We start from the raw sequence: 55,696 nt of genomic DNA on the forward strand, positions 1-55,696 counted from the left end.
CATAGTGCTGTGTGACCAAGGGGTTCCTAATTAACTATCCAACACGGACAAATGACAACGACTCCAATATTTAGTCCAATAGTGTATCTTCCTTGCAGAGACTTGCCTGAGTGCCCCCCCATGAATTAACAAGAATTTAGGATCAACCACAAGCAAAAGGCTGACTGGCCGACTTACTTCTGCTTATCCCGTAAGGCCTGCTGTGAAGTATAAATGCATTGCTTTTATCTACAGTTTGTAAAACCAGTGGCACAAAAATCTTTAAATAATGACTCATCTGGCAAGCGATTATAATGCAGAAAACTCAGGAATACTCTGCTCTTCAGTGGTTGACCATTTTGCTTATTTCTCTGGAAATGAAAACGATTTTCTCTCTTACTCATTATGCAGACAGAAGGTAAACAAAGCAGCAGTCAAGGAAGTCACAGTTTTGAGCATAAGCACTCACCCCCGGCCAAAGTGCAGTTCTGTGGTGTCAGCGTCTGACTCGCCGGGCTGCGCGGCGCTGACAGCTGTCGAACCGGACGAAAAGACCTGCCCCCAAGTCTTGCGGGACCCTGACGTGTCCCACCAAACACACCGCTGCGGCTGACCTGAAAACGATCGCAAAATTAAGGCAAGCCAGACAGAAAAAGTTCTTCCATCCGCCCCCACCACAAACCCCCCCACCCCCTCCAGGCATCCCAATTCCTCGCTGGGGCGTAGACCGGTCGTTTTATCTGCGCCCATCTCCTCCTATGTGTACACTGTGATTGGAGGCCAGGAGTGGTGCAGCTCCACTGGGCTACCATGTCAACAAGTCTATTAACAGCAAAGGGAAATGCCAATAGTGGTGTGTAAATATTACAGTTCCATTATCTCGATAACTTTGCAATACACGGGGTGCCAAAATGAAAGGTGCTGGGAAATCAAGGACAAATGCGCCGGTAAAATAACAAAAGGTTTGCCGGCGAAGGGGGATCAAAGGACAATGGAGCACCTGACAAGAGTGCAGTCCTCGCGATGGTACCAGATGCTCTGTATTGTTACACGGATTACTGGAGTCGCTCAGCAAACACCTCCAGGTGTGCATTCCACACCGTGAGGGGGGGTAAAGGTGGGAGCCACTCCTAAATCAATAAAAATAGCTGACTTCTCTCTCTCCCTCTCGCATACCTGAGCTGACGAAAAGACCGCAGTTAAGTGTCACTTGCTTCCACCAAGTTCAGTTCATCGGGCCGGGGTTCTGATCCGTGTGGGATGGCAAATGGCGACAACAGTAAATGCAAATAATCAGATACAATATTGCTCAGTGTACAATATCAAAACGTCAATTATGTATCGTAATTTCCGAACTATAAGCCGCGCCTTTTGTCACACGCTTTCAACCCTTGCGGCTAATACAATGATGCAGCTAATTTATGTATTTTTTTTTTTGCTAACAGCCGCCAGGGGCGCTCAAGCAGAGTGAGACAGGTGGAATATATGTGCAGAGGAAGACGCAAGTTTAATGTAACTTTGCGCTTTGTGCATGAATAAAATTAGCATGAACAGACCCTCAATATAGAAAATGTAAGAAGAAATGCATTTGACGCAGCTTTCAAGTTAAAAGCAATCGAGCTGGCCGATAAAGAAGGAAACAGAGCTGCTGTGTGTGAATCAATGGTCAGACGCTGGAAATAGCAGCGGGAAGAACAGGAGCAAAGTAAAAAGACGAAAAAAGCTTTCCGACGTAATAAAAGCAGGTGGCCTTAACCGTGTTGCTGCTGTGTTACTGCCACTTCACAGGCACTGCTTGGAAACAGAAGCTAAGGTATATCGTTAAAACTTTGAAAACTTTTTCTGTGCACCGTCTTTCTTTGTAAATATCTCATGTTTCAATGTGGGCACGTGTGGCTTATAGACAGGTGCAGCTTATATATGGACAAAATGTTTTTTCCTTTAAAAATGTACCAGGTGAGGCTTATAATCGGGTGCGGTTTATAGTCCAGAAATTGCAGTAATCCGCTGTCGTCGCCCCACTGCATAGTAACACAGATGTGACAATTTTACGTCAACAAATCAATTGGAGAGCAGCGATCATTTATAATCAAAGCTCAATTTCAATGAGCAACAAGATGAATTGAACCAACCTACCGTAATTTCTCGAGTATAATGCATCCTCAAGTATAATGCGCACACCCACAGTTGACCTAAAAATAATCAGGAAAACCCTTCTACCAATGTACAATGCACACTTGCTACCCACATGCTCAAAATATTAGGAATGATCTGTAATTATGTTTTGTTAGGTTTGTACTTGTGTTTGTTTTTCAAAAAAACTGTCCGTACAACAATCATTAATAATAATCAGTGTGCATGTGCTGATGTAGCACCATCTTACTCGCACCGCACATCATCCTTTGTGCCATCCATGACATTTGTGAGGAAACATTTTTTTAATCCCAAGAGTTTGGGTTGCGCAGTGCAGCCTCTCGCCCTCCATTTGGCTCCAATCTGTAGCAGTTTTCAGTACAGCGTCAGGTGGCGATCAAAACAACATGAGCTCAAACTAAGTAGAAACAGGCGTGATGAGCACATTTTTTAAAAAAACAAGAATTTCAATTGTGTGCGCTCTCCCGTTTTTTTTTTTTTTTAATGAGCCCATGGCGCTCGTACTACGTAGTTTGAGCTCATGTTGTTTTGATACCCACCTGAAGCCATTGAAGCGAGCTATCATTGTTTCGGACTGCCGCGCAACTTCCGGGTGTGCGGCATCGTCAGGACGAGTGATGACACATTTCTTTTAAAAGCAGCTGCACAACTAGCCGTTGTATTCGACTTTTTTTTTTTCTTAGTTTAAGTTAAAACTAACTCACGTTGAGTCGTTTCTGATCTTTGGTGCAGTCGCAACAAACATGCCACGCTAATGATCGTAAAATGCAAGCTCCCTGACGAGGTCATAGAGTTCAGGTTGGGGGCGCACATTACCGTAATAGATATACATGTGTGACATAAGACATGGAATATTATATCGGAGTGTATATGTATACATTTTTTACCACTCTATGTACCTGTAAACAACTATACATTGTGATTTTATTTTTTATTTTTCATCCATACCTAAATATAATGCGCTATACTAACTTTTTTAACATGTTTCTGGAAAAATTTGCATTATTTTTGAGAAATGACAATATTTTGTCACAGTCTGTCAGCCACACTCCCCTATTTAAGGCTTCGTCGATGTGCACACATTGTCAAATTGGTCGACACCCATGCATGCAAGGCGAGTGTTTGTTTATATATGCCCTCCGATTAGCGGGTGACAAGTCCAGGGTGTACCCCACATCGTGCCCGGAGTCACTTGGGACAGTTACTGGTGGATGTTTAGTGCGTGTGCAGCTTTCACAAAATGTAACATCCCGGAAAGATTAAAAACGTTGTCATTTTGCCCGTTTGTTTACATGAAGACAATGTATTGGAGCTCGAAAATGCAAACGGGTCTCAGAGGAAACGTTGCAGACGTCGTTATCGCTTACATCTGAACACTGAGAAAGGTCATCTGCGAAACGACAGACCATGCGCGTACACGTTAAGCCTGGTCGCGTGTGTCTACGTTCCAGCCACAATCCTGCTGTACTGTTTGTGTTTTTAACATTCTTTGGGAAACGTGAAACTGAAAATGGCCTAGCATGTATAGAACATTGTTTTCAGACATTTTTGTGTCCATGTGAAACGCAAAGAAGCTTCTAAAGTTAGACCCTCTTAAATTCATTTTCACTGACTTATAAACATCCCCTTTTTTCCTCTGTTGGAGAAGTTTCAAGCAAAGCCTCCCCGCAGTAAAAACTGCACCTCGCACCGTTCTGTAAAGTTTGCAGGAGGCGGAGCGTCCCGACAGCAGCCATGCATGGAAGGTGAAGGGAGAAAGAGACAGGAGGCTCATCCTCGGTCTGGACCGTACACCTGGTCTACGCTGGGTCTTTAATCATGGTGGGAAGGAGCAGAAATTAGAGGCTCCGCGCCCGCGTCCCTCACGCTGGACCGAGTTACCGCGTTAGCGTTTAAATATTCACCACACGTTGAATCACTGCCGGGCTCAAGTTGAGACTCTGTGATACAAGTACAGGGGTTACATACGGAAGCGTATTACTGCCACACCGAAAAAAAAAAAAAAGTCACGTTTCACATTATAATGTGAATCGTTTCACATTATAATGTGAATCTTTACATGTTGTAATGTAAATTCATTTCACATAATAACGTAGATTCGTTTCACATAACAACGTAGAAAATAATTAATAAATACATTTCACTCCTCTTTACCCCACCCGTCCTAAAAGACAATTACGTCCGGTTCGAGTGGGCGGTAGCAATACGCTTCCATAAAATAGAACTTAATCAAACCTTTCAAATGAGCCGAGCTACCCATCCCGCAGAAACACCGTTTCAAAGCAATAACTTCCGGTTCAGGTCCCTGGCAGAGCCAATTCGGCGAAGCCCGATGAACGTGAATCTTCTTTTACAATTTTAAATCATTTTTTTAGTAAAGATGAAGGAGTTTTATTGAAGATCTGGGTAGATGTACAGGAATGTATATGTTTGATATATAACTCTAAAAGGTCTCCACCCACCCAAACAGGAAGAGATTGTCTTTTGGGGGTGGGGTGAAAGAGGGGTGAAATTTATTTATTTATTATTTTCTACGTTATTATGTGAAACGAATCTACGTTATAACGTGAAACTAATCTATGTTATAATATGAAACGATTCACATTATAATGTGAAAAATTCACACAAAAAAAAGTGGTCGCGTTTCACATTATAATGTGAAAAATTCACATTATAATGTGAAACGCGACCACTTTTTTTGGGGGGGGGAAAGGCAGTAATACGCTTCGATAGTTACAAAATTCCAACACTTTTCTAAAAGTATTTTAGAATTTTTCTTTTTGTTTGTCTCAGGCAATAAGTGTTTTCTTTTTATCCTCTCACTTCTACTGCACTCATTTTCAATCAAAACTAATGAGAATTTGGAGCGTAAAGTATTTAAATGACTGAGGAATTGCTTGATGATGAGCTATTATACTGTTATAAGAACAGATGTGACATGTAAAAAAAAAACAGAGAAAGAGGGGAGGAGGCAGAAAGGGGGGAGGCGGTGGGAGAACGATCGGGAGGGCGAGGTGTTTCCTGTTTCCATTGCTCTAATTATACCACTCCCTTGGGGACAGGCCCCATCAATTAGAGACAATTTTTCATTGAGGATCTCCCGAATACAAACGTCAGCTATCCGCATGTCCGCCAACAAAACATTAGACATATTCCGGACATATGAAAAAGAGAAATACAGAACATTCAGCAGGAGGTGACATCCCCCTTTTGAATGCAAACTCCATGATATTAACATGTGGGAAGATTGCAATCAATAAAATGCTGCTATTTGCAGTTATAGGAGCCACCGATGTATTGTGAACACCTCGCATCTGATCACGCGCAGTCAGCATATCAGCACAATTGAGAGCGCCTGTTTTTGTCTCAACTAAACTTGTGCCACAACGCCTCATGAGCCCTTGTCACTGGAATAATGACATCCTGTTTACAAATTCCGGCAGGATAAACCAGTTGGATGATATGGCGATACAGCTGTGTCGAGGGTATGGACAAAGCTTATGAGGCTATCGTTAAAAAAACAATAAAATACAAAATTAAAATAGAAACAGTTTTTCGAAATTGCTGGGAGTGTGTTGTTTTGGAGTGGAGTTAGCGTACTGCCCTCCTCTGGCTGGTAATACAAACAGATACAACAAATCCGGTCCCGCGAGTGAACTGGTTGACCTTCTAGTGATCTCGTCACATTCATAGAGACTCACTTCCTGTGTGATATCCCTGCATGATGTGCAAAATGGAAAAAAAACATACAGCTAAAACTAAAGTGCCCCGGCAGAAATGTTACTTGGATCATTGTTTTTGCGAATAAGAAATACAGAATACAAGATTTAAAAAAAAAAAAAACCCTCATGTAATAACCATACGGATGACTATAATTATAAAGTGTAGAAACTGTTCATGTGATAGAACAAAAGTAATTTTCTTTTCATAATAAGGACATTTCTTAGACCCCCCCCAAATTTCCGAACAGTACAGGTATATACAAAAACATATGATAATAGATTTTTTAAAAATTACGTGTGTCCAAACTTTTGTTTGCATACAATATCACAGCAAGCTATAAAAATACTAACAATAACGTGTGACTAAAAAAAAAAAAAAAACATCCATCCATCCATTTTCTTAGCCGCTTATCCTCATAAGGGTCGCGGGGAGTGATGGAGCCTGTCCCAGCTGTCAACCAGCAAGAGGCAGGGTACACCCTGAACTGGGTGCCAGCCAATCGCAGGGCACATTGAGACAAACGCCCGCACTCACAATCACACCTAGGGGCAATTCATCCATCCATCCATCTTCTTTGCCGCTTATCCTCGCAAGGGTCACGGGGAGCGCTGGAGCCTATCCCAGCTGTCAACGGGCAGGAGGCGGGGCACACCCTGAACCGGTTGCCGGGCCAATCGTAGGGCACATCGATACAAACAGCCGCACTTGCATTCACACCTAGGGGCAATTTAGGGTGTTCAATTAATGTTGGGTGTTTTTCGGGATGTGGGAGGTAAACCGGAGTGCCCAGAGAAAACCCACGCAGACACGGGGAGAACATGCAAACTCCACACGAGCGGGGCCGGGATTAAACCCGGGACCTCAGAACTGTGACGCCAATGCTTTCCAGCTGATCCACCGTGCTGTCCCTAACAAATACATTTGAAAAAAAAAAAAAAAAAATCATACTTTCATAGAAAATAAAGGCCGGAAAAGAGAACAGTATCAAATTTAATGAAAGCAAATCTGAGATCTGCCTTTTAGTATGCAAAAGAGTTGCTGAGAAGAGAGGTGGGAGGGTTGCCAGACAGAAGAAAAAGAAAGATGGAGAACGAGAAGCCTGAAGAGTCATCACAGCGGCTTTCATCCAGCAGCTCACACTGCCTAGCAACCTGCACACCGCGCACCCGCAGTGTTACGGCGGCACAATTAACACAACTATAAATACATATGCATTTTTAATACCAATTTACAGGATGAAAAGTGTTTCGCAGCATCCACACCTCTGAGTAAACTTTGTTTAGCACACGAATGCTGACATGTACTTGACAATAACCACTATGTGAAGGTACAACTACGTCTGAATATTTGTCGCTGCACTTATCAATGGATCTGATTGGCATTTTACATTTTACAAACACTGTAACTGCAGAGTACTTAGTCGTGATTTTGAAATGTATTGTATAGTAAAATGGCCAAACGTCGCACATACAAATTGAGGTCGCAGCGGTTGGACTGTGCTGCACACGATCGGATTACAAATCCAAATCTTATTTTTCTTACAGATTTCCAAAGTACTGTATAGTTGCAAACCTGAGTAAAGTACTTTTGTGGGAAAAAAAAAAAAAAATATTCAAGTCACACAAATGTCGAGCGTCACTTCTACAAGTGTTTCGATTATATTTTTTTCCTCTTTTTGTGATGTCAACACAGGACATTAGTCGGCATAGCAAACAAGAAGATAGTAACCGGATTACAAGAATTGGAACTCGTCAGCAAAGTTGTGTACTTTATCCTGGCTGCGCAGTACTATAATAATAATAATAATGAAAAATGAAGAACAATGGAGAGTGAACTGAGTTTTGTCTTTAGTGTATGTGAAACAACTCACATCCAGGGAACCAGCACAAATCTTCCCTGGTAACGGTATTCAATATTTTTTTAGAATCGACTACTTAACCGATCATTCCATCCATTAAAGACATTATATTCGATTTTTAAAAACTATTTTGCATTATTAAGCATATTATTCAAACATTATTGCCAACTTGGGGGTCCCTATCCTCACGTTTGACTGTCGTATCTGTGACTGTGAGTGTTTGCGACTTTAAAAGGCGCGGCATGGCCTGGTGAGTGACGTGGGCGTCAGCGAATGAGAGTGTAGAGTTGGCTGCCGGTTAACCGCTTGTGTATGAATGCGCTTATTACATATTTATCTTCTTCTTGTTTTTTCAATAAGGTGATTGAACGTGAACTGGCGGCTGTGTTGACTTTCAACCACCTGCGGGGGCGCTGCAATAGTTGGAACTAGTTGATGCTTGGTTATATTAAATTAGCTAACATTGATACGTTGTCTTGTTTTGGTGAACACAGACGTGCGAGTGTGGTACACATTGCGCTTTATTGTTGTTGTTAAGTGCGAAAAGATCCAAATGTTGGAGAACTTCTGGTTTTAAGAGATATTTTGTGTAGAACATCAGAGTACAATAATATTAGTCTGTATGGAAAATGTATCCAAGGCTGAGGTTTTTCTTTACCTTTTTATGTAATCTGATTATTTCGATGAATTTTTGCAGGCCAAGAGCAAATAAATTCAATTTCCCATATGTCCTCATGAAAAAAAATTCCAAATTCACAACAAAATCGCATTGGAAAAGAATTTTGTTGTTTATGTTTCTGAAAAAGGAAAACACAAATAATCATACACATAAAGTATGTTAATATTTAACAGAGAAATGAAAACACTTGATCAGTTTTTACTAGTTAGTTTTACTTCGTCTTCTTTATTTTATTTCATTAACTCGTTGTGAAATTGGTGCAACTTTACGACAGGAAACAGTTGAATGACAAAAAATAATAGGTATTTGACCCCCCCTCGTGCGGCCAGCTCCTCTTCACCCAACTTATTGAACCGGTCCCAAATTAGAAAAGTCCAAATACTCGTCCTCTTTTCTGTTGCACTTGAGAGTCAGTATTAGGGACCCATTTTCCCTCCACATTAAAGCGGGGGGCTCTCAGCTCGGGGCTTAATCAAGTGGAAATGGGAATAGGGCGGTGAGGGACTGGGGAGGGGGAACGGGGGGCAGGGGGTGGGGGGTCAGGATTGCGGGGTGCAGGGTAGAATGGCACAATTGTTCACATAAAGGCCTCACGTTGAGCCCACTTTGAAGTTTCAGTCAGGGAGGGTGAGCGGTTTGCATTCAGGAGGGGGGGGGGGGTGGTCATCTATTGCCAGGATTTACAGTAACAAAACACCATTACAGGTTTTGCGCGTGGCGAAGCACTGCAGGGACGCGAGAATGATCCTAGGTGAAGCGCATACTTTACTGCGAAAAAACAAAATAGCGTCTCAACAATCCCGACAACGGCGGGACAATATCCCATCATTATCCGGGTAATATTTCCCCGCGTTGTTGTTCCCTCGCACGGACACCCGGCAGCATCAACATTCAAGGGAGATTCCCCTCCATTTGTCCCCCGTCCCATACAAGTAGACGGGCTCCCACTGATCTATTATGTCGCAAAGCCTTTCTCATGCATGTCTTGAATGCTCAGAGGATAATCACGTTTCCCTGAGACAGGCTAAGCTGCGCTAAATAAACCCCACATAAAGGGAGGGGGGGAAAAGTTGCGCGGCGTGCGAAGGTAACGCTGGAAAAGTTGCAAGCTATGCTGGCAAATGTAGGAAATAGATTTAAAAGGTTTTGTTTGAACATGAAGAGTTAATTTAAAGTTGTATTTCCTACCTGCGTCCTTCCTGCCAGAGCAGGTGTATTTTAGGGATGCTGGATGGAGCCTCGTAAAAGCAAAATCCTCGCAGCGACTCCCTCGGGTTAAACCTTCGCGTTCCGCGTTGGACGAGTGTGGAAAGGCTGCGTAAAAAAAAAAAAAAACAACAACACGGCAAAAGTCAGACTGAACTGCGGCGCACACTTGTTGCTCGGTGGTGGATGTCAGGGTTGAGAGCGGCAGGTCCACTGGGGGGGGTGCACAAAGTGGATATTTGCATTAGATGGGCCCTCCCCTCGCCTTTCATGGCAGCCATTGTTTGTCGCAGCCGGGGCTCAAATTCGGTCCTTCTCTAAATCCCCTCACCACTGGAGCAGGGAATGCTGATTTTTTTTTTCGTCCTCTCTCTCTCTCTCCTGAGCTGCCAGCAATTAACAAAAGACACATTGCAACAAAGCCCAACTAGACAGTATGCTGATTTTTTTTTTTTTTACCCCCCTTTCATTTATTTAATGGACATAACATCAACCACTTGTCATGAACACTTTTCAAATGTGTTTCTTTGAGTCCTACGTTGCTGCGTGTACTATTACCTTTTTTTTCTATGAATATTTTTAAAAGCACATTGAAGTAAAAAGATTGGTCTAAAGGGAGAAAACCTTTTTTTTTTCATTTTTGCATGTGTAAAACATGTTTAGCACTTTAATATGCACAGTTTCCATCAGGATGGAAATTGTCTAATTGCGAAACTAGGACAATCACATCAAGCTCCACTGCACTACAATTCTTGAACTTTCGTTTTTATTACTTATTAATTAACTTTCACTGTAATTTTATCTTACTGGGGTTTGCATAGCTTTGAGCAAGAGACTAGTGGCCTAGCAGGGCTGAATCAATTGTGCTCAACTTTGCAGTAAAAATCCATGAAAATACACTCAAACGCTTATAAGATAAGGAATTAGATACTTGGTGTTTTGCATTTAAAAATCTAATCATGAGTGGACCATGAAAATTAGTGCAACTTTGCTTCCATCTAGCGGTTAACTCGAAAAAACGAAATAATCCTCCGGCAACAAAGCAAAATAACAACAGTTCAAGCACAATATCATATTTAATTGAACGATATTCGAGTGTACCATATTTTCCTGCTTTGGTTTTATTCCTTTATATTTCTTATTGGAGTTTCTATCCTTCAAAATTAATCAAACCACAACCAAGCTACTAAATTAGCATTACCGAGTGGCTAGCAGCTAATTAGCGGTTAGCTTAATACTGGCGTTAAAAAACACGTGCGTAAAATCGTCGTGAACATGGAGGGAGCAACAAAATGTGCGTGAACATTATAAATTTAGAGTTTCAAGTACATATTTCTAGATAAACCGGTTCTTATAAGACACAAAATGAACAGTGATAACAGAACACTAACCTTGCTTTCACCACGGCGTCGCCATCATGGTAGAACTACGTTCCATACCACGCCATAGTTTTGTTTTTCTCTTATTTTTGTTCAATATATCTGCTTCGTGTAAGCGTATAAAAATCGCAGGATAATTTTAATCTTGCCATGTTGTTGAATGTCCAAAAATAGTGGAAAATATTAAAACAATAATTTGATCTTCTGTCCGGAGTGGTTTTTTTTTCTTACATAACTGTAATAATGAACTATTTTTAAAAACTAACTCTTCCATCCGTTCCCTCCACCTGATTTTAGTTTGGCAAAAGTTCTGCAAAATAATATTTAAAAAAGGATTGTTATTTTTTTTAAATGTGTATACCGCTGCTCCAGTAAAACCAACAATAAAGTAATCTTAGGCATAATTAAAAACTGTAAAATAATTCTATCATCACATCTCACATCCCTGCATGTATCAAATTTTGATTTTCTTAGTGTCTGTGTGTTGTTTCTTTTGGAACAAAATGTCTTATTCTAGGAACAATGTCCTATTTTTTTTTTTTTTTTAGTATAAAAATTACTTTTCCGGATAAAACTCGTCATGGTAAGGCAATTAAATTGTATTTTCGAAATTCACTTGTCAAAATATTTTTTTTCAGTTGTTTGGCTTAAGTCAATTTTCTCTCTTAGAAATATATATACATATAATTTTTATTACCTAAGACGTTTCGACTTTATGACGCTGCCCCCGTCCGCCATTTTGGTTCCATGGAGCTGAAACCTACCCCATCTGACCCACCCCCCCCCCCAAAAAAAAAAAAACGACTCCACCCTGGACTGTTCATCCAGTTATTGAGACAGACAACCATTCATCCTCGCATTTACACCGCCACACAGTGAAAAGTGCACCCACGTGAATCACCACTCCGTTAAGATCTCGATAATGTTTATTACCATATATAAAAGACAAAATACACCTATGCATAATTAAATTCATGATGACATATGCATATATAGTATTATAATTATACTGTAAAATGTGTTTATACATATTTTTTATACAGTACACATAGCAAGATTATTTTTTCTTTGCATAAAAACTGTCAGTGGTGATTTTATAATCCCCCCCCCCAAAAAAAAAAAAGTCCAACCCCATACAGTCCACAGCTAGAGAGGCCTCTGTGAAAAAGCAGCACCTTTACACCTGAGATCCGTGTTATTTTTGGAGAGGTCTCCTACAGAACGTGACGTGACGCTTCCAACGACCGTCGACAGCATCATGAGGGGAAAAAACGGGTTTCAAAATTTTCCTGGTTTTTGACTTTCTGGCGTGTGCGTGTGTGCATGTGCTCGCTGTTACTGAAAATAGGTTCTGCGGTCCCAGCAAAGACTCGTTTCAAAATAAAAAAAAAAATACAAAAAATCTAAACCGTGCCACACAACATTTGTGGGAACACAATAGCTTCGAAACCCCTTTCAGGTCCACTACGGCCGGGCATCACAATCGAAAACTCCTCCATACGTGTCGGGATATATCTGGATAGCTTGAACGAGGAGAGTACAAAGATCTGGGACTGGGAGTGGCGCTTGGTCCGGTCCGCAAGACGCGAACGGAGGCGGTCATGTCTGGTGGTAATGGTGATAGTGGTGGTGGTGATGGTGTTCGTGGTGATGGTGGTGCTCGTGGCGCTGGACCACGGGAACCACGAAGCCCGGGCTCCCGGGGGGGCCGGACACTTGCTCCCGCTCCAGGCCCGGCAGCGCGGAGGGCAGGGTGGGCTGCGGGGACAGGGGGGTTTTCCCTGGGGAAAGCGCCTCGCGGGCTTTGGCCCTGACGCGTCTGCTGTGACTGTACTGGAGAGGGTGTTGGTGGTGGCCGGACGCTTGGACCTGGTGCGGTAAGTGGTATACATCCTGACCCCCGTGGGCGGCCCCGCTGGCGCTATGCAGCACACTTTGCAAAGGAGGGTGGTAGCCGTGGCATTTAGTCGATTTGCCCCCGCCGCCGCCGCTGTTCCCTCCTTTGTTGGTTCCCTTGGGGGATTTCACAAACTGTACCCCTTTACCCCGGAACTCTGCGGGGTTGTAACCGTCGCCGATGACCTGCGAGCGCCGCTGGTGAACGACCTGGGCTTCTGGCTCGTGGGAGCGACAGCGGTTCTGGCTCTGGGAGCTGCGACTGTGGCTCTCGTTGGGAGGGCTTGTTCCTGAAAGACAGGTCAGAGCTTGAGGGGTGGGGGTGGGGGGGTGGGTCGCTTTTTACCGCTGCTTAAACACAATGAAACATTGTGCCGAAGCTGACAAGCAGGCATTCACGAGCACTCGAGCAAGTATCAAAAATGCCTTGTCTGAACGATGAAAGTCGAGCATTCAGTTCAGGATCCCATTTTGATTATTTCTGCCAAGTCCGCAACAGAGAGACAAGTTTATATTCTGATTGCTATTTGTGGGTTGATAGGATTACACAAAACTATAAAACTGAAATGCCACGTATGGGTCAAGGTCAAGACAATGAAATCAGGGATACCAGCGTTTACTGTTGCCTATCAGAGTCCATGTCAGTTTTTCAAAATCCATCCTTTTTCTTCGCCGCTTATCCTCACGAGGGCCGTGGGGAGTGCTGGAGCCTATCCCAGCTGTCAACTGGCAGGAGGCGGGGAACACCCTGAACTGGTTGCCAGCCAATCGCAGGGCACATGGAGACAAACAGTCGCACTCACAATCACACCCAGGGGCAATTTAGAGTGTCCAATTAATGTTGCGCGTTTTTGGGATGTGGGAGGAAACCGGAGTGACCCGGAGGAAACCCGCGCAGGCACGGGGATAACATCCAAGCTCCACACAGGCGGGTCTGGGATTGAACACAGGACCTCAGAACTGTGAGGGCAACGCTTTCCAGCAGAGCCACCGTGCCGCTGAAAGCTTCTTGCCCTTCATCCGAGCCGATACTCTTCTGTCCCATAGAACACCAGACACCTTCCGCCAACTGTTCCACCCTGCTTGGACCAGTTTCTTCACTTCCTTACCACACTCACCACTGCTCTCTATTGTTGACCCCAAGTATTTGAAGTCGTCCACCATCGCTATCTCTTCTCCCTGCAGCCACAATCTTCCCCCTCCACCTTTCTCATTCACGCACATATATTCTGTTTTACTTCAGCTCATCTTCATTCCTCTCCTTTCCAGGGCGTGCCTCCATCTTTCTAATTGTTCCTCTGCCTGCTCCCTGCTTTCAGTGCAGATCACAATATCATCTGTGAACGTCATAGTCCAAGGGGATTCCAGTCTCACCTCATCTGTCAGCCTATCAATTACTACCGCAAACAGGAAGGGGCTCAGCGCGGATCCCTGACGCAGTCCCGCCTCCACCTTTAATTCTTCTGACACACCTACGGCACATCTCACCGGTATTCTGCTGCCCTCATACATGTCCTGTACTATTCTAACATATTTCTCCGCCACTTGCGCATGCAGTACCACAGTTCCTCTCTTAGTACTCTGTCATAGGCTTTCTCTAGGTCTACAAAGCACTAAAAGGAAGCACCTCGTCCAACATCGACATCGTCCCTTAGTCACAAGACGGCGTTAAAACAATTATTTGAAAAGAGACGGGGGACATGGCTGCAGCACAAAAACTGCTGAATTTTCAGCCAATAATGAGGATAGGTCAAAATATTATTATATGAGGGAGACGACATTGTTGTGTCCAGTTCATCTTATTCCCGTCAAATCGTGGTGTGCTTGTGACGCACTTTTTACCTTCAAACCTGGAGGTGTAGTTCTCTATGCCAGCCAAATCCAGGTAGTGATTCCTCCGCTCAGTGTTTTCATCCACACAGTAATGCTGGCCTTCAGCGGTCGGCGGCGCCTCACTGCTTTGGCCCCTGCTGTTTCGAAGAAAAAAAAAAAAAAGGATCCCGGCACGCGGATAAGACGGCGGAAAATATCCATTTTCTGTGTGTGGTCGTGCGCTCATCAGCAGGCTGACCTGATGTAGGCCGACATGCGCTTGTCGGATGAACGACTTTCCTCCTGGTGGCAGCGTTCTGGAGACGGAAAGTGAAACAGGTCAGAAGGCGTCAATAAATAAAAAGTCGTGTGTGAATGATGCGGAGGCACATTGACAATTATTGTTATTTATGATTTTCTCCTGACCTGTTCCCGTTTCTCTTTTGTGACATCGAGGCTCCGGAGTGACGGTCAGCTTCACGCGCAGCGTCTTGCTTTTATTATGGCAGGAGTGGTTGACCGAGGCGTCCACGACATCGTAGATGGTGTGCATCAGGCTGGACATATCCTACAAATTTGGGGGAAACACGCACACGAAAACTTTGACTGACGCCCCGAAATTGGCCACAGCGATAAACGTAGACACGAAGAAGATTTGGTGATCCTGACTTGAGAACACATGCACACCTCCTTTGTCACTTTGCCGCTGTTGTCAAAGTCGTAAAGCGTAAATATCCACTCCTGCCGGTTGTCATCCTCCAGTGAGACGTCGCACTCCAAGTCCTGTACATAAGTAAGATGATGATCATAAATTTTTGTATTCATGAAGGTGCAGCTGTTCATGCTCATTTTTCATGCTGTTGCCAGAGAGGATTTCGTTTACATTCATTTGAATTAACGCACAATAGCATTGCACTCATAATACAATTGTACAGACGTTGTGGGGACTCTGCTTTACAAAATTCCACTCACTGGCACAAGGGGGCAGCAAAATATGTAGAATTAGAAGGAGAAACCCCCCTGTGTCAGTATGGATTTGGGGTATTGGTATTCATTTCACATATATGAGTTTACAGAACAGGCGGTACGGTGTCTCAGTTGGAACACGTTGGCCTCACAGTTCTGAGGTCCTGGGTTCAATCCCAGACCTGCCTGTGTGGAGTTTGCGTGTTCTCCCTGTGCCTGCGTGTTTTTTTTCCTCCGGGCACTCCGGTTTCCTCCCACATCCCAAAAACATGCAACAATAATTGGACACTCTAAATTGCCCCTAGGTGTGATTGTGAGTGCGGCTGTTTGTCTCGTTGTGCCCTGCGATTGGCTGGCAAACAGTTCAGGGTGAATCCCACCTCCTGGCCGTTGACAGCTGGGTTAGGCTCCAGCACTCCCTGCGACCCTCGTGAGGATAAGCGGCTAAGAAAATGGATGGAGGTTTATAAAGCAGATTCAAAACCCTTTTCCTAAGCAAAATCTGCCATGGAAATTAAAGATGAGCATTCCCAAAACATCTATCCATCCATCCATCCATTTTCTTTGCCGCTTATCCTCACGAGAGTCGCGGGGAGTGTTGGAGCCTATCCCAGTGGACTATGTGCAGGAGGCGGGGTACACCCTGAACTGGTTGCTGAAAGTGTTTGTCGCGTCTGCCTCACAGTTCTGAGGTTGAAGGGCTGAATTTTGGTTTCCGCCCGTGAGGAGTCGGCATGTTCTTCCCATACTTGTGAGGATTTTCTCAGAAAAGATGATTTAAACGTGGAAGCCAATACTACATTGCAAGCAGTGTTCAGCCAGCCAAAAGTTATTTTATTCTTCCTGTGAATACTAAATAAAATGGAGAAACACAGAAGTGGTGCTGACAAAAAAAAAAAAAAAAAAAAAAATCGCTTCCCGTTTCTTTTTGTTCCGGTAATAAAACAACTATCAGGCGTTTTATTGTCACAGTGCGGACTTACATCCAGACTGATGCGCTTCTTGCCGTTAGATTTGGTTTCTCGCTCCCCGTCCTCCGGGTGAAGGTACTGAAGGTAGTTCTCGCAGCCCTCTGCCTTTTCGGGGGGGAGGGCCACTGTCACAACACAGTCACACAATTAATTTGTTGCAACCAAACCACAGAAATACTGTATCTAAAAAAACATTGGGGGGTGGGGGGGGGGACAAAAAACAAAAACAAGGTCATACTCCAGAAATAGTTTGCTGTGTTTTGCTTTTTTCTTTAACGACACAGACTAAAATTATAAAAATCTGTTGGATTCTGTGGGTCTTTCGCACAGTTATGACTTCAAAAATAGAACATTTCTCTCATTAGTTTCCTTCCTTTGTTTCTGAAAGAGTCTGAAATAAATAGTAACAATGGGAATATTACGAGAATAAAGCTGTGCATGAATTCGAGATGAAAAACTTTTATATTTTCACAAGTACATGACAGAAGCTGAATATAGCATCGGGGGGGGGGGGATGCTACACTGATTTTACCATAAAAAGCAACACGATAAGTGAATTTTATAATACGACCACACAAACAATGAAAGTCAAACAGGTCAACTACCAATTAATTACAGTACGCCATTCAATGAACTGGTCAATAATTCAATAACTTTTTTTCCCTTGAAAATACATCTTTATTCACACAATATTAAAACTTTAATCCCGAAAATAGCTGACGCTTTATCTTAAAAATGTACTGGTTTCTTTATGGAAAATACACAAAACGATGCAAATTCCAGCAATGTTGAAAGTAGCTATAAATACATCTCAGCATTGTCATAATAATGTATGTTATAACGTGATATAACAAGTAACTTAATTTTTGTAAAAAAATATTAAACTTAAAAATACATAACTTTATTGTCATAATATCCATAATTTATACCAAAAGGCAGATCTCTAATTTGCTTTGATCAAATAATATACTGTTCTATTTTCAGGCCTTTTTTCTTTTCTATTAAAGTATGATTTTTTTTTATGTATTTGTTAGTCACGTTATTGTTTGATCTTTTCTTATAGCATTTTCATAGCTTGCTGTGATATACTGTACAAAAAAAAGTTCGGACAGATCCATCTTCTTAGTTGCTTATCCTCACAAGGGTCGCTCGCGGGGAGTGCCGGAGCCTATCCCAGCTGTCAACGGGCAGCAGGCGGGGTACGCCCTGAACTGGTTGCCAGCCACTCGGAGGCCACAGAAACAAACAACCATTTTGCACTAAAAATCACACCTTGGGGCAATTTATAGTGTCCGATTAATGTTGCATATTTTTGGGATGTGGGAGGAAACCCACACGGGGTACGGGGGAGAACATGTAAATTCCACACAGGTGAGGCCGGGAATTAAACCCCAGTCCACAGAACTGTGAGGCCAACGCTCTAACTAACCAGTTGTCCCACCATGCCACGCTATTGCTATAATATTTTAACCGTCCCTTCCCAACTTACCCTCTAGGGGGCAGTGTTGCTCTGCGAGGTGTCCCGCTTTCAAATGCTCGTTCGGAAACTCCTGGGTGGGGGGAGGAGGAGAGGAAGATCAAGAGACGTTGAGTGAATCTACAGTTCAGACCTCAGACACAGAGAAAATAAACTTTTCAGGCCAAAAACATTTCCTCGTCAGATCTGCGAAAAAAAAAAAAAGAAAAGAAGAAAAAATTAAAGACGGCCTCCACTGACGGGGAGCTTCGGTGCGGCCAAACACTTTGAAACATATGCGCTGTGCTTATTGTGTTTCACTGTCTGGGATGCAAGCGAGCGCGGCCAAGCATTTGAGATTCCTCCCAAGCCTTCAAACAGACTCTTGCATCCATCAAAAAAAAAAAAAAAAAATTAGAAGAAGAAGCTGCAATTCATCTTGTTAGCTCTCTCTTGGCCAAGTTCGCTTCTCACAGAAAGTGCTCAGCCTGATGAAAGAGGCCAAAAGTTAAGGGAAGTTTGGTTAGTGCCCATTCAGAACTCAAAAGCAACGCATGTGTGTGTTTATTTTGAACGGAGAACAAAAGCCAGGCTGACGTTTCCTTATTTTATTCTTCTGTAGTTGAAGAGAAAAAAAAATAATAATAAAAATAAAAATCGATGGAGTCCCGTCCGTCCCCGACAAAAAACGGAAACAAACCCACCGCGTGTTCACGCCAGACGGACAAACTCTAATCGGGCCGAGATCGTGGAAACAATGACAACGAAGTGCAGCGCGGGCCCGGAGCCGCAACAATTTACAAAACAACAAATGAATCATCTTGTTTGCGTCACGTTCGCCCCGCCGCGCTTTGAAATCAGAATCGCCAGCCGTCGACTCGGAGGAGGCCCGGCTGCAAGGAGGCGAATGAAAACCAGATCGATGCTCGAAAGACAAAAGAACTGCATGTACTGCGTGTGAGGGGGAACATCTGCATGCGTTTAGGTGAAGGAGCCCCCCCCCCCCACCATCCCCTCCTCGCCTCCCCCTCCCCCTTCCCCTCTTTCGCAGCGTAATGACAACATCAGGGCCTGCGGTCGGCTTTAACAATCTCGGAGCCCGTGATTATTCCTCACTTCACAGGACGGGTCCGGGCGGCCTCTAATCTAACCCCGACCTTCACCATCAATAGAGAGGGGGCGGCGGAGGGGCGGACGGGTGGGGGGGGGGGGGGGGGGCGGTTCTGCGGTGGAGCGATCGAGTCTCAGGGTCAAGGTTTGAACACCCGCTGCAAATTGGCCACCTGAGACTTTTCAGGATAAAACGGCAAATGATTGGGAGTCGTGGCTTTTAGGGAGGAGAGGGGTGGGGGGGGGGGTTGAGGAAGAAGGAAAGGGGGAAGGGGAGAGAGGCAGGAAGTAGAGAATAAAGACACTGAGGGCACGTCGGAGGAAAGGGATGATAAGAGGAACAAAGATGGGAGAGGAATAGATACCAGAAGAGGATGTGGTCTGCCTAAGCGGAGACTGATAGGGACTATCTCCAGCTAAATGGGACCTCTGCCTGGGAACTGGAGGGGGAGGCTTTTTACAGACCCGACAGAACTTTTATGAGTGACGTGCAGATGACTCGGCGCTGCTCTCTGGGCCCCCAAACAAGTCTTTAATCACCACCTACCGTACGCACACACACACACACACACACACACACACTCTGTAATAAACCGTCACAACAAACGCGATCTGGCAGATTTTTTTTTTTTTACCTCGCGTGTCCCATGGCGGGACAAAACCCTCTACGCCTCGAGACGTAAAGCTTTGAAAATAAATAGGAAAGTATAGTTCTCATGCAAAAATGTGAATTTCCTACATCGTTCGAATGCCCGGCCGACTTACTCACTTAATTATAAACAATTACAAAAACCGCATCTGCTGTATGCTGACAAATGCTTTTCAAAAGACACTTTGGGTACGCATGTGTGTAGTATCACTGTATCACTATTCTATCCATCCATCCATTTTCTTTGCCGCTTATCCTCACGAGGGTGCTGGAGCCTGTCCCGGCTGTCAACGACCAGGAGGCGGTTTACACACTGAACTGGTTGCCGGCCGATCGCAGGGCAGACAAACAGCTGCACTCACAATCACACCTAGGCGCAATTTAGAGTGTCACTATTTTATTATACAGTATTTAACTTTGTCAAAAATTATAACTCATTATCGAATATATCTTTGGAGCGCCATAGTGTAGAATAACTAACTAAATAAATAATAATAAACCTGTCGAACTGTGTAGCCATTTACACGACCGAAGAAGAAGTCACGACTTCGACTTCACTTTCCGTTAAACAGGCCAACATTTCGGCCGAGTCCGTAAATTCGTGAGCAAATTGAGACGTCGTCGTCGCTGTTTTGGTATTTTGCTTTGGAGCCCACTTTAGCCATCTTGCCGCCGAACATCTATGGGAGGAGATTTCTACAGGGAGTCCTCGGTCTACGACTGACATCCATTCCGACAGTAGCGACTTAACTCTGATTGGGACCTAATTCGGATTCCACCGTTAAAGTCAGAATTGACATCGAAATACTTTGTATAAAAACACAAATACATTGAAATGAAAAAGATGATGTACTTAGCATCACAGAAGAAGAAGAAGGGGAGGCTGTGCTTAGCTATCGCAAAGGAACCTTGTCCTCGATCATCTCCATCCCGACAAGTATCAAAGAACCTTGTTTTTCGATCATTTCTTCCGACAGAGGAACAGAACCCTTCACATGTGCTAAAATATGGACTTTATCTTTAATAATTGTCACCACGGTCGACCGACTGAAGCCTTGGTGGCATTGCTGTCTCTCCTCTCTCCAATCTTTTTGTGATCTTGAGCTTTGTTTCCATGGTAATGGATGTTCTTTTGGCTGCAGAAGCATTTGTAAAAGACACAGCTTTCTTTTTTAGGGCGTTTATGTCGAAAAAGGTGGGCAAAAATAGCGAAGATACTCCCGGCGCACAAACACGGGCGATTATTCGCCAGACAAAATGGCGGACGGGGGACAGCGTCGTAAAGTCGAAACGTCTTAGGTCGAGACCGTCTTAACCCGAGGACTCTCTGTATTAGAGTGGGCTGTAGTAGTTTTTGTGTGTGGGTGTGTGGTGTCATATTACATTATATTTGCAGGTCAGTGTGTAGAAGGACTCTTGATGAATAAAGGTGGCAATTTTTTAACTAGATTGCCCTCAATAATGAGTGGCGGCACGGGAGGGAAAGCGAGTTGTTCTGCAGCTTAAAGCAGCATCAAAAAGTTAGCGCATCCCTTGAGTATGGACCGCAAAGCAATAAGCTCTGGAGCGCGAGAGAAGGGAATCGTCATGAAACAAACAAAGCCAACTTCCTCCAATTAAAACTGAGGTAAGAGGGGATGTAACGTCTCGCTGATTGAGGCAGAGCACGTGGCCTCGCCGAGGACTGCAAGCCGCCCCAAACGCCTCCTCATTACATCCGCCGAGGGAGCTAATGAGAGAGCGGGACCGCGTCTGACCGCAGTCTGCAGTTTAACATCCAAACACATGGCATCGCCATCGCCATCGCCCACGCCGTTGCCCCCCCCCCACCCTAAATCCGCCAGCCACATGTGCAATTAACCGCCTCCTGGCATCTCGCCGCAGCCATTCTTTCGATCGGATCGGTCTACGCGAAACAAGTCTGGGAGCTTTCTTGTTTTCCACCTGGATGCGATGATCCACGCGTATTTTGAGCGAAAAAAAAAAAAAAGAGGGATGACAAGTCAACGCAGTGACAGGACGACCATGTAAACAAGTGTCATCCGGGCGCTGTGGCATCAGCGCGAGCCCGAAAAGTGTGTGATGTTTGTTCCCGTTTCATGCGGCACCTCTGCCAAGCTTCCCTCCAGCTTCCAACTTCTCCTGGCAGACTTTAATGTGGGTTAAGGCGACCGGCGGGAAGCTTTCATAGGAACCTACCAGGTGACATCAGACATCCCCCCCCCCCCCGCTCTTCGCCAGCGTCCCACCCATTAACCCCCCCGCTGGAAAACCAACACTACACATCTTTGTTTTGGCGACCCCCCCGGCCCCACCTCGCCGACTGAAAAGACTCACACGGTAGTCTTCCTTCAAAACGTATGATGTGCACGACACGTTTTGGAGAAAAAAAAAAAAAAAAAAAAGAAAAAAGCCGAGGCTACAGCACGAAAGATTGCCTAAACATTTCCTCTGGCCTCAGGGTATGAATTACAGCGGCGTGTATGTGAATCCAAGTTCAAACATACTCCATGCTGGAGAAAAATTAAAAAAAAAAAAAAAGGATATCATCAAGAGGCTTCCTCATATTTTCCAGTCGATGCGGCTTTCCAAAATCGTGCAATTAGTATCCACACAACTTGTACGCCGCAGCTCTTCTTTCCTGTCCAAACAAGATCTCGCTCATTTCCTCAAAAGTGTCTCGAGGTGACACATGCTCAAAGTCACCTGACACCTCGAGGAAGGCGCCGAGGGAAATCCTCGACTATTAATCGCGTGCGATTGGGGGAGGGCTAATCGTTGACGGAAACGCGGCTCCGGCGGTGTCGGCGTAAAGGAAGGAACGCCGCTTTGTAAACATACGGCGTGGCCGTCACCGCACAATGAAACCGGAGAGCCAGCGAGGCCGTTGAGGTATAAAAGACCTCCATTCCGCCGAGAAACCAACCTGGCCTTGACTCAAAACCAGATGTAAGTGTTTAAACTGAAGACAGCCAGTGAAAGGGAAGACGATGGGGGAGGGGGGAAGGGGAATAGCGAGAGGGTTGCAAAACGCTAAAAAGAACAATGGATGGACGGGAGACGATGGGAGGGCTCAGCCGAGAGCCCGAGTCAGGGTCATTCTGGTGGTGGGTCAACATAGAACACTGACCTCGGCTTAAGTTTCAAATGGCAATCGCGTCGAACCGCTAAATTCAAGCACAAGCCAATCCGGGATGATTGTTTGTTTGAACTTGGGATAAACTTGTTCAATTGGAAACAACGGAAAGAGAAATCCAAAGTGCTTGTCCGTGTTTGTGCGCCGGGAGTATCTTCGCATTATTCGCCCTCCTTTTTAGACATTACGGCCCCAAAGAAGAAATCCGTGTCGTTTTAGAAATGTTTCTGCAGCAGAAATGGAAACGAAGCTCAAGATCATAAAAAGATTGGAGAAAGGAGAGACAGCAACACCACCACCGGCTTCAGTCGGTCGACCGTGGTGACAATTATTAAAGATAAAGTCCGTATTTTAGCGCATGTGAAGGGTTCCGGCCCCATGTCGGATACAATGATCACAAAACAAGGTTCTTAGATACTTGTATACTCAATGTATTTGTTTTTTGATACAAAGTATTTTGATGTATATTCTGACCTTAGCGGTGGAATTCTGACTGATGTGGAAATTCGAGTGAAGTTGCTACTGTAGGAACGGATCTCAAGTCGTAGACCGAGGACTCCCTTTATCTCAAATCATCTTTCCCCATTTAAATGAATGGAAATGCCGTTGATCTGTTCCAGAAATGTCTTTAAATAAAGAAAAATAACTTTCCATAATATTGTACTTCATAAAAACATCACATTATACGCGAAAGATTATAAAATGCACTTAACTTTTGGGCATTGTGATTTGATGCGGGAATTCAATCCATTGCTGCTCCTTCTGGCATGCCTGCCTTGGCCACTGGGAGGCAGCAATGCATACTACAGAGAAGAAGAAACTCCTACAACTCTGCATCAAGTTGCTGTAATTAGTTAATTTTTCAAACAAGTGATGTCTGCGAGTATTGTAGGTCAAACGTGATTCTTGTTTTTTTAAGTTTTAATGTTTCGGCTTGGAAGCATTTGTTTTAACCCACACTGCCCCACCCTCTAAAAAAACAGCACGCGTTCACAATCATGTTATATAGTGAATTATGTGCAGCATGAATATGAAAAAAAAATCCACAATGCACTGAACCCGTCATAGGTCAACTGCGATACAGCGAGTGAACGCTGCATTCCTTGAATCTCGCTCAAATCAAATCCTGTGAAGCACACCGCACTTCTGTCTGACATCATACAACGACAGCGGCGAACTGTACGAGATTCCGCCGCATGAAAATAAACAGGAATGCGTGGCGAGCGCGCGGAAGCCGCTTTGAAGTGTCAGCAGACGTGCGCCGTCGTCTTACGGAATTCGAAATCTACGGGCGTTTAGCGGGGAATGCGATGGACGCATCGGTTTGCCGTGACATGTCTTTCTCCGAATGCCATCGAGATGAGAGCAGAACACCGTCCCGCCGCCTGGACGGACTCCACGTGGCCCGAGAAACGACTCTCGCAGGCCAGCGGGACTCTGTTTGAGGTCGAACAGGAGGCAGAAGCTCTCCTTTGGCAGGACATGAATCGAAGGGAGTGAAGCCTCTTCGGTTCTTGTATAACAACAGCTGTTAGGGGCCTTTTGATGAGAATGCTCAGCCATTGAGCTAAGTGCATCCAAACCATTGAAAGTCACCTGCTCCTCTACAATTGAGAGATCTTCTAATACCCCACCCGTTCCGCCTTTCCCAAACCTGATGATCCCCTCGCTTTGATTTGACCTGCTGGAAGGCATAAACAAAGATTATCGCCGCTAGCTGGCCGCCGCGCATCTGTCAGCGACGCCGTAATCAGCTCCGCTTCATTAAAGCCAGCGTTGATGGCAACGTGACGTAATGGAGAAACCTTTCCTCAGCTGTCGCACGCGCGCCCGGTACGCCGTCGCTACTCGGAAACCTCGCATCTCATTCCACTCAATCGTGTCGGGTATTGAGTTCTCCGCGTTCCGCGCGCTACGCTTCGATTTAGCCGAGACGTACACGCTGCGCCACGTCGGGTATGTGAAAAGTTATGCAACGGCTGCAGACTTCTACATAGTAACGCCTTTGGATGTGCGGGACGTAAAAAGGGTTAGTGCAGGGGTGCTCGATGAGTCTATCGCGATCGAGGCGATACTGGTCGATCGCGGGACGGCGTGCTAAAAAAAAAAAAAAAAAAAAAAAAAAAAAATGTCAGCCGATGTTCCCTCTAAACTGTGCACGGGTGCAATTGCAGTCTCTCCGCAGATATTCCACGTTGCGCGCAAAAAAATTTGAAAGTATAACATAGTTTGTGGCATTTTGCAATGTGATTCAATGAGTGAGGGATGACTGGTTGTTACATCCAATGACACAATTCACATACATACTGTAAAAAATGAAAAGAAGAAGCCACTGGTTTCTTTCAGGCAGCACACGGAAGTTCCTCTAACAACAATCGCTGCTCCGCCACACGCTCTTTCCTAGTTTATTTTACACCCGCCCCCGCTCTTAAAGACATACACTCATAATTACAAACGTTACAGTACTTACGCAGCCCATCAATGTGTTTTATGATGAGAGCGTCCACCACCGCTGCTTTAGTTAGCAACACAGTCTGGGCAATGTAGAGCAAAGAGGAGCTAGACACGGCGCTTATGTTTACTTCCGATATTAATGGAGAACGTTAAAAAATGCTGTTGCTTTAGGATGCAATGACTGTCGGAGTATGTGACTAATCAAAGAAAAGGTGGTTAAACTGGATGAGATTTTCCTCTTTTCAGAGTGGGAAAGGTCTGGTCTGAAGCCAAAGTAGAACGTGCAGGATGAGATGGTGCGTGATGTTAAAATTCCACCTTGGCACAGCCTGATCCAGGATCAAAGCACAGACAATAGAGTGCACAAAAAGCTAATACAAAGTAGATCTTGGGGGTAAAAAAAAAAGTCTGGGCATACATTTGGCTCTTACTCTGTAGCATTTTTGACGAACCTCTTGAACGAGGTGACTCATCGAACAATGAGTTCCCATGTTTTCTGGAAGGATGTACAGAAAACGTACCGGGGGAAGAAACACAGGACGCCCTTTGAGCACACACACATGCGGTCAAACAAGGAGGAGGCGGCAGGCGATGAACAGGACGGGCGGGCGCTTGGCCTCAAACAGGATGTGCCTCTGTTTGTGGCCTCCATGTGAAATTCTGTAAGCTCGCGCACAGGCCTCCGGCTCTGAAGCCCAGCCAGTGGGGAGCGCGTCCAGGCTGATAGAGCTGAACAGATTTGTTCCACATTCCACAGGCCCTTTAAACAACACAGAAGACCTCAGACTGCCAGCTCGCGGCCGAGCTGGCCCGGGACACCGATCCCACGAGGACTCGAAGGGACTCCACCTCTTATATAAGTCATGGGGGGGGGGGGGGGGGGGGGGTGTCGGCCGCTCACTGTCTTGTCTTGTTTTGAATGTTTTGGGAGAAAACGCTCTTCAATCAACTTGCCTGCCACTCACAGTCATAAAAAGGAGGATTTGATGCACATTCCAGGGGTTTTGGGGGTGAGACGGGATTGGGAATTTTCACAAAGAATTACTGTTCGGAACACTGATCTATGAAAGCCTGATGTTGGGATGCTAAATTGCGTGATAACATCATAGCAGCGTGACACAGTGTAACAAGCTAGTTAAATACTCGATGAGGGACATGGGACAAAGAACAACTGTTAGGGGCCAAAACGACGGATTTTGTGTTCTTCCTGCTCATTTCCCGTCCTTGCATGGAAATAAATGACAATTATCGACCAGCCGTCTCTTGCGTTGCTAGCTCAGCCCATACCGCTATGAGATAGAGATAGAAACTTAAACTTTATTGCCAATTTAAACCTGTGTGTCAACATGTGTGTGTATATTATCATAATAATAATAATTTGATGATCCCATTTATCATTATGATGTGAAAAGATGTGGGATAATCTCTCTCTTTATATACTGTATATATTTTATTATGGGCAGTTACAATTGATACACATCAACTTCTTCTTTTCCTTTCGGCTTGTCCCATTAGGGGTTGCCACACCGTGTCACATTTTTCCATCTAAGCCCATCTGGTGCATCTTCCTCTCTCACACCCACAGTCTTCTTGTCCTCGCTCACAACATCCATCAGCCTTTTCTTTGGTCTTCCTCTCGCTCTTTTGCCTGGCAGCTCCATCCTCAGCACACATCCACCGATATACTCACTCTCTCGCCTCTGGACATGTCCAAACGATGGAAGTCCGCTCTCTCTAAGCTTGTCTCCAAAACATCCGACTTTGGCCGTCCCTCTAATGAGCTCATTTCTAATCGTATCAAATTTGTTCACACCAAGTGAGAACCTCAGCATCTTCATTTCTGCTACCTCCAGTTCTCCTTCCTGTCGTCGCTTCAGGGCCACCGTCTCTCATCCGTACATCACGGCCGGCCTCACCGTAGTTTTATAAACTTTGCCCTTCATCCTGGCGGAGACTCTTCTGTCACGTAGAACACCAGACACCATCCGCCAACTGTTCCACCCCCCTTGGACTTGTGTCTTCACTTTCTTACCACACTCACCATCGCTCTGGATTGTTGACCCTAAATATTTGAAGTCGTCCACCCTCGCTATCTCTTCTCCATGGAGCTTCACTCTTCCCCATCCCTCCCTCTCCGCATGTACATTCTGTTTGACTTCGGCTAATCTTCATTCCTATCCTTTCCGGTGCGGGCCTCCATCTTTGTAACTCTTCCTCCGTCTGTTCCCTGCAGATCACAATATCATTTGCAAACATCATAGTCCAAGGGGATTCCAGTCTAACCTCATCTGTCAGCCTATGCATTAGTACCGCAAACAGGAAGGGGCTCAGCGCGGATCCCTCATGCAGTCCAACCTCCACCTTAAATTCTTCTGACACACCAACGGCACACCTCACCATACATGTCCTGTACCATTCTAGCATACTTCTCCGCCACACCAGACTTGCGCATGCAGTACCACAGTTCCTCTCTTGAATTTATACCCATCAACAAAAGTTTTAAAGGTGTAACGTGGTGAGGACAACAAAGCCCAGCAACTCTGATGGTCAACATTTCTGCATCCGCAAAATATTATTTCAGTCATCAAGTTTTATAGTTGACAACATTTCTTCACATTTTCAACTTCCCAATCATAATTTAAAATCACTGATGTGCATAAGTGGATAACATACGTAGCTTCTTCTTTGGGAATGAGACGCTGGCTCGGTCGACCTCTTCCAGGATTTCGTTAAAAAGGCGGTGGTTTTATAACGAGAAGGAAAGGTCTTCACTTTTCCTTGGCAGCTGCCATCATAACGACAAATGTATCCATTTTGGGCCGTTCAGCAGTGGCATTTTTCCTCAAGATGAAAAAAATCAGGACCCTAAGATCCGGATCGAACTGTAATAATGTCTCAAAATCACGACAACATTCGCACTGGATGTTTGCCCCAGTCGCCGTGCTTTCATCTCGGACCGCACGTCATCTCCAAATTCTTCCGGGGCAATTTGTTTGAACGCATCCTGGAGCGTTCAAGAAGGGCTCAACTTTCTCAACTTATTACTCGCGATGTATTCGCCATTTAAAACAAGCCGTCCGCCACGATAGCAGATAGCGTGAGGCAGACTGCGAGAAAATCACTTCCTGATTTGTTGATATTTGAGACAGGACCCGGGTCGCTTGGCTTGTCCAGGCTTACGTCCCCTGGCTTCGGCAATTTGATTTGCTTTTGAACATTTACGGTCGGTCGGGTTACGGGAAACCTTAATATTTTCATGGATGGCCTTAACACTTTGCGATTCGCCAGCATTTTGGTGGCATAGCCTCACAGCCACGACATAGGGAGCTTTTCACCAGATACAGTATAGATTAAGTTGGCTTCCACAGGAAAAAACAAAAGTGACCAAGTGAATGCGAGAATCCTGATCTGCGAATAGGTGAGGGTTCACCGTACCGCAGTTCCTCCCACGTGGAATTGGTTAGAGCGCCGCTAAATGTTTTCAGATAAAAACAGCGCACGTCTCCATCCGAGGGACGCTCAGAGCGCCGTGCCTGTCAGCACGAGTAAATAAAGATTTGTAAGCACCCTCATCATCCTCTGCTGTGTTTCAACACGACCGCTCTCCCCCGCAAGGATACTCGTGGTAGTACGTGTCGGGTTGCCAGCTGTCTGTCTAGCATGGAGATGTCAGTTGTAATTGCTCTCACCTGCGAGATAAGCGCCGACAACTGTTGCCCCCCCCCCGCTTGTTTTGTTAAGTTTGCGCGGGATTCCAGTCCCCGGCTTTGAAAAGCAGGCCCGGCACTTCATAGGGGTGAGGGTTCTGCGGTTTGGTAGAGGGGGACTACGGGCGTTACAGTGCCCCTGTGGGTAACTGAGAAATGCAAACAAACCACGAGGCGCGGCAATGGCGAGCACACCCAAGAGATGCTTGTCCATGTAATCCACAATGACTTTTTTTTTTTGGGGGGGGAGGGGTTGCGGCACTCTCGCTGTTAACGACTTGCGGGGTTGCTGGATAAGCTTCCCGCTGGGTTTCCGGAAAATGCCTTCCAGCGGGATAAGAGCGGCTTCATGGTCAGGACCGCAGCTCTCCAGTCCACTTGTCACCGTTCCCAACGGGTAACTTACAAAGAGGAGTGCAGATCCAAATGACCGCCGATGATGAGAGGCCCTCGTGCAGCCGTGACCAATCGGCGAGTAATGTAGCATGAACGCTCCACACTTCCATCTGGGAGGTACAGCGGGCAAACGGACACGGTCGGCCGGTGCTGGAGCTCGGCGCCATTATCGCATTCAGCCATCGAAAAGGCAACGCTCATGACGCAAAAAAAAAAATAAATCCGTGAACAAAGTCGATGAGCAAAAGTGTCGAGTAACTGAAGAACAATCTGACTTTAGAGGAGTTGAGATTTTGTCAGGACGTGGGAAAATGTGTGCTGCGCAAAAATACTAATCGGAGCTATGAATAGCTAACCTCGAAGCCAGAAGTTTACATACAATGAGCAAAAACGCACATTTCGTTTTTCGGATCACTGTCTGACCTCAAATCAGACGAAACCTCTAAAGATCACCCAAATTATTAAATGTCCCAATCATGAAAGAGAGAATTCCTTGGAGAATTTTATAATATTTCCTTCATGGTCAAAGGTTCATATACATTTCCTTAGCTTGGAGTAGAATTTTCTCTGAACTGCATGACTTGGGTCAAACGTTTTTGGGTAACCTTCCACATCTTCTGACAGTAGTCTGCTGGAATCCTGACCCAGTAACTCCTGACAGAACTGCTGTAACTGATTCAGGTTTGTCGGTTGCCTTGCTCGCACACGCCTTTTCAGATCTGCCCAAAAATTCTCAATTGGATTCGGATCAGGGTTTTGTGATGGCCCCTCCAAGACATTGATTTTGAAATCCTCAAGCCACTTTGAACCGTTCTGTCAGTAAGCTTGTGGCAAGGAAATAATTGTAACATTCACACAACCTAATTTTGGGTTGAATATTCCCATGAACAGGCGGCACGGTGGCTTCGCTGGAAAGCGTTGGCCTCAGAGTTCTGAGGTCCCGGGTTCAATCCTGGACCCGCCTGTGTGAAATTTGCATGTTCTCCCCATGCCGGCGTGGGTTTTCTCCAGGCACTCCGGTTTCCTCCCACATCCCAAGAACATGCAACATTGATTGGACGCTCTAAATTTCCCCTCGGTGTGATTGCGAGTGCGACCATTCATCTCTAAGTGCCCTGCGGTTGGTTGGCAAACCAGTTCAGGCTGTACCCCGCCTCAGCTGGGATAGGTTCCAGCACTTTCCGCGACCCTTGTGAGGATAAGCGGCCAAGAAAACGGACGGACGGATATTCCCATGAACAACTTGAACATCTGGGTAAGCATATCGAGCGCAGCTTTGCTGGAAACGGTAATCCGCGATATCTTTGAGGTCGTACCCCTGCCAGTAAAGCGTTCTGGCATTCAAAAGTCTATCCAATTGCCTCTCGGTAATAATATACATGTTTTTGGTTGTTTTTTTTGCGATGACAGCCTTTTAACATCTTTACAGCTCACCCCCAGTGCATAATAAAATTCCAAGATAAAATTCCTTTGAAGCGTAAAATGATGTGGCTTTAGCGCTGGGCTCCATCTCTACTCTAGTATTTGTAGGGAGCGTGTCCACAGTACAGAGCCCCGCCTACTTAGTGGCCGCAAATCAGTATTTTGTGCCCATGTTCAATTTCGAGCCACAGTTTTAAAAGAAGCACTGCCCCATGTCATGTCTGGGGCTGTGTAGTCTCTGACCAGTCCTGCCTAGGTCTTGGGCAAAGATCTGCTTAACACAGGGCGTTCCGGCAGCTGTTTTGTCTCTCGCCTCACTTGGACCTGAGTAGGTGATGACTGACTGCTACTACAGCCACTTTAGGGAAGACCACAAGAATTCTTGACCCTGCAAGAACAGGCTCGATCCCGAGCTGCGAAGTTCCTCACGCGGCTGGAAGAGCGCACGGGGTCGTCCAATGGTCAACGCCAAGTCTATTCTTGATGATTTGCGAGCAGAGCACGAAAAGGAGAGTCTGCCATGTTGGGATGACGTGAAGGAATGCCTTGATTTTTAACACGGGCAAGCTCCAAATATCCCCTGACTGGAATTGTTTAGTGTTTTGAGCTGTTCAGTTTTCCGAAACCTTCCCTGAGCCAAGGCGCCCACTTAACATGAGGAAAAACCGCACGACGCACCCTCCATCCATTTTCCAAGCTGCTTATCCCCACAGGTGTCACGGGAATGCTGGACCCTAACCCGGCAAAAATATCACAAAAGTATAAACAGTATATATTCAAACAATGATGACCTCATCTCAATTTCCTGACATATTATTACTACTAAAGAGTAAAATCTGGACTTGTTTAGATGACACCAAACCTATTACCATAATTTCCGGCCTACAGAGCGCACCTGATTATAAGGCTCACACAGTACATTTGTAAGGAAAATACCTTTTGGTACATAGACCGCAGCTGTGTAAAAGCCGAAAGTGCCCACATTGAAACCGAAAAGGCGATAGAAAGAGACAGAAAGAGTTTTCAAAGTTGTAATACCTTATCTTATCACAACACGGCAGCACGAACTGGGTTGGTCAAAAAAAAAAAAAAACAGCCATGGCATCTACACAGTAGCAACACGCCAGCGCGGCGCTAACACTAGCATGGCGTTAAACCTAGCACGGCGCTAACAGGGCCGGTTAAAAAAAAACATACCGGTAAAAATCACTGAGACCCTACAGCAACACATTAGCACAGCGCTAAAGCTAGCATAGAGCTAACAGGGCCGGTTAAAAAAAAAAAAAAAAAAAAAAAACATACCGGTAAAAGTCACTTCTTCTGCACATATATTCCACCAGTCTCACTCTTACCTTTTCCGCTGGAGTGCACCCTTGCGCCCGTTAGAAAAAAATGCACAAATTTGCCGCGTCACCGCATAACCCGGAAATTACGGTATTATGTTTTTTGAATTGCAAGTGAATACAAACGTTAATTTTACATTCTGCTTTCTAGTGGATGAGCACTTAATTGCTCTGCCTCTCACTACACGTCGCTAGCGTAATAGATGAATTAAATACATTTATTGAAGCAAACACATAATTTCCCTTGGCTCATCCAAAGTTATCTGGTATAGGCTCCAGTACTCCGATGACCCTTGTGAGGATAAGCAGCTTGGAAAACAGACGTGGACACCTAATGATCTCTCACAGCACCGGTCGGGAATCACTGGTGCAGACGCGTAAAATGTAGAAAAATGAAAGTAGGGTGCAGGTCAATTACTGATGGAACAAAGTCGTGTAGTTCACTCGAATTTCTGCTGAATTATTCTCAAAGGAAATTAGCGGTAGTGGCGCAGGGGGATACGAGAGCACGTGAGGACGAATGCATTTGAACCAGCACGTACAAAGTGTGAGGCTCCATTTTAAGCACTCTGCCGATTTTGTGCGCGGGTCCTGGCCGCCCGTGCACTTCCGTGACCCGAAAAGGCAAGTTGCGTGTGCACCAAACACGCTTTTCCCCAGTGTGAAATTCAGGAACGTAAGTCACCCATTGCAAAAGCGGAGATGAAAAGGCAACGGCGCAGAAGGCAGCTCGGCGCAACTCCGCCTCTTTCTCGGCATTTTGCGGCGGAGCGCACGGGGGGGGGGGGGGGCTCACAGCTTTTCAAAGCCTCGATTTATTGCAAACCGAGCCGACGCGGCCGCGCTTTGGATTGGCCGGTCAGTTTGCCGCTGTATCCTTATCTTATCTCGCACGCTCAATCCAAAAAGACCGACCGAGTCCGCTCGTGTAGAAAGTCTGGAGGCAGTCCACTTAAAAAGCACAAAGTGAGACCCTTGAGTATTGATAAAAGCTCTTTAAAAAAGCCTGGAAAAGAAGCAGGAGGTGGCGGTGATGCGCGAGAGGGCCTTAAAAGCTCTGAGATAATCGAGTAGTACCAGGATGGAGGAGTCCTCAAAGCCGAGCACATGACACCGAGGGGAAAAGTTCAGATATTCTGATACACTGGCATTCTTCAAACGATACGATCAGCCGAGCCCACATCAACACGGTGAAGTAGGTGCTGCAGGTTATAGACACAGCCCTTACTCGGACAGTTTTGCCCTCAACTTTCACTACTTTCATGTAAGTACATAAAAGTTGGGCGAGATACTTCCAGAATTCATCGTGCATAGATGATCACTGGTTACTGTTATTTGAAAATAAGGCTTAAAACGGAGCGTTTCTCCTTTTCGCCGCAGACTTTGAGTGAGAGGCGGAGAATACCTCAAATTGGCCGTCAGCCAATCGCGGGGCATGTATGTACACAAATAACGACTCGCGTTCGCGTCTAGATTCTTCAGCGAACGTAATGTCCGTGTTTTTCTGAAGAGAAGGAAGAAGAAGTTGGGAGTGCGCAGGGGCGGAAACCACACTCGAGTACACCAAAAACAGAGAAACGCCACAAAGGAAAGCGAGGACAGAAATTTGAACCCAGAACGTCTCATCGGTGAGGCAAACTCAAACAATTTACGCCCCTGTTGGCCTCCAGAAGATTACTTTTGCCCAAATAATGGTCATAGAAGCGGTTCTATGGATGTTCAGTGGTTAGAGCATTGGTTTGGTAAACCCGGGGTCATGAGTTCGTATCCCACCCCGAGAGGAGTTGGGTCAGGAAGGGCATCTGGCGTAAAAACTGTTCCAAACAAATACGAGTCTTCGTCTGAGATGACACACTGTGGCGACCCCTAACAGGACAAGCTGAAAGAAACACACATTTACATTCAGTATTTGTCCTTTAAAGAAGTAGAAGAAGCTCAATGGTTGAATGAATTGAAATGCAGTACCGTAAGTTCTCGAGTATAACGCGTCCTGATGTATAATGCGCACCCCCAAAGTTGACCTTAAAAATATCAAGAAAACCCTTCTACCAATGTACAATGCGCAGCGCCAATTTGCTGCTACTCATATGCTCAGAATATTAGGAATGATCAGTATTTCTATTTTGTTAGGTTTGTACTTGTATTGTTTTTCAAAAAGTGTCTTTATAACAATCATTAATAATAACAACCATTGTGCATGTGCTGATGTAGCGGTAATATATTCTCGGGACAGGCCACAGGAAACGCTTGTCTTGGTCGTTGTAATTCAATAAATCAATAAAAATAAAATGCTCAATGACGGCGTAGCATTTTATTAATACTGCACTAGCGTCTTACTGCCATGTCTCGGCGATTTTTACCAGTATGTTTTTTTTTAACGGGCCCTGTTAGCGCGGCGGCACTAGCGTTACAGTTAGCGCAGCGGCGCCATATTTAACGTGGTGGCAGTAGCATTAGCGCTGGGGCGGTAGCATTAGCGTTGGGGCGCTAGCGTTAAACTCTCTTTGTACCGTCTTTCTTTGTAAATATCTCGTGTTTCAATGCGGGCACTTGCGGCTTTTACACAGCTCCGGTTTGTGTATGTACCAAATGGTATTTCCTTTACAAATGTACTGGGTGAGGTTTATTATTCGGTGGGTTCTGGAGGCCGGGAATTACGGTAATTGCGTGATGCACAGTACAAGTCTCTAAAAGGTTACAACATTTTATGCTTTACTGTTCCAACAAAATGTAATCCGTTATTGCTTTAGTTTTGTCGTGTCTTTTCTTTTAAAAGTTATGCAACATTTTCTGAAGAAGGCTTTTTTTGTTGTTGTTGTAGTTGTTGTGCCGCACATCCCGTGAAGCAAATGGTGTCTGTGAAAGGCTCTCAGTGAGGGAGGGGGGGCCAGGCGTCCTTTACGGAGAACGGCTGTTTATTTGAAATCAGCCTTTAGGTAAACACGTTACACGACGCGCGGGGGCCAGGTCAGCTTTTGAAGTGGATGGGGCCCCTCCGGAAAGAAAAAGGGTGGGGGAAGAAAAGAAGGCCACCTTCAGAGGAAATGAGAATAGAGGCTTCATTCAGCGCCGTTTCATCCTCTCCGTACACACGCGCACGAAAACAACACAAAAGCCTTCTGGTATATTAATGTAGGATCACAACCTATGTATTCTACTTTTTGGAGCGCAAAGTCGCGTCTGTCTCCCAAATTCAAATCACTTGTAAAAGGGCAAAAATAAACCACTCCCACTCAATCAAGTGTCTCAAACTCGCGGGCCCGCGGGCCGACTGCGGCCCCCAAGATGGTGTTTTGTGGCCCACACCGTACTATGAAAGTGAAATGATCGAAGTTTATGAACGGCACTTTTACAGTGTTGCTTGCGGAGTTGACAAAGTTACCAACCATGGTGGGGTTGTGGTTTTGGGGGGGGGGGGGGGGCGACCAGGTTTGATGCAAGCAAAGAAAAATTTTTTTCGTTGAAAAGTTGCAGTGGTGTTCCCATGGAGAGTTTCACGAGTAGTTTTGCACAACTTTTTTGTTTTTTTTTTAATTTCTCATTTAAATTGTGGCCCAGCCTCAGCTAGAATGTGCTAAATGTAGCGTGTGAGGCTTTGGATGACGGGGACAGGTTTGAGTTAACAAAAGCAAGTTTCACAACTCCGCACCCCTGCCCCCGCCCACAACATCCCTCATCGGAGAGACTCGATGAGATGCGCAAGAAAGCGGGCCGGGGCCTACGCCGTTTCCGAGCTTTGAAGCCACTCGAGCGTTGACGGCTAACCACTTTCAGATGGGACTGTGGCATTTTATGAGCTGAGTAAAAAAGCGATACCTGCACATGTGTGAGCTCGGGGGTCCCAAAGGGGGGGAAGGGGGGGTGGGAAGGGTGGGCGGGGGGTGGGGGCACGGAGCAGAGAAGAGGATAACTGCATCCTCGAGGGGTTTCAAATCTGGAGATGTTGCGTCAACTTTGTATTTTGGAAATACAAGGCACGGGGTACGGTTACCTCCTCTAAATGCTCATCCCTACGAGCAATCAATGAGAAAACAACAACAGCAGGGCTGCGTCTTTTTTTAAGTCGGGAAATCGAGGGGCTCACGGCGTGTGTGGTTTTCGCTCGCCATGCTTCCAACCTAGCAGGGCGTCAGCTTCAGGAATGTGCAGCGAGGATGAAGTTTCTAAGCATTTGGGGGGGGGGTGTCTGAGGATTTTTTTTTTTTTTTAATTCCAAGAATAACAAAGTAAGTGGTGGTAACCATCCGAAGGGAACAAACTGGATGCACATTGCATCACAATGTGAATAAATACTTGAGAAGCTGAAAAAAAAATAATTGCACACTAAATACTGCAGACACGGCGCTGCTATTTACGCTCTCAAAAAGCAACAAAAAACGTCGGGTTGAAGATGAATTATGGATAACAATATACTGTGCCGCTTTTAGTTTTCGCCCCAAGATTTTACTGAGAAATACAGTCAGGTCACAATCTGACCTCCGTGGAGACGATCTCGAGTTTCCACCCTCATTGAGAGAAAAAAAAAAACAAAAACGTGGTTTTATGCAGTAGAGGGAAAATAAATAAGAAGCCTCCATTTACAAATATTTAAAGAGACAACACGCGGGCACGCTTGAGCGCCCTTCGTCGTCAGTGAGCTCATCGCGTGCACGGACGTCGTTGACGATGGACTGCGCGCAATTTAGAACTGCCCGTAATAACATCTCCACCACCGATAAGTGAAAAAAAAAAAAAAAAACAATATTCCTCTGGCTGATCCAAGGATTGTGAAATAAAAGTCCGCTTGGAAAAGAGCAGAAACTTTCTAAGGAGGGGGTGAGGGACAGGGGTTTATGTGGAAACATACCTTACACACTAAAATGTAATAACCTTTGAGTCTCGCTGTGTTTGACTTGGCCAGGAGACACAACGAGATCAAACGCGGACGCTTTTGCCAAAAATGTCAGCATTAAGCACTGGGCTTCAGCGTCAGGTATTTTCTTTCCCCGCCAGCAAGCGAGAGGGGAGAGGCAAGCCGGTGGGGCTGCCCCAGCCTCCCCCCTCTGTCGCACAAAGCATGCTGGGAAAGTGAGGACGACATGCTGCCGTCGACGTCCAGTCAAAAAGATTTGACATATGGATTGTCTTGTGTGTTTAGGGTGAATCGCCCACACAAAGCAAGGACCATAGAGGCGTGGTTGGATGAGAACCCTGACCTCAACCCCATCAAACATCTCCAATATCTGACCTGACAACAATCTTTCAAGATGAAAAGCTTGCTTTCAAACACAAATGCATGTAAAAATCCAGAATGCCCAATAAGACAAGTTGCGCTGGTCTAAAACGACAACATTCCAACCAGTGCCCTGCCTCTGGAAATCCTCCATTTTGACTTAGTTGCTTTGAAAATCAATATTTAGTGTACTTTATAAAAACATAACTAAATAGAACGGATGGAACTAAATAGTTTTGTCACACTTTTTGTCGCAATCAAATGGGCATCGTACTGCATCTTTTGCTGAGACATAATAACTCCTTAGCAGTAATACCGTAATTTCTTGCGGTTTATGCGGTGGTGCGGCTAATTTGTGCATTTTTTTCAAATGGCCGCAAGGGGGCACTCGAGCGGAAAAGGTAAGAATGAGACCGGTGGAATATACGTGCTGAGGAAGTGACTTTTACTGTTACCGCTGCGCTAACGTTAGCGCTGTGTTACTGGCGTCACTCAGTGATATTTACCGGTAAGTTTTATTTGAACCGACCCTGTTAGCTTTAGCGAAGCGCTGGCGTTAGCACTAGCGTTAAACTCGTACCAAATGGTATTTCCTTTACAAATGTACTGGGGGAGGCTTATAACCCGGTGTGCTCTGTAGGCCGGGAATTACGGTATAACAATGACTGTGCATTTAGTCTTTACTTGCACTTTTAGTGTTTTTTTTTAATTATTTTTTATGTTTGTTACTGGTGTGACTCAGTGACATTTACCAGTAAGTTTTATTTTAACTGGCCCTGTTAGCGTTAGCGCTCCCGCGGCACTGGCGTTAGTGCTAGCTTCAGCGCAGCGCTGGCATTAGCGCCATGCTAGAATTAACGCTAGTGTTCAACTCTGTGTACCGTCTTTCTTTGTCAATATCTGTGTTTCAATGTGGGCACTTGCAGCTTTTACACAGCTGGGGCGTTGTAGAGCGGGAATTACGGTATTAGTCATTCTTTGCGGAGGATAAAGACTATAAGCATGTGCATATTTTTATATTATCTTATTGGCTGTTTCACTGTTTGCAAACCAACAAAATATTTGTTAATGAAAGGATTATTACACCAACAGCTCATTGCTACATGCTACTCGTTATCCCATCTTGCGTTAGGATTAGCTTTAAGTTAGCGGACTTAAAGGCTAATGCGGTTGTTTGAAATACAACATGTGATTCTCAGTTTCATGGAAGTGTAACATTGATCTATATTACAGCATTTCTTCGATTTCCAGCAAGGTGTCCCAATTTCAGACGCGGTGGTGACATCTTTCCATTCATCTCCACGAAGCTACACACGGATACTCCCTGAAGTCCGGAAGCGGCAAACGGCGTAAACACCATGAAAGGCAGCGACGAGACGCGAGCGGCTTCAAAGCGGCACTGACGGCGCAACTGAATTCCGTAAAGATAACATCTCCGATAATAATGAAAGCGTGACGTTAGTCTAAATATATTCTCTTTGAGCTGGCTGTCTTCGAATTTGTCGCGGACAAGATCCTTTCATGCTCATTGCAAGGCACTTTTTGGGGGGGTATTGGTGCTCAATAGATGGACTTTAACATCTATCCATTTTCCAAGCTGCTTGTCCTCACAAGGGTCACGGGAGTGCTGACTACGCTCTGAACTGGTCGCCAGTAAGTTGCAGCGTGACCCATTCATATTTATCAGACAAATACGCTGAGGAATGCTTTGAAAGCTCTTTTCATTGAGATAAAATACCCCTTTTGTTTGATTTGGATTTTTTTTTTTTTTTTGCCACGCGAGGAAGGAAATCTCATTTTCTACGGTAAAAGTCATCTGCGGGACACTCCACTTCAAATTTCACATTGACTGCAGATACAAGTAAATGATTTGCGGAATAACTGTAAATGTAAAACTAGGTATGTCCATCCATGCATGTACCAAACACTATAATCCCCAGTGTTTTCCATAAATGTTATGCTTCACTTTACTATAATTTTTTTATTTACAATGTTTTTAAAGTGGTTTTTTTTTTTGTCATCACCATATCCCTATGTATTATCCATATTGCTTTGTATATGTTATTTAGCATGAGTTTGCACATTGTAGTGACGTGGCGGGTGCCCGGCAAAACATTTGAGGGTCTGCATGACATAATACGGTGATGCCTCGGTTTTCGACCGCAATCCGTTCAAAAAGGGAATTGTTTGAAAACCGAATCGATGTTTCCCATTACAATGAATTGAAAAACAAATAATGCGTTCCAAGCCTAAAAAAGATGGCTTTTTAAAGCATTTTTTTAGCTTTTCCTGATTATAAACTGCATAGTAGAAATACAACTTTAAATAATAAAATCATTTAAGAAATATGTTTATTTTTTGTTTAAAATGTATGCTCTAGGAGTAGAGTACGCTAGCCTGGGAGTGCATTGCCGTATCTGTAGCGACTCGGCCCCTGGCCTCAAAAGTGCAGAATAATTTTAAACAATAATGGGGGGGGGGGGGGCATTTTTTTTATCTTTGAGAAAAGTAACACAAACATTCGGAACAAGAGTCAAACAATACAAAAAGGCAGAAATGACTCAACAACTGTACGTATCAAATGTCTACGGGGGTGGTGACTCGCCCCCTTTTAACAAAAAACGAATCTAATGTCATTTGTTTCTGCCGTCCCTTAAGAACATTTCTTAAGTGGCTCATCATGACATCATTAAAATTTTGGAGTGCTCCGCTACATTCAGATTTATTGGGGTGATGAAGTTCGACGAAATTATGGATTTTGTTCTACTTGGCACGGACGGCTTTGATGTCAGCATTTGGGACAAACAACAGTCACTACCGGGACACGTCTGTGTACAGAGGCTGCGTTATACACAATAACAAAAACGCGCTGATTGCGCCACGCGGATTATGTCATTTCCCGTTTTTTTTCCGGGCAGGCTTTCGAATAGACAATAACAAAATGCGTAGTGGGTGGGTCAACTGCTTGCGCCGCGCGCAAAATGTTATTTTTTTTTTCAGCGGCGTTCGAATACTGATTTTCCTTCGAAAACGGGGACGTTCGAAAACCGAGGCTTTACTGTAATCTTTTACATTTTGCTGTACAGTTCACTTGTACTGGCGTCAGTGACCGACTTGATCCGACCAAGAGAAGTGAAAGTCGATTTGTCGACCAAACAAGTGAAAGAAGTCCGTCACGCTCCGGATGGTTCGACCCCCGGTGGAGGTCGCGGTTCTCCTGAGAGCTAACGTAAGTGTCAGAGCACGGCGGTTCTGTCCTCCAGAGTGTTACAATGGAGCTGTGTTGAAGGTTTTCCAAAATGCCTTCACGGGCATGTAATGCTCCATCAAAAGGACAGACTGGGCGAGACTCGCCCTCTGACTCAGAGGCGTCGCGGTGACGCTCACGTGAACCCCGGCGGCATGAAAGAGCGGCTAAATAAGCATCCCGCGCCGGTGATGAGTGCGAAAGCCGCCCCGGCGACGATGTTTGCGCCGACGGCGGAGGTTTGTATTCGGCAAATGGAAACCGACGTCGGAAAAGATAAATGCTCGCAGAGGTGCGGAGCGATGCGAATACTGGACGGCTATTAATGACGAAAGCGAAGGTGAGATGAAAAGACGCTTTTGCCCTTAAGAGGTTCAGTTGAGCCCGGCTCGCCGCGGCAACTACAAACACCGATTTGCGTTGGATTTTGAGTGGAGGCGGGATGACATTAGTCAACTCCATTCTACGTGGTTTTTGTTTCATTTCAGGTATTTAAAGGTTCTCGACATTCCAATTACAAGGGTATTTTTAAAAAAAGCATGAGAAACAAAATTTGAAAGAGTGTACTTGCATTAATATGTTAATAATTGTGACTTTAGTGGTTTATCTGGACTAAAAACAAAACGGTGACAATCACATTGTTTATTCGCAAGCATTCGTCTAAAGAAATTCACAGGTCGAACAACTATTAATGATAAATTAAAGCTTTTCTTGACACCATTTAGGAAAAAAATGGACCGGCGAATAAAGGTAATTCCATTTTAGAAACAAAGTTTCTTTCCTACACTTTTTGCTCTATGTCGAGATCTGAATTTGTGAACGCTATTACGTTCATGATCTTTGAGTTTCAAAGTGTGAATATTTCCACGTTCCGAGGGGATGAGAAGGGGCGGCTCTATTCTATATCAAAAATCCTAAATTTCATGCCTTATCACCTCTATTGGAAAGTTGCGATGTAGCAGGTTTAATAGCATTGCCGAGGAGGACATGCAAACTTCAGAATCAAACTCAGAACCTCTGGACTGTGAGGCAAGGTGCAAGCCACCCGCACACTGTGCAGCCTTTGCCTGATTATCCATCCGTCCGTTTTTTGTGGCGCTTATCCTGGTTTTGGTCGTGGGTGTGCTTAACCGATCCCAGCTGACTATGGCTGGGGAGTGCGGTCCAACCTCAACTGCTGGCCAGCCAATCACAGGACAAATACACTACACAGAAAAAATATAAATCACACTAATATATCCATCCGTCCATCTATTTTCATTGCCGCTTATCCTCACGAGGGTCGCGGGCAGTGCTGGAGCCTATCTGAGCTGTCGACAGGCAGGAGGCGGGGTACACCCTGAATTGGTTGCCAGCCAATCGCAGGGCACACAGTGACAGACAACAGTCGCACTCACAATCACACCTTGGGGCAATTTAGAGTGTCTAATTAATGTTGCATGTTTTTGGGATGTGGGAGGAAACCGGAGTGCCCGGAGAAAACCCACGCAGGCACGAGGAGAACGTGTAAACTCCACACAGGAGGGTCCAGGATCAATCCCCGAGACCTCAGAACCCTGAGGCAGACGCTTTCCAGCTGATCCACCGTGCTGCCACACTAATATTATTATTATTATCCATCCATTTTCTTCGCTGCTTATCCTTACAAGGGTCACGCGGAGTGCTGGAGCCTATCCCAGCTGTCAACGTGCAGGAGGCGGGGTACACCCTGAACTGGTTGCCAGCCAATCGCAGGGCACATCAAGACAGACGCACTCACGTTCACACCTGTGCAATTATTCATATTTGAGCATACATACATGATCAGAGAGGGGTTTTTTTTTCTTCCTTGGCTCATGCATGTCATCTGATTTCAGTATTTTTGTGTTTTACCTCGTTCGACAAACATACGCATTCTTACGATCCACCAATCAGTGGCTCCTCCCTCTCTGCGGTTGACAACCACAACAGAAGTGCCAAAAAGTGGTTTTATTTCATTACCACTCACAGCTCGTGACAACGGGAAAAGTCGCCTTCGGATCGAAGTTGACGACGCCGGACCGGAGCAGAACGCGTCTTCTTCCCAAAGCGATGCAGATGTTGCCCTCCCGCTTCTCCCCCGATGCCGCTAAAACCCCTCAAAAATCTCCCCAAAGAGGAAAAAAAAAAAAAAACCCTTAGATCCCCACTCCTCCTCTTTTCCTCTTCCACGGCAACCTTCCACCCCCTTCCCACCGCAGCCCCTCTCCCAGCTCCAGGATTTTTCAGTACAAACCAGGAACAGATGTCTGCCGGGGCCGTGCTGAAAGACCCCGCTGTTCTGGATGCCAGCCACATGCTTTTCATTCAGAGATGAAGGCTCACAGCTCGCCTTCTTGTGAAGCCATTTTCGGGGGTGGGGGGTGAGGGGCTGGAAAAAAAACAGACCCTCCAAATGCCTTCAAGACTGTTTAAAAAGAGCTACACATATCAGCGCACCTTTTTTTGTCTCCTCTCCGACGTGTTCGCTTCTCAGGTGGAGCTTTTTTGGGGGGGGTTTTTAGACCTTCCCGATCGCGAGCAAGACATTTCTTACATCCAGATGGACGGGGGGTGACATATTTCCACGACTTTTGGACCTTTAAATCCTCAGGTTAGGTCAAGCTTTTATTTCACAGGGGAAAACTTTTCGTGATCGCCGTTAAAGTCACAATATGTTCCAATTGTGCTTTCTAATAATAGCTTCAAAATCATCTGGGGTTTTTGCTTTTTCTTCCGCTTTGATTATTATAATATTTTTTTTTTTTTATGTTTAAAGCCCCAGTGAAGCAAAGCAAAAGATTTCCTCAAGATGTGACACACCCACAGAGAGTGTTGTTGACAAACCTGCCGATTTGGAATGGCTTAAAAAAAAAAAATGTATGTTAAATAAAATGAAGCTTAAAAATCATGGCCGTGAGGCCGTAAAATTATCCGTCCATCCATTTTCTTAGCCACTTATCCTGACAAGGGTCGCGGGGGGGAATGCTGGAGCCTATTCCAGCTGTTTTCCTAACGCCCGCAAGGGGGCACTCGAGCGGAAAAGGTAAGAGTGAGACCGGTGGAATATATGTGCCGAGGAAGTGACTTTTACCGGTCCGGGTTAGGGCTGCGCTAGCGTGTTACTGATGTGTCTTAGTGATTTTTACCAATATGTTTTTTTTTTAACCAACCCTGTTAGCGCGCCACGAGTGTTAGCACGGCGGTACCATTAGCGCGGCGCTTGTATTAGCACGGCGCCAGAGTTAGTGCGGCGGCACTAGGGTTAAACTCTCTGTGTTTTGTCTATCTTTGTAAATATTTCGTGTTTCAATGTGGGTTTCAACGTGGGCACTTGCGGCTTTTACACACACCTAGGGACAATTTAGAGTGTCCAATTAATGTTGCATGTTTTTGGGATGTGGAAGGAAACCGGAGTGTCCGTAGGAAACCCACGCAGGCACGGGGAGAAGATGCAAACTCTACATTGAACCCGGGACCTCAGAACTGTGAGGTCAACCCTTTACCGGCTGACTCACCGTGCCACCTGTCGTAAAATTATTTCAGATTATTTTACTATGGAAAAAGATGCTAATAAAGAAAAACAAAGGGGGGGACAAAAAAAAAAACCTCGCATATTCGCATTCTTACGACTTTAAATTTGATATTTGACATTTATGTCACCGAGCATTTGGAAGACGATCTCAACCGAGCCCGTTTCTACGCCGAGCGTATTCGTTTGCATACTGAAGTCTTGTCCTGAAATGTAAAGTGTTGACACAGCGGCTCCCCACAAGCAAGTCTGTGGGCAAGACTTGAGACAAAAGGCGGCGCTGAAAGCCCAAATTAGCCCGTCATTATTGGGGCATCCCGGCGAGCCCGTTTGAAGCGCTCCGCTTGTGCGCGACAGGGTTTGGGCCCTTGTTGATGTTTCCACAAGTGGAACACAGTCAACCCTCACACAGGACTCTCGTGAACTCCCCAACGCACTTCTCCGGGCCGGGGTGGGAACTTTTTACGCATTCAGTAAGTGGAGGGCATGTTGATTTTTTTTTTTTCGGGAAGTAAAGCAGACGCATCGGTCTCACTCGCAGTGACGGCGCTTCGAGGCGTGACCGAGCTGCCGTCCACTTCTTCTGCACTCTTAAGTGGGATTACGCGACGGGGGCATCGAGCCAGCCCGCCGGACTGGAGTCGCGCTTTGCTGAAAAAATTCAATATTTAAACAAGTTTCATCTGCTGTTATTTCTTCTGAAAGCAAAGCCCCCGCAGATTGCCGGTTGAAAAATGAAAGCTTATCAAGAAGCTTTTGGAGGTTTGCGCGAACTCGTGTTGGGCACGTTTGCGCTTCTTTTCCCGGCAGTACATCATACCCACCAACCCCCTTGACCCCCACCCCCGCCCCTCTCCCCCCAAGAAGGGGCAGGGGGATTGAGGGGTGAGCGTTTGGAGGTTCCACTGATATCAGAGCCCTTTTATAACTCTCAGCGCCGCACTTTGAAGTCGCAGCCAGACAGCTCAGGAATCCTACTCCCCCGTTTGACAATGAGGAGGAAGGGTGGGGGGCGGGTGGGGGCGGGGGCCGTCGGAGCTAAACAGCATGTTCGGCCAATCTGCTCCACTCTATGAAGTCACAAGCGCTATCTGTCCCTGCAGCTCATTAGCAGGCCGCTGCTATGACAAAACTACCTAGCGAGGGCCAGATGTTGCGATAGCCTTAACGGTAAAGATCTTCTTCAGTTGTTTCGACAAAATCTTCAAAAATCGCAGCGTGTATTTTCTTTGCTACATTTATGCACTTCTGAGGCTGAGTCACGCTAATCAATGTGCAAATCTGTCTTTTAACCCATTCGTGGGCAGCGTCCCATTCCTGATTTTCGCGCATAATATCGTTCAGTATATCAAAATATTGAAGTGTTTTAATCTGAAGCCATAATTTGGCATCAGGAGAGGATAACTCATCGGTCAAAGTTAGCACGGAGTTATTTCCCTTTCCTTCCTGACCCAACATGGCTGCCTCAAGTACACACGGAGCGTTTTCCGAGAGAAGAAAGGGAGAAAGGTCAGCATGCAAACAACTTTGTCTTCAAAATGCTAATCCATCATTATTATTAATGCATTAGTGTCGTTCTAGAATAAGAATTCATTAATAAACATATCTCTAGTATGTACCACTTCACAGAACTGATAACATACCCGTCCCAGTTTTGGGACGCTGCCCGCGAGAGGGTACATCTTTTTTTGCCTTTTGTTTTATGCGTTAAACGAAAAATAAGTGTCATTTCCTTCATTGTGGCCTGTTAGGAGACTTTGATTTCAAGAAGGCAAAAAATTGCCATCATTTGCTGCGCTTGTGACGCTGACTCACGCGAATCAACGTGCAAATCTGTCTTTTAAGATTGTCAATTTCATTCCAGCACATGCGCAATCCGTGAAACCGACAGCAGTCCTTTTTTTTTTTTTTTTTTTAATCAGTGTAACATCGAAAGTTCTTCAGATCGTTGAATTTCAACTACGCCGCACAAGAACTCATTTGAAACCTTTTCAATAGTTTTCTTTGGCATTTTGCTGCGCTTTTTCCCGTACAAAGAAGAGGTGAACTCAGCAGGTGTGAAGAGTGAAACAGAATGTACAACAGAAGTAATGTGGAGGAAGCAGACGCAGATTCAAAGCAGTTATGTCCTGGTGTAAGAGCAACTGTTGTCGCTTGTGATCAACATTCAAGCGTTTGATTTTTTTCTACGTTTTACTAATAACTATGGTCTTTTTACAAACTTCAAGCAAGATCTCTGCAATCATTTTTCCGCATGAACAAAATGTTACAGCGGCCTCGGGCACCACTCCATGAAAAATCAGTTCCCGATAGCGGCCAGCCAGGAGGAGGAAGTGCGTAAAAGACAAAATGTCTGAACTTTAGGGCCTTCCAACACTTGAAAAAGAGGTGAAGTGCGATTTATGTACTGCAAACCAGAATGGACCTTTCCAACCTGTCCATCACTCGTACAATAATAGCCGATCAGATCGCCACCAGGCTTGACACGCCCCTGCCGCCATGTTGTCCCAAAAACAATACTGGTTGACAGTAGCGTGCGCTTGGAAAAGTTACGAAGAAAAAGGTCCTCAGATGTGCTTCGGGAACGTGCAATTCTGATGAAAGATATCCTGCTAGGTTCCAAGGGGCCCGGTTGATTCATTTTCCAAAGCCTAAAACACAGTCGACGAAGTGTCTACGTTGGATTAAGGCTCTCGGAAGACCGCACGTACAACTAAATGTGAACAATATCAACAAACACAAGGCTGTACCTTCGAAGGTGAGTGAGGGAGAAGTAGACAGAGCACTAGGTTCCATTACGACTCAAGTCAAATGAATGCACCCATTCACTTCTAAAGACGGCAATGATAATACTCGTGATTTTTCCAAGTAAAAAAGTACTCACCCTGCTTTACATGCGCAGTACGATTCCACTATTTTATCCTGTTGCATTTCAATATGAAGTTTGTGAGGCGTCAAACTTTTTTTTGCATCGATCGCCAACGTTTCGCTGTAACTCTGACATTGCGTCCTGCTCCGTCCAAAATCTTAATTCCGTGTACATATCTTTGCGTGAAAAACTTGAGACCGCTCTGTAGAACTCTCTTGGACAAGTCTGACACATTTGGCAAAAAACATACCACAATATTATCTGGAATATGCGATAGAGAATCGACTTCAAACCTGTTCTGTTCAGTCGCCAGTTTGGGGGTTTATGGGAAATGGCAACTGTAGCTAAGAGGGCGAAGTTTAAGATCGCTAATCGGAAAGATCCATTCGCTACCAGACCACAAAACCGCATCTATGTTTACCAACACAAGTGGTCGATATTGGCTATTTTATTATAGCCAACGACAGCAAGTTGAAACGTATTGTAAGGCCTTTCAATCCAGGACAAACCGTACACAAACTACAGGGAACAAAATGGCTGCACTGACGCTCATCATTGCACGAATATGGCTAAGAGTTAGCTGCTAACCTTAAGTCACAAGAACCAACTTTACACCCGAACTCGCATGTCACTTGCCATCAAGCCAGGCCAAACCTTCTAAAGCCACACACACTCAAAATCACAGATATTGTAGATATGAGTGTGCCGATGGTGACTCCAAGTGGACAACGATAACACGCCATACATGCACATTTAATGTTTGATCATGTTAAATCAATTTTTATTGTTGTGGATATTACGTAGACTTTAGGCCCTGCTTAAAACATTTCTTGGACACTTAACTAGTGGGGTCCTGATCCTGGAATTGATCATTCGTATTTCTATTATTTTCAATGGGTAAGCTTGATAATAAGTACAATCAAAGAAAATTGACTTTTTAAAATCAATCTACTCATTGATACGACAGATCGTCTTTACTGGTGGTCACCAGGCAGTTGCAAAGCATATACCGTAATTCCCGGCCTACAGAGCGCACCGGGTTACAAGCCTCACCCAGTACATTTGTAAAGGAAATACCATTTGGTACATACATAGATACGCCTCAGCTGCGTAAAAGCTGCAAGTGCCCACATTGAAACAGGAGATATTTACAAAAAAGGCGGTACACAGAGATGTTAACGCTAGCGCCGCCGCACTAACGCTAGTTCCACCGCCCTAAGGCCACCGTGCTAACGCTAGCGCCTCCGCGCTAACAGGGCCGGTTAAAAACAAAACAAAACAAAAAAAAAAAACACACTGATAAAAATCATTGAGACACGGCAGTAACACGCTAGCGCAGCGCTAACAGGGCCGGACCGGTAAAAGTCATTTCCTCGGCACATATATTCCACCGGTCTCACTCTTACCTTTTCCGCTCGAATGCCCCCTTGCGGCTGTTAGAAAAAATGCACATATTAGCCACATGACCGCATAAATCGCAGGGTTGAAAGCGTGTGAAATAAGTCGCGGCTTATAGGCCGGAAATTACGGCACAAAATACCGAGACTGACAACCATCCAGTTTCACATTCACATCACTGAGTGGGCTCTGAACCCAATGTACAATGTACGTACAACTACATCATCAGTGACAGACTTTTTAAGATGAATTATGAAGGCCACGGCCATGAAATTTGAAGTCCCTTTCCCGCGAAAAGCGCCGAGACTTTTTATCACTCCGCGAGGCTGGAAGGAAAAACTCGACAAACCACCTCTGCTCCAAATGTTCGGCTGGAATCGAAACTGAAGAATCCATAATCTAAGAACATTTAGAAACCTGACACGGTCTGATCCCAGTACAGACTTGTTAATTGGAAATATGCGGCATAAAACTTATTGCGCTGCAGTCGATAAATTCTCGCTTGAGCTGAGCTGGGACGTCAAAACGCCCCCCAGAGGCATCGTTGACATCAATAAACTCCGATTGTAGTCTCGTTCCCAACACGAATGTAACAAACGAGCAGGCGGGCCCGTTTTACTCCTGCAATCCGATACATACGGCATAATCCTTTCTGCCCGTATTTTATAGGCAACGCAATCATGAAAGAGACTTTTTAGTGTATTAAAAAAAAAAAAAAAAAACCTCTTATGCCAGATTCAGGCGACAGCTGAGACGCATAAAAGCAGGAAAAAAGGGGCTGAATATGCAGATGTGGTTCCAAGGAGGGAATGGAAATGCACGGAAAAGGGATTATTCTTACTTTACCGCCGACACTATAGTACATATGCTCACATATATATATATATATGATGCCATATTCAGCCATGTCTTATTACTTTCTCCTTAGTTTTTGTTATTATTTTTTTGGGGGGGGTATGGATAGCCATGTATTTCTAGGCTTTTGATGATGCAAAAAAAAAAAATCAATGCCATTAAATTGATTGACGTACGGGTGAGAAGCACCTACTAATAAAAATAAAAAATAAAAAAATCTTTGTTGGTTTCCCTCCAGGGGGTGCGTGAACTCCAACGCCCCTTTAATGCGCCACCAGTGGGCGGATAATGGGCCCGATTTCATCTAAAACGCTTGCACCTCACCGACTGTACTTGCCCCTGTAGAACAACCCCAGATGAACTTCAACGCAGGCCGCGGCGCAAACTTTTACACGCCTTGCTCGGATGAAAACGTGTGTGTGGATTTTATGTCCTCTCCAGTGATGGCGGGGGAGGTTGGGGAGGGGGGGGTGTAACAATCGCAGCGCTGTCGTGTCGAGAGCCAGACGTACTACAGACGTGTCACAAAAGAACAATACGACGCTTTGCGCGGGTCTTCACGCGAGCTTGTCAATACACTTCGCCTCCTCCTTAAAAGTCAAGAAGTGCTCATCTCCTCTTACAGGGGTGGGGGGGGGGTGCAAGGGAAGCGTGGATGGGGGGGGTGTCACAACTCCAAGCAAAAAAAAAAAAAAAAAAACTTTGAAGTGCCTGACAAACACTCAACCCGTCAGCAAACACACTGACACCCACTCGCGCCCACAGCTGGCGTTCTTCAAATGCAAGGACTCCCAAACCTTCAGTTTGAGACCCAAACTTTGGTTCCTCGCAAGTCCACAAATGTACTCATACACGTGCAATTTCATGGACGTGTAATATACACAGAAAAATTACAACTTACATTGAGGACAGGTATTGAGTTTACTACAAGTGTGAATTTAAAAAGTATGTGCTCGGAAAATGTATTAGAGTATTGTATTGTGTATAGTAGAGTATTTCACTCTAATGAAGGCCGAGCCAATACAAATGAACCCGTCACCTAGTTTGGACCCCCCACCCTCAGTTTGAGAAACCCTGATTTGACTTATTGGACAACAACGTGCATTAATAACACATCATGAAAGGAAACAAAGCAAATTTGATAAGATGAACAATCGTGTACTTATTTCTGGACCCAAAAAAATAATAATAATTAATTGCATTTGTGAATGAATGAGTGATATTATTTTTGGTCAGGTTTACTAATTTGATGCCAGTCTAACCAAATGTATCACCATAATACGTTGCATAGATGTGACTTTTTCCACATACTGCACGATGTGATAGATGAACAGAGTTTTTCTCATCACAGTCATATTTCATATGCGTATGATACAGGGGGTGTGTAACTCGTCTCTCTCTGTGGCCACATTGTAGTTACGATTTCTGTCAGAGAGCCATTACGAGTGAAACCATTAAAATCTTGAATTGACCCATCATATTTACACATTCCAAATTTATCAACTAGTTTTGGAATCAGAAATCAAGGGTAATGGGTTTTTCAACTATTGTTGATGTTTGGTAACACAAAAAATGCTTGCAATATCTCAACATCATCGTTTATGATGTGACAATTTTGGTCCAGATTTTACAAAAAAAAAAATCATGGAAGTTGAAACACATGATATGCCTTCGCGGGCCACATAAAACCACGTGGCGGGCCGCGTCTGGCCCCCGGGGCCTCGAGTTTGACACCTGTGGTATAAGAAATCAATAATGTGCTATACCTGCATGTTCTTTATCTTATGATCCATTCCTCCATAGCGCTCGGATTCGTCCAACCCCCTCCGGAGGAAAGCGTTCACAACAAAACTGTCCCCTGAGACATAAAAATATAAAATGAAATTATCAGCACGACCTTATCTGGTCCATCACTGATAAACGGTCTTCGTGCACTTGCACACGAGACTCACCTTCTGGGTTCTCTCTACGCTTGCACGCTAAATTCATGCAAAAAAAAAAAATAAAAAAAAAAAGACATGAAGTCATTTTTTTCAAAGCTGCATTGCAGTTTGATCAAAAGAAAATATATATATATATATATATCTTACCGTGTTTAGATTGTAGTTTGCCCATCCTTGAATCGCGCGTCGCCGGATCGATAAAAAACGGGAACGAATAAGTCCGAATTCGCTCAGCTCAGCGTGGTCACATCGTGCTGTGGCCGGACTCTACTTTGGCCCAAAGTCCGACAATTAAGCGTCTCGTTCATAGAGGGGAGTACCGAGTGTCCACGAATGAGACGGCGAAGTCGTCCCAAGTGATGGTGGGCGAGCTTTTGGAAGGAAGTCCGTCGCCTTCCCCCGGTTTCACCTCACTTCGACTGTGGAGCGGCTGCAAAAACACCACCAGACACACGCTGGATGCCTGTCAAGCTAAATGCTGCAACCGTTATCTACATCCGGTTACATCTTTTAAAAATAAAAGATTCAACTGGCAGGGGAGGAAAAAATACAAATACATTTCATAGAAATAATCGCCTGAATGGACACAAAAGTCAGCAAATTGACTTATTCCGTATTAAATGTTTCAAATTATTTATCCAAAATGGAGTCGTTTCTTTATTCACGAAATTTATTTTGAAAGGCATCTATTGTATTTCCGGTCATTTTTTTTTTATCTCGATACCGCTCACGTTTGCGTCAGTGGCTATAAAGTTTTCAAGTGTCAGGTTATTGCATTGTATAAATGAGAGATGAATCTTTACAACACCCGTACAACTCGACTGAAAAACAATCCTCGAGAGTGTTAGTAAAAATAAACGACAGAGATGTAGTTGGACAAGTGTGCACACCCTCTTGGACCTGGAGTTGTCGCTGTATTCGGAAAAAAACGAGTCACATTCAAGCTCACGTAAAACGAGTCAGCACACACTTGCTCCCATTTAGAGTGGCCCAAATTAACCACAATAAACGTTCAGGTGTTCTGGTAGGCTTTTCCTGACACTTTTGTGCACATTTTGTTTCCATGGCATCAGAGAATCTCGTTATTCAGGTGGCATCTCTTGACTGCGGGATCAATCAGGAGACGGTGCAAAATAATTTACAAGGCATCCAATGCCCGGTTGAAAAAAAAAAAAAGCCTACTAGAACATCAGAACTTTTTGTGCTGTTTAAATGGCGGCAGGTGTGTGTAGATTTTTTTAAAATTATTATTATTTAGTTTTGCATTGTACAAGTTGTACCTCACATTGCTGGTGGAAAAAGTGATTTATCTGGACCTAATTTTTTATATTAAAAATTGCATTGTGTCGACTTTTTATATCACAATATTCATGCTTTCAATTTGTTTTCCCACTTTTTAGGCACCGTACCAAACGATCATTAAGAATGTAGATCTTGTATAACAAACCTTGGCCGAAGATCAGATCAGATTTGTATTTATTTTTTTTCCACCCGATCGATTTTTGTGTACTAGAACACTTTTGGAGTTGAAGGAGCGTGCGGCACATGTGCTAAAGATAAACTGCTGTTTGTTGAGGAGAACCTGGAAGAACTCGCTGTACTTTGAACGTTCGTCACTTCAAAAGCCGCTCCACACTTTTATGGTTTGTTTCTGTTGGCGCGTGTTAAAATAGAGTCTGGCTGCGGAACACACGCGCCCAAATGTTATGACTGTAAGGGCCATCGCTTTTTTCCCCCTCCATGAACTCATTAATGTGTATTTTGTACACAGCGCACTCCTGCAGAGCATATTCCAAACGAGTAGAGAAGGTTGCGTACTTCTGATATACAGGTGGGCCTCAGTTTACGCCGCTTTTTGCCTACAAACGCCGCACAACAAACTATGTACATTTCCATCCATCCATCCATCCAATTTTTTTGCCGCTGATCCTAACAAGGGTTGCGGGGGAAGTGCTGGAGCCTATCCCAGCTCTCGACGGACAGAAGGCGGGGTACACCCTGAACTGGTTGCCAGCCAATCGCAGGGCAGATGGAGACAAACAGCTGCACTCACAATCACACCGTCGGGCAATTTCGGTTCGATCCTGGCCCCGCCTGCGTGGCTTTTCTCTGGGCACTCTGGTTTTTCCTCCCACATTGCAAAAACATGCAACATTAATTGGACACTCTAAATTGCCCCTAGGTGTGATTGTGAGTGCGCCTGTTGGTCTCAATGTGGCCTGCGATTGGCTGGCAACCAGTTCGGGGTGTATCCCGCCTCCTGCCCGTTGACAGCTGGGATAGGCTCCAGTACTCCCGTGACCCGCGTGAGGATAAGCGGCCAAGAAAATGCATGGAGGATTTCTGGGCTCGGGCCCACTATCATGACAATATGAGCCATGTCCGTTCTTCTTTGTTAACATAACAGCGCAGATCAAATGTGCTCCTCTATTCCTCTTCCCGTGCACAAGAATGTTACTTGTAGGCATCAGTGGAAGCTCTCAAAGCGAGGACCTTCCCAAATTTGCCGCCGATGCCGCTCGGATGAGCGTCGGCATTTGCACATCTCATTGATGTCAGCCTTCACAATTACTCACTGCCTTCCCTCCACGCCGGCCGGCTGACAGGACGCAGGCTGCATCCTCCTCGCGTGCGTCTTTTTCCTCCGCTACATCCGACGCGTTCCTTGAAGGGATCACAAACAGGCGAGGTGGGGGGAATGCCAGAAAGCAAGAAGAGAGAGGAACCAGGGAATAGACGCGCAGGAAATGTGAATAAACTGTCCTCACCTGTCAAGGACGGAGAGGGCGTGCTCGGAGAAGTGCCTGGTACACACTTAAGGATTACTAACATCTTTGAAGATTCATATTTCGTGCGGTGTGCTCTGAGAACAAAAACCACCACACAAAAACAAATTGCGTGAGTCACTAATGGTGCAGTGGTACGCACGCCTGCCTTTGATGCGGGTAGCGTGGGATCGATTCCCGCTTAGCGACGGTTTGGTTATCTGCCCTGCGACTGACTGGCGACGGGTTCAAGGTGTAGTCTGCCTTTCGCCCGAAGCTAGCTGGGACAGGCTCCAGCTTTCCCGCAACCCTTGTGAGGATAAGCAGCTTGGATAATGACATGACAGTTCTGTGTGCACGCAGATCTCCGCCGAGTGAAAGTAGAAAGTGTAGGAGCGTCGATTAAAAAAAAAAATGAAAAACTTGCTTTGGAAAAATACCAACTTTGATACAAAAATGACACTGAGCAAGATATTTGTTTTCATTTATGATGATTTCGCATTTGTCAGTCTAGGGCGCTGTTTCGATTGGATACATTTCAGTTTGACGTAACAATTCTCGGGGTCACGACCCGGGATGCGTCGGCTTTTCCTGACAAAACATTTTTATCGTAAACATTGAATGCTTTCATTTGAAGACGATGACATTTTTACGGCGTTTGCGTGAAACTTCAAAGCTGCTCCTCCTTTTCAAATGTTTCTTTATGAACTTAAAAAAAAAAAAAAAAAAACAATGTCATCATGTTAACAAACGCATCGACGTATTCTTAATGGCAGTGTTTAGTGTAAATCTGGTTTGGTATCCAAAACAAAAAGTGTTATTCTGTTGTTGTGCTTTTCGCATGTATGTTCCCCGCGGGCATGCCTTTACTTACAATGTGTGCAAATGAATCACCATTGGCACACGCTCCGGTATTCCATTGCTTTCAGCGACTCGCGTGAAACATCAGACTATTTGTTTTGCGTGGGCTTCTCTGTCATTTTTTTTTTTTTTAAACAATAAGAGTGAGGCTTTTGGCCCGGTCTTCCTCCTCTCTCTTGATTACCCGTATGACAACTCCTATCAGAAGAAAGCCGCTTCCAGACGGAGAGCAATTATGGTTTAATTTACTGTAACCATTCCTCTATTACCCCGTCTCAGTCTTTCTCACTTAACACAAGCGTCCTTGTGACTTTTGAGCGCGCGGGGAATCCAACTGAGTATTTCTTTTTTCAAAAACACGGCTTTGAGATGTGTCGATGATTAAGAGTACAAAACCCTCCGTTTGAGACTTATGATAGTAACGCATCGTGTCAATTGTTTATCGCGGCGGCAACCCGAGGAAAGTTGTTTTTAAGGTGACACCGGCGTGATTGTGTGGGGATTAAAGATTAATTTTTCCTTTTGCATTCTGCAGCAACCTTTGAAGTTGTGTGAAGAAAAAAAAAAGGATGGGGGGGGGCATTTGGCCAACAAACAAAGGCCCCATTGTCTGCACTCTTGCAGCTGACATGCAAAGAAGCAGAGTATTCACAGAATGTGAGACATGCTCCTATGAACAATGCCACCACTGATCTCTTCATATAAACACCGCTTATGACTG

General features: G+C 45.0%; 1 protein-coding gene and 1 long non-coding RNA gene across 3 annotated transcripts; both read right to left on the reverse strand.

Moving 5' to 3' along the window:
• Positions 1 to 1,177: 1,177 nt before the first annotated feature.
• On the reverse strand, positions 1,178 to 11,053 carry LOC133501152 (uncharacterized). Its single transcript, XR_009795115.1, has 3 exons — positions 10,991 to 11,053; positions 9,582 to 9,707; positions 1,178 to 1,225 (listed from the first exon to the last, which is right to left on the reverse strand). It is a non-coding gene; the product is annotated as an uncharacterized LOC133501152 (long non-coding RNA).
• An 838-nt stretch (positions 11,054 to 11,891) lies between these two features.
• Positions 11,892 to 54,592, reverse strand: nkd2b (NKD inhibitor of WNT signaling pathway 2b). 2 transcript variants are annotated; one of them, XM_061819974.1, is made up of 12 exons: positions 54,118 to 54,592; positions 53,926 to 54,013; positions 51,497 to 51,779; positions 51,359 to 51,385; positions 51,173 to 51,264; positions 18,113 to 18,173; positions 16,636 to 16,748; positions 15,374 to 15,469; positions 15,113 to 15,254; positions 14,946 to 15,003; positions 14,717 to 14,841; positions 11,892 to 13,164 (listed from the first exon to the last, which is right to left on the reverse strand). In XM_061819974.1, exons 3-12 carry the CDS (start codon positions 51,519 to 51,521, stop codon positions 12,578 to 12,580), a joined length of 1,326 nt encoding a protein of 441 aa, XP_061675958.1. In that variant the 5' UTR covers positions 51,522 to 51,779; positions 53,926 to 54,013; positions 54,118 to 54,592; the 3' UTR covers positions 11,892 to 12,577. The 2 variants fall into 2 exon arrangements, with proteins under 2 accessions (XP_061675958.1, XP_061675957.1); XM_061819973.1 differs by having other exon boundaries at positions 14,717 to 14,844; positions 54,118 to 54,586.
• Between the last annotated feature and the right edge of the window lie 1,104 nt (positions 54,593 to 55,696).

The sequence above is a fragment of the Syngnathoides biaculeatus genome, chromosome 5 (assembly GCF_019802595.1).
Source record: "Syngnathoides biaculeatus isolate LvHL_M chromosome 5, ASM1980259v1, whole genome shotgun sequence".
Classification (NCBI taxonomy): Eukaryota; Metazoa; Chordata; class Actinopteri; order Syngnathiformes; family Syngnathidae; genus Syngnathoides; species Syngnathoides biaculeatus.

Excerpts from the sequence above, each read along its gene's own strand:
- nkd2b (XM_061819973.1), bottom strand. The coding sequence starts at position 51,521 with ATGGGCAAACTACAATCTAAACACG. Across the intron at positions 15,470-16,635 it reads AGAAGCGCATCAGTCTGGAT|GACTTGGAGTGCGACGTCTC; the intron begins GTAAGTCCGCAC and ends ACTTATGTACAG. Across the intron at positions 13,165-14,716 it reads CTACACCTCCAGGTTTGAAG|GAACAAGCCCTCCCAACGAG; the intron begins GTAAAAAGTGCG and ends CCTGTCTTTCAG.